Source organism: Oryctolagus cuniculus, chromosome 1 (genome assembly GCF_964237555.1).
Source record: "Oryctolagus cuniculus chromosome 1, mOryCun1.1, whole genome shotgun sequence".
Lineage (NCBI taxonomy): Eukaryota > Metazoa > Chordata > Mammalia > Lagomorpha > Leporidae > Oryctolagus > Oryctolagus cuniculus.
Genome location: NC_091432.1, coordinates 17154556 through 17226644, shown reverse-complemented (window position 1 = coordinate 17226644; position 72089 = coordinate 17154556). Strand labels below are relative to the sequence as shown.

Sequence of the window (72089 nt, the reverse complement as noted above, 5' to 3'; positions counted from 1 at the left end):
TGTGGAGTACTTGTTCTCTTTGTAGTTTTTTTTACTAATCCTTTATCACTTGAATTATTTGCAAATATTTTCTCCTGTTCTCTCTATTGCCTCCTCACTATCCTGAGGGTTTCTTTGCAGTACAGAAACTTCTCAATTTGATGTAATCACATTTGTTAATGTTGGCTTTGACTACCTGTGCCTCTGGGTCTTTTCTAAGAACTCTTTGCTTGTGCCATGGATTACAGGGTTTCTCCAATGTTCTCTAACAATTTGAAAATATCGGGTCATAGATTTGGATCTTTAATCAATTTTCAGTGGAGTTTTGAGTAAGGTGTAAAGAAGAGGTCTTACATCATACTTCTGCATGTGGAAATCCACTTTTCACAGCACCAGTTGTTTAAGAGCCTGTCTTTGTTCCAGGGATTGGTTTTACCTCCTTGGTCAAATATAAGTTGGTTGTAGATGCTTTGACTGATTTCTGGTGTTTCCATTCAGTTCCATATGTCTATTCATCTGTTTTTGTACCAATATCAGCTTTTTGATTGTAACTGCCTTGCAGTATGAACAGAAATCTGATTTTGTGATGCCTCTGGCCTGGTTTTTGTTATATAAGATTGTTTTAGCTATTAGAGTTCTCCTATGTTTCTCCTTCATATTTTTTTAGATCTGAAAAGAATGTCTGGTATTTTGATATCATTTTAACCTGTAAATTATTTGAGAAGAATGAACATTTTGATAATATTGGTTCTTCCTACCCAAGAACATGGCATATTTTTCATTTTTTTGTATTTTCTTCTATATATTTCTTTAAAATTTTGTAATTCTTCTTGTAGAGATTGTTGACATCCTTGGTTAAATTTATTCTTAGTATTTGAGACTTTTTGTAGTTATTGTGATTGGGATGATCTTAGAAGTTCATTCTCAGACATGGCATTGTCTGTTTATACAAAGACTATTGACTTCTTTGTGTTGACTTTATATCCTGCTACTTTTACCAAATTTTCCTATGAGTTCCAATAGCCTCTTGGGGGAGTCTTTTGGATCCCTTGTATTTAGAATCATGTCATCTGCAAATCAGGATAGTGCAACTTCCTCCATCCCCATTTCAATCCCTTGATTTCTTTTTCCAGCCTGATGTTTCTGGCTAAAACTTCCAAGACAATGGAGAGGATGGGCATCCTTGTCTGCTACCAGTTCTCAGTGAGAATTCTTCCAAGTTTTTCCCATTCACTAGGATGCTGGCCGTGGGTTTGTCATAAATTGCCTTGATTATGTTGAGGACTGTTCCTTCAATTCTCCAATTTGCTTAGAGTTTTCATCATGGATGGTGTTGTATTTTATCAAAAGCTTTCTCTGCATCTACTGAGATAATCATATGGTTATTGTTCTTAAGTTTGTTAATGTACTGTTTCACATTGATTGATTTGTGGATGTTGAACCATCCCCATATACAAGGGATAAATTCCATTTGGGCTGGGTGGATGATCTTTCTGATGTGTTGTTGGATTCTATTGTCCAGGATTTTATTGAGGATTTTTGCGTCTATGTTCATCAGGGAAATTGGTCTGTAATTCTCTTTCTCTGCTGCATCTTTTTCAGGTTTAGGAATTAAGGTGATGCTGGCTTCATAGAAAGAATTTGGGAGGATTCCCTCTCTTTCGATTGTTCTGAATAGCTCGGGAAGAATTGGAGATAGCTCTTCTTTACATGTCTGGTAGAATTCAGCAGTGAATCCATCCGGTCCTGGGCTTTTCTTTGTTGGGGGGACCTTTATTACTGATTCAATTTCTGTCTTGGTTATGGGTCTGTTTAGGTTTTCTATGTCTCCAGGGTTCAATTGAGGTAGGTTGTATGTGTCCAAGAATCTATCCATTTCTACTAGATTTCCCAGTTTGTTGGCATACAACTCTTTGTAGTAATTTCTGATGACTCTTTTTATTTCTGTGGTGTCTGTTGTTACATTCCCTATTTCTTCTCTAATTTTATTGATTTTGGCCTTCTCTCTCCTTTTTATGATTTGTTGTGCCAACTTTGTGTCATTTTTGTTTATTTTTTCAAATAACCATCTCTTCATTTTGTTGATCTTTTATATTTTTTTTGGATTCAATTTTGTTGATTTCTTTTCTAATTTTATTTTTTATTTTTTGTGGGTTTCTTTTATTTATATGACAGGTAGAGTTATAGACAGAGTGAGAGAGACAGAGAGAAAGGTCTTCCTTTCATTGGTTCACCCCCAAAATGGCTGCTATGGCCGGCACTGCTCTGATCTGAAGCCAGGAGCCAGGTGCTTCTTCCTGGTCTCCCATGTGGGTGAAGAGCCCAAGCACTTGGGCCATCCTCCACTGCCTTCCTGGGCCACAGCAGAGAGCTGGACTGGAAATGAACAACCGGGACTAGAATGTAGTGCCCATATGGGATGGATGCTGGCACCGCAGGTGGGGGATTAACCAAGTAAGCCAAGTCACCGGCCCCTCTAATTTTAATTATTTCTTTTCTCCCACTAGTTTCGGTTTTGGTTTGCTCTAGTTTTTCTAGATCCTTGATATGCATCAATAGCTCATTCATTTGGTGCCTTTTCAAATTCATGATGTGGCCACCTATTGCTCTTAACTTTCCTCTTAACACTGCCTTTGCTGTATCCCACAAATTTTGATATTTTGTGTTGTTATCTCCATCTGCTTCCAGAAAATTTTTGATTTCTTCTATGACCAGCTGTTCATTCAGGAGCATGTTGTTCAGTCTCCACCTGTTTCCATATGCTCTAGAGATTCCTGAGTTGCTGATTTCCAGCTTCGTTGCATTGCAGTCTGTAAAGATTCATAGTATGATTTTGATTTTTTTGACTTTGCTGAGACTTGCTTTATGGCCTAATATGTGGTCAGTCCTAGGGAATGTTCCATGTACTGCTGAGAAGAAATCACAATGATTTTGAAATCTGTTCTCTGTTCACTTTAAGAGTGCACCCCATGGGAGACCAGGAGAAGTACCTGGCTCCTGCCATCGGATCAGCGCGGTGCACCGGCCGCAGCGCGTCGGCCACGGCGGCCACTGGAGGGTGACCCAACAGCAAAGGAAGACCTTTCTCTCTGTCTCTCTCTCACTGTCCACTCTGCCTGTCAAAAAAAAAAAAAAAAGTGCATATTTTGCTGCTGCTGAATGCAAAATTCCTTCCTGTCAATAGATGGAGTTTCTGAGTGATGTGCATATTAAAATACATTTATGAATGCTTTTAAGTGCACGTTCTTGTAATCACTGTGCCCAAAATTTTCTAGATTATTACTGATTTGTCCATTTCTCTTGTTAGTTAAAACCTATTTTAGAAGAACCTGATAAGGTTAGGTTTGATTACATATAAATTTATGTAACATCTTACTGCTATTGAAGTCTTGGCATTACAAAAAATTTATCTCTGTAAACATTTCTTGAGGTTTCCTTTTTGCTACCTGATATTAGTATATAAAGTGTATTTGTTTGGCCAGTGTTTATGAAGATTTTCCAAGAATGTTTTTTGTTTTTCTGTTGTCAACTAAGATATTTATTTCCTAAGGCTTTTACCATTAAGGTCTGCTTTTGAAAAAGCAAAACGTTACTCAGTATTTTTAAGAAATATTATGCATGTGGATTTAAATTCACCACATTCCTCTTTGTTTTCTGCTTATTAATGTGTATAGTTGTAATTCAGGTTGATTGACACACAAAATTCCCCTTTACATTAGCCCTCATTGCTCCCAGCATATAATTTTTCCATTACAGAGCTTGCCCCTTCTTCCTGAAGATCATTCTTTAGATTTCTGTCTGGTGGAATTTGATGGGTCACACAATTTTCCAGGTTTTTCCATTTTGTAAGAAAAATATCTGCATTTTGCCCTCATTTCTTAAATTTTACAGTTGATATTTAATTCTGTGTTGATATTCATTCTCATTTAGTACTGTGGAGGTCTTATTCCCTTATTCTGTGGGTCATTACTACTTTCAGAAATGGATTTTTAGCCTTTTTATTTTCCTAAATGCAATATGTTCATAACACTTCCTTTTAGTTTTATTATCCTGCTTCATACTGTTTATCATTTATAAAATTTACGTATTTTAAAATGCATTGTTAATGAAGCTTTTAACATTCCATTAATTTAGATCTTAATGGTTTTCAACTGTTTCAGAAACGTTTCACCCATTTATTTGGATTGAAATTAAAGGATATGTTAATAGAAGGAAGATCATTATGTTTCTATCCGACATGGATCCAGGCCTAGATCAAAGGCCTCCACCCGAGGGTAACTACACAACTATGATTATTTCTCTTTTCAAGTTGGAAAAGCAGTGTCTGTAACTTCTTCCATTCCTAGGCTCTCTGCCTCTGAGTCTCAGGGATTCGTGGGCAGAGTGACATTGTTCTTTGTGTGGGGTCTGTGTGGGTGAGGGAAACGTCCTCCTTCCTTCTGACTTATATATTATCTGGCTTTCCTAGATATTTCATAATGTGAAACTCATAAGTTACTGCTCATTTTACTTGACAAATGTTCTTTTCACGTGATGGATTTCTCATGTTTCTTGCCATTCAGCAGTTGTTTCTTGGGATGGCTCAAGCCTTTGCCGTCTAGGGATTGTTCTAGGAAGAAAACGGTTCAGGAGAGATTACTTCATTTGAATCTGTTCCAAATATTCTAACAAACTAAGAGTTAATGACCTCACACAGTCTCTTTCATTTAAAATAGTAATGATGTAAAGACTGTGTCTGAACATAAAAAAGGGAACATTGTTTTCCTAGTGGAATGGCCCAGGAGATTTTGACAACTCCAATTTCTGCCCAAGTTGGAGTGTATCTTCAGTTGGAATCTAGTATTTAGTAGGCTACTATGTTTTTATAACTATTATTGCTAATAGACTCTTGTGGAAAAGTCTCAATTTCCTATGATGAGATTGGGAAGAACTAGGCGAATGTTTTTCATGAGAGAAGAGGTGGCCTTAGACATCCTCTCCTTGACTTACTGTAGACTGATGAGATATCCTTCTACTTGTCAAAAAGCTCTAGTTTTGGATGTTCCATGGAACTAAATCCCAGCCTTTGTTTTGTTAGGCACAAATCTTAGTAGGTTGGCATGAGAATGTCATCATACATTTTCAAAACCTTTTTTGTTAGTTCTCTAAAATTCCCTGAGAAGACAGATTCATACAGCTAATTTTAATGTTTTTAAATTTTGTAGAATAAAGGTTGACATTATATGGAAATATCTTTGTATTTTAGACATCCACTTTAGATACCTCTGCACTTATCTGAGAGCCTGAGATAATGGAAAGCTTATTCAAAAACAGGAAATCTGTATCCACTTTGTAATCTTTCTAAATCCTCTGCTTCGCCCATACATTATCTTGTGTTGTATGATCACACACAGATACACGAGACATCTACGGTAACCCCCAGTGATAGAACCATTTATTTATGGTGCCAAGGATAAAAACTGAGATATGAGTTTGTAAAAGGATTGACAAAGAATACTATTTAAAATTCCTGTAATGTATTGAAACATAATTGATGTATTGAAAGCCATTTAATTTCATTGAAAGCTTGTGACTAGAAAATTGAGCTGGTAATACAGAGAAATTATCCACAACTCACCTAGCATATATTCTTTTAACAGACTTATTATTTATTCAAAAATCAGAGACACAGAGGGAGAGAGCTTCCATAGTTTGGTTCTGTGGGGAGCAGCCCGGACTGGACTGAGTTACTGGAATTAAGACTTATTCTATGCATCTGCTCTCCCACAATATGGCGCTGGGAGAGAAGTAAACAGCTTCTGCACAGCTGCCTCCAGTTCAACCAATAAACTGTAGGACTTGCTACTGATTGGAGGAGAGCAGCGTACTCGGCGTGTGGGCAGCCGAGTTGGGATTGGCAGAGGACTATAAAGGAGGAGAGAGACGGCATGCACCAGGAACATCTAAGGGGAACATCTAGCTGAAGGAACACCCGTGCAGCCCCCGAGAAAGCCGGCCGGCGGTGTGCCGCTCCCCTGCGGAAGTGGGGAATGTGGCCAGGGGGAACTGCCCTTCCACGGAGGTGGAAGGGATAGTAGCCAACCCGGGAAGAACCAGCAGCAAACCCGGGGAGGGCCAAGCAGACGAAAGAACAGCGCAGGTTCCTGTGTCGTTCCTCCACGAAGAGGGGGAGCGACATAATGGTGCCGTGACTCGGATATGAAGCCTAGGCAGGGCTTAGTGTCGTTCCTCCACGAAGAGGGGGAGCGACATAATGGTGCCGTGACTCGGATATGAAGCCTAGGCAGGGCTTGGTGTCGTTCCTCCACGAAGAGGGGGAGCGACAGGTTCAATCCCCTAAATGACCGTAACTGTAAGGGCTGTGTCAGACCAAAACCAGGAGTCAAGAACTCCATCCTGGTCTCCCAATGATTGGTGGGGGTTGCCAGTTACTTGGGTTATCTGCTTCTCATGAGCATTATCCAGCAAGCTGGATCAGAAGCAGAGCAACTGGGCCTGGAACCAGTAGTCCAACATGGGATTCTGGCATCACAAGCAATGGTTTCTCTTGATGCATCACAATGCGGGCCCTGTCATATTTGATTTAAGTATTACATGTGATATGTATTTATTTCACCAAGTGAAACATTACAGATGATTCAGGTATAGTAAATTTGTGGATGTATAACAATAGTTCCTGTGTTATCACATTTTACATTATATGTAATACAGAAGTAAAATTGCCTTTAGAAATATTCAGGGCAGCGTATTTAAAGTTACATATCATACCAGGTACATTAGGATGCAGAGACCAATGTCTATTATGTTCTAGAAAGCAGACCTAGGCTTTTATGTATGAATATTAAAATCATCCCTGAACACATGTGAGTTCATAAATATAACGAAACACATACATAGGAAGGTACCTTATCTACTGTCCCTTAGAGAGATCTATTAACATTGTAATTGTAAAGTAGCATAGAGTATATCTTGGTATTATGTGATTTTTTTGGATTTTAAAAGATAATATCAGTGTGTTTTATACTGTCCATAAACATTTTACATGATTTCATTAACTGGTAATACTTTTACAAATTTATCAGGTACAGTGTGATACTTCAAGACATTTATATAGCCTATACTGATCAAACCACAATAGTTAGCATTGCCATGTTTATCATTTCTTCATTATTGTAGCATTATAACTCCTCTTTTCCATTTCTTCACAGAATATATAATAAATTTTTGTTAACTATATTCACCCCACTGTTCTGTGCATTTCCTTTTCAAAAAACCATAGCCTTTTTGTTAACTCAGCAGACTCATAGAATGGCAGATGTCCTAAATAGCACTCTGGCCTCAGAATCAGTCCTAAAGGCATTCGGATCTGGCTGAAAAGCCCATGAGAGTATTTCAGGCATGGAAAGCCAAGACATTCTGGCAAAAGATCTCTGTGAGTGAGATACCAGTGGAAAGAACAGGTCTTCAAAGGAGGAGGTACCTTTCTCTGAAGGTTGAGAGAACCTCCACTTTGACTATGACCTTGTCTAAACAAGATAAGCGTCGGAGAACTTAATCTTGATTTTTACAATCCTTTAAATATGATTTATAAATTGACATAAAATTTTACCTATTTATGATGTACAAAATGTTACATTGAAATATGTATATATGCTGGAATGTTAAAATTGACAGTTTACATGTGTTATTACTTCACATTGTTATAATTTATTTCTTGAAAAATCACAATCTACACTTGTAGCTATTTTAAAGAATATAATACATTGTTGTTAAATAAAATCAACTACTAAAATTAAGTACTAAAATAAACAACTAAAATTAACTACTTGTTAACTGAAATTTTGTGTCTTTTGTCCAATGTCTCACCAACACCTTCCTTCCAGTCCTTGGTGACTACCATTCTAGATTCCATATATAAGTGAAATCATGTGGCAATTGCTTTATGTGCCAGGCTAATTTCATTTAGCATAATGTCCTTGCACTTCATCTAAGGATGATATTCAAATGAATTTCCCCCTTTTCTCGTTCAAAAATTTTTTTAAAAAAATTATTTTCTTTGAAAGGCAGAGAAACAGTGAGCTAGAGATAGAGAAGGCTAAAGATTTTCTTTCCCCTGCTTCAACAGCTGGCCAGGCCGAAGGCAGGAGCCAGAGACAACTCAGGTCCATGAGCGACTGGCAGAGTTCCAGGTACATGAGCCATCACCTGCTGCCTCCCAGGCTGCAAATTATCAAGAAACTGCAATAGAAGTGGATCTGAGACTCAAACATAAGCACTCCAATATAGGGTACAGGCATCCAAAGGACTGTCTCACCTTCTGTGCCAAACACCTGACTATAGTTCAAAAGACTAAATTTGTGCCACTGAATACATTTTTTTTCCTTCATTCATCTGTTGATGGACACTGAGTTTGACTCCATATTTTGGCTATTGTGAATGATGCAGATCTACAGAAGTGCAGATATCTTTCTGCATACTCATTTCATGTTTTCTGGATATATATATATATGTATATGTGTGTGTGTGTATATATATATATATATATATCCTCCTGATCCTCCTCCTTCGTTTCTCTTCTCTCTCTCTCTCTCTCTCTTTCTCTTTCTCTATCCTTTCATTGTTGTAATAACCATTCAGACAAGTCATTAGTTACTGTGTTACTATGGTTTTTAAAATTAGTTTGTGGCAAGCATTGTAGCACAGCAGGATAAACCACTGCACTGCTTGTGATGTCCATATTTGATATTGAAATCCTGGGATTAAGTCCCCTCTACTCTGCTTCTGAGTCAATTTCCTGATGACACATGTTCTGGTAGGTAGCAAATGATTGGTCAATTAATTGAGCTCCTGCAACACAAGTGGAATTCTGGGATGGAGTTTCGATCTCTTGACTTTGGCCTGATATATCCCTGGCTGTTGCTGTTGCAGGCCTTTGTGAAGTGAACCAGTAGGGAGAAGATTCTCTCTCTCTCTCTCTCTCTCTCTCTCTCTCTCTCTCATCCTGGCCTCTGCCTGGCCCAGCCCTGCCTGGCTGTTGTTGCCATCGGGGAAGTAAACCAGTGGATGGAAGATCTTTTTTCTGTCTCTAACTCTGTAACTCTTTCAAATAAATGAATATATTTAATAAAATTAATTGACAATAAATGAAAAGATATGTTTAAGGGTCAGTTCTGTTCCACTGATTCACTTTTTGAATCTTATGTGAGTATTGCACTATCACACAACATGAAACTTTAGTCTTACTTTTTTCTTCACGTCTGTTACAGGAACAAGACATTTTCTTGCAGAAACAGAGATTTGTCAAACTGAATAACTGTCATACAATATTATTACCAACATGTATGTCCATACTCAAATAATAGACTCTATATGTATTTGATGGAGTGTAGTCCAAGATCAAATCCAAGATCATGCATTGAATTGAGGTTGTTATGACTCTCCAGTTTATTTAACCTGGAAAAGTACTTCAGCTCCTTCATTGAATTTTTATTACACTAACATTTTGAGGAGTATCTCCTGGTGGATTTGTTGAACATATCTTGATGTAAACCTGATGATTCTCTTAGTATGAAACTAAAGTAAAGCTTAAATGGTGGGTATGGTATAACATGACACATTTTTGTCTGTCTCTAATTACTGATTGAATTAAAGGCACAGATGCTCAGCCCATTGATCTTGATTTGGACATCTTCGAGGTCATTTCCACATCAGAATTTCCTATTAGCTTTTGATGTATTCACATCAGTTTCTCTGTGTCCACAGCAATTCCTACTGCTCTTTCACATGCGTTGATTTTTAGGACACACACCAATAAACCATCTGCATATGGAGCTCTGTCAGGAATGATTTTATCTGCAATTGAACCCACAACATTTTTTAAAATTTTTCATTTCTTCTAGATTCTTTTGGAGGGGTCTTCAGTTGAAATGTTCTGTCTTTCACTTTCTGATTTTTTCCTGCTGTAACTATTTGTGCATGGAGTGTTACTGATTTTTGTATTCTGTTCATTTTGAAAGTTCAAAGTAAGGCTTTTAGAAAGACGAAGTGAGTCAAAGGCTTTTGGTATCTCAAGGTTTTTAGTTTGTTTATATTCTTTGTTATTTTCATCATAGCCAAGTATTTCTGTAATAATTTGAGGAGAAAGAGAGAGAGAGAGATACGCTCCCATCTTCTGGGTCATGCCCCAAATGCCCACAATGGTAAGAGCTGTGAAGCAAAAACAATCCGGCTCTCCCATGTGAGTGGAAAGAACCCAATTAATTGAGCCATCACTGTTGGTCCCCAGAGTCTTCAATGGAAGGAACCTAGGAACCTATAATCAGCAGCTAGAAATGGGAACCAGATGCAGTTTCTCTGACAGAGGAGGGAAGAGTCTTTAAGACCAGGCCAAGTGTGTACTCCCAATAAAGATTTTTCAAAATGAAGAAAGAGTGCTAACAGTATCTGTAGAGTTGGTCATTCATCTTTATTTTCTCAGAACCTTGATTAACCTCTTCTTACTTTCTTCTTTCCTTTACCATCAAGTCTTCCAAGAGAACCTTCCATTTCTACTCATCTACATTCCCTAGGAAGTGATCTCTCTATGAGCACACAGTCTCGAGTTAGATTCTGTCCCTGTGCTCAGTGCTCTACTTGTCAGCTATCTTTCTCTCATGCTTTTAAAATCAGCATGATTCACTCTTTTGTGCATGGTTCTGGTTGTGCTGCACCCCCGTGGGCTTTCTGCTTCTCCCTCCTACTCTAGTATCTCCAAGCTTCCTGCATTCTCCTCTCCACCTTCAGTCATCTGATGCAGAGATTCTCTGTTGGAATTTGATGCTTATTTCTCTGTTTAGAGATAATCCAAAGTTCACAGTTCCCCTCGTATCTTAGTTTAGCTGAATGTGTTAGCTTTACATCATGTTTTAATACCTGTTGCATTGTATTATATTGTTCTTTGGAAGATATTTAGAGTGGCTTAATCTTAAGGAGTGGCTCTGTATGAAAATAGCTGAATATCAAGTGTGAAATACTTCTGGATTTAATTATTTTTGTCTTCTATTACATATTACAGGCCCTAGTTACTTGTTTCTGCATTTGTTTTTGACAGAGAGAGAGAGAGAGAGAGAGAAATAGTCTTCCTCTGTTGGTTCACTCCCCAAATGGCCACTATGGCCTGCGTTGTTCGGATCCGAAGCCAGGAGCCAGGTGCTTGTTCCTGGTCTCCTACGCAGGTTTAGGGCACCAAGCATTTGGGCCATCCTCCACTGCCCTCCCGGGCCACAGCAGAGAGCTGGACTGGAAGAGGAGCAACCAGAACAAGAACCTGGTACCCACATGGGATGCTGGCACTGCAGGCGGAGGATTAAGCTAGTGAGCCACGGCGCCAGCCCCTACGAACATTCTTATCTCCTAAATAAAACATTTGAATTACATTTGATTTTATATCTGAGTGGATTATGAATTTTATAAGTTGATTAGAAATGATCTTGTGCCAGTCTCATTAAATAAGTTGACCACATGCAAAAACTGAGCCTTTTCTTTCATTCTAGCACTTGGATTTGAGAACTTAAATATATGCCAATTAATTAAATCAAATAATTCTGTTCTTAAATCCTTGTGTCTTCACTGTTAATAAGTAACCATCTCTTTGTTGTTAGGTTATTCGTTTTTCATTAATTGTCCTGAAGGATTGTCTGGGAGAAGGCTCTGAAAATATAGAATGTTCTAGAAGGATAATGAGGATGGTCTCGGTTCTCTGGGACATGATTCGTCAGAGAATTTAATTTGGAAGAAGCAGCCTTGGGGACGAACTGTTTGAACAACTCAGTGAAGCACTTTATTATTCATTGTTGGCTAAGTGCCCAGTCATAGCGTCCCTTATCTGGGAGAAGAATTCTCTTCTGGGTATTAATGTTAATTCGAGATATTTAAAAAAAAGCCATTACCTGACTAGACATGAGCCATATTAAAGCAGTCATGTAGGCTTTAAAAGATCCCAGAAACACATTATTTAGTACCATACGCCATTGACTAAAAATACTATAATAGTTTTATTCCATTAATTTTCTCAGAAATCATAATAGCCATGGTTTTAATCTGTTTGACTCTTGATGTATGTTATCAGTGCCAGCTCTCAAATTTGATGATTTGCAAACACATCAACTGTTTATTCATGAAGGCAGCTATGGGCCATCCCATAGTCTAGACTAAAATCATTTTGAAATTGTGGAAGATCTTCACGCTCTGCACTGACTAACGAGATGTATCGCTGTGTGAAAAGCATTTATATCCTCAGCGATTGCATATGCTCTTATCTTTTCTTTGCAGTCCACCTTGTATGTCAATTCTGACTTCTCTTCATTCAACTTTTTGAAGCTAATATAAGAATGCATAAGCGTGGACTGGAAAAGATGAAATAGAAACTTCAGGTAAAACATTTACAAAAACTCTCTGCTGCTGTTATAATAGGACAAGATGGGCTTAATTAGAAAGAGTTATGTTTTAAAGATGCACAATCTATCATTTGCTTTCGTATGTTTGATGATGAAACATCTAAGATTATGTTAGCATGTGCATTTTCTCTATTTTACAGAATGTCATTATAATAAATATAATGACTATAATTTTCTGATAAATAATTTTGTGATAAATACATACCAACACAGATTTTGTACAGTACAATGTAGCAACTAGATTGTTTTACATAATTTAGAAAAACCAACAATCTGGAGCTATGCTGACTGAAGCCAGAATCCAGGAGCTAGGAGCTTCCTCCGGGTCTCCCAGGTGTGGCAGGAGCTCAAGTTACATGGGAAAGTAGAGTTGATAAATGATATTTGTAATTTATGTAGGATTTGTTATAGGCAAGATAAAAACCATGCTTCGTATTTGATGCTGTTATCTAATAATACAAATGAGAGTGAGTAATTTGTACAAGGTCACATAGTTGATAAATACCGATTGTGAGGCACAAATATGTGGAACCTGATCTCTCAAAAGCTACACTAGCTTATGTATCCCAGGCCATCCTTGCCAATTACAGCAGAAAACAAGACAAAACTGAAAAGGACTCTCTGAGAAAGGCAATCCACTCTCTCTGATTATTGTTTTTCTGTATTTGTTCCAAAAGCATTTTCAAACACATGCATGTTACAAGTACCATATTTCCAATACTAGAAAGGGGCCGGCACTGTGATTCAGTGGGTAAAACCCCTGGCCTGAAATGTTGGCATCCCATATGGGCACCGGTTCTAGTCTTGGCTGCTCCTCTTCTAATCCAGCTCTCTGCTTTGGCCTGGAATAGGAGTGGAGGATGGCCCAAGTCCTTGGGCCCCTGTATCCACGTGGAAGACCCTGAAGAAGCTCCTGGCTCCTGGCATTGGATCAGTGCTGCTCTGGCTGTTGCAACCATCTGGGGAGTGAACCAGTGGATGGAAGACCTCACGCTCTGTCTCTACCTCTCTCTGTAGCTGTCTTTCAAATAAAAAAAATAAATCTAAAAAAAGAAATCTATTTGGAAAAATGCTATTTTTAAAATACTGTTCTTTCTCTAGGGATTGATTTTAGCTCTTTTGTAAAAAAAAAAAAATGTTAGTTGTGGATACCTGGGTAAATTTCCCAGGTTTTTTCTGCTCCAATGGGACATGTCAATTTTGGGACTGGTACCAGAATGTTTTGATTATAACTGCTCCAAAGGATGACTTGAAATCTGGTATTGTGATGCCTCTGGCTTTGATTTTGTTGTTTAAGAATACTTTATCTATTTGTGATCTCTTGTTTTTCCATGTGAGTTTTGGATCTTTTGTTCAGAATGTCATCGGTATTTTTCTTGTTACTGAATTGAATCTGTTAATTGATTTGAGTGATATGGACATTTTGATAATATTAATTCTTCTAATCCAAGAACATGGAAGATTTTTCTAATTTTTGGTGTCATCTATTTCTATCTTTAATATTTTGTTATTTTCATTTTAGAGATCTTAAACCTTCCTGATTAAATTTATTCCAAAGTTTTACATTTTTGTTGATATTTTGAATGGTACTCATATTACAAGTTCTTTCTCAGACATGACACTCTTTGTGTATACAAACAAAGGCTATTGATTTTTGTGTGTTGATTTTATAACCTACTATTTTACCAAATTCACTTATAAGTTACAATAGTCTCCCAGTAGAATCTTTTGGTTTCCTTATATATAGAATCATGTCATAAGCAAACAGGGATAACTTGACTTCTTCCTTTCCAACTTATATCTCTTTGCTTTTTTTTCTTGCTTAATGGCTCTGTCCAAAATTTTCAGGACTGTATTAAATCGCAGTGATGAAGTGGGAATCCTTGCCTGGTTTGGGATCTTAATGGAAATGCTACCAATTTTTCCCCGTTCAATATGATGCTGGCTGTGGGTTTCTCACCGATTGTACTGAGTTTGTTAAGGACAGTTTCTTCCATACGCAGTTTGCTTAAGTATTTCATCACGAAAGGATTTTGTATTTTATGAAACACATTCTCTGCATCTATTGAGACAATTATTATTATTATTTTTTTGACAGGCAGAGTTAGATAGTGAGAGAGAGAGACAGAGAGAAAGGTCTTCCTTCCATTGGTTCATCTCCCAAATGTCCGCCACGGCCAGCAAACTGTGCCGATCCGAAGACAGGAGCCAGGTGCTTCCTCCTGGTCTCCCATGATAGTGCAGGGCCCAAGCACTTGGGCCATCCTCCACTGCCTCCCTGGGCCACAGCAGAGAGCTGGACTGGAAGAAGAGCAACCGAGACAGAATCCAGCGCCCCGACTGGGACTAGAACCCTGGGTGCCGGCACTGCAGGCAGAAGATTAGCCAAGTGAGCCATGGTGCCGGCCAATTAAATTTTTTTTATTCTTCAATTTGGTAATGTGATATAAGACATTTATTAATTTGTTTGTTGAACCATTTCTGCCTGCTAAGGATAAATCCCACATGGTGTGGGTGAATTATCATTCTGATGTTTTGTTGGATTCTATTAGATAGTACATTGTTGATGATTTTTGCTTATATGTTCAACAGGGAAATTGATCTATAGTTTCTTTTTTTTAACGATTTATTTATTTATTGGAAAGTCAGAGTTACACAGAGAGAGGAAAGTCAGAGAGAGTGAGAGGTCTTCCGTCTGATGGTTCACGCCCCAGATGGACGTAACAGCTGGAGCTACGCTGATCCAAATCCAGGAGCCAGAGGCTTCCTCTGGATCTCTCACACAGGTATAGGGGCCCAAGGACCTGGGCCATCCTTTACTGCTTTCCAAAGCCAAAACAGAGAGCTGGATTGGAAGAGGAGCAGCTGGGACTAGAACCTGAACCATATGGGATGCCGAGGCATCAGGCCAGGGCGTTAACCGTGCTGCGCCACAGTGCTGGCTCCTGATCTATCGTTTGTCACATCTTTTTCTGTTTTGGGAATTAAAGTGAAGCTGGCCTCATAGAAAGGATCTGGGAGGATGTCTTCCCTTTAAATGGATTTGAATCCTTGAAAAATAATTGGAATTATTTCTCCTTAAAGTTTTGGTAGTTTTCAACAGTCAAGCCATTCAGTATTGGACTTTTCTTATTGTGAGGATCATTATTAGTGATTCAGCCTTTGTCTTGGTTATTGGTCTATTTAGGTTTTCATTTTTATTTATTTATTTTACAGATAGAGTAAAAGACAGTGAGAGAGCGACAGAGAGAATGATCCTCCCTCCGGTGGTTCACCCCCAAAATGGCCACCATAGCTGGCGCTGTGCCGATCCAAACCCAGGAACCAGGTGATCCCTCTTGGTCTCCCATTTGGGTGCAGGGCCCAAGCACTGGGGCAATGCTCCACTGCCCTCCCGGGCTACAGCAGAGAGCTGGACTGGAAGAGGAACAACCAGGACCAGAACCTGGCACCCATATGGGATGCTGGCGCCGAAGGTGGAGGATTAACCAAGTGAACATCAGTGCCGGCTCCTGCTGTATTTAGGTTTTCTATGTTTTCATCATTCATTTTTGTAGATTGTATGTGTGCAGAATCTATTTTTTCTAGATTTTTTTCAACTTATTGGCATATAGCTGTTTGTAGTAATGCCTGATGATTCTTTTTTGTTTCTGTTGTAACCATTGTAACAGCTCCCTTTCATCTCTGATATTATTAATCTGGATTTTATACCTTTTTTGGGTAGTTGGCCCAATTTTGATTGGTGTTATGATTGTGTTTTCTTAAATTAAATTTTATTTATTTATTCTCTAATTTTATGTTTATTTTATCCTAAATATAGGTTTTGTTTGTTCCTGCCTTTGAATATTTTACTTCATGCTTTTCCAATTTCTTGATGTAGGCACTAACTGCTATAATCTTCCTGCTTAAAAGAGCTTTTGCTGTAGCTCATATATTTTGATACATTGTGTTGTCATCTTCATTCATTTCTTGGAATTTTTAAAATTTTTCTTTGATTTTTTTTCTATGATCCACTGTTCATTCAGAGGCATGTTGTTCAATCTCGATTGTCTGTATGTTTTCCTAGAGTTTCTTAACTGGTTAATTTCCAGCTTCATTCCATTGAGGTCAGAAAAAGATACACGGCATGATTTCAATTTTTTTTGAAAAAATTACTTGCCTTATGGTCTAGCATATGGTTTGTCCTAGAGAAAGCTCCATCTGCTGTTGAAAAGAATATGTATTTTGTAGCTGTGTGATAAAATGTTCTGTAGATATCAATTACATGTGTTTGGCCCACAGTATAATTAGCTCTAATGCTTCTTTGTTGATTTTTTGTCTAGTTGATATTTCCAGTGATGAAAGTGGGGTGTTGAATTCTCCCTATATTATTGTATTGGAGTCTATGTCTACTTTTATATGCATTAATATTTGTTTTAAATGACCAGCCCCTTGTATTGTGTTCATATGTATTTACTGCAGTCACATCTTCCTGTTGAATTGATCCCTTGAACATTATATAATGCCTTTTTCTCTTTTAACAGGTTTTGTGTTAAAATCTGTTTTCTCTGATGTTAGGATGGCTGCACCTGCTTGTTTTTGCTAGCACATGCTAACTCAGGCTGATCAACACAAAAATTATTTCTCAGCCAAAATGTTATATTATTTAGGATAAACTTGTTTCAATGAAACAATCTGGAAGCCCGTGATTAGGACAGACCATAAAATTTCTAATAAGGAATAAAAGGCATGACATGATTTTCCCAATGACTGAGCCTGAGTCAACTAATATTCTGATTGTGAGTATAGAATTCTTTCTAATGTATTAAAATTCTGCTTAAAGTCTTTATTTTTAGATTCTAAATTTACCCAGGGTTAGTTATAATCAGTTACAGGCAAATTTGCAAAATAGAAAAAAAAAAGTCTACACAGTGCTTTCTGCATTGATTTATGCATTTTGTCCCTAGTAACCTAGGTGTGATTCAGTATTGTTTTTGTGTGTGTGTGTGTGTGTGTTTGTGTGGATGTGTGTTGTCAAAAACCCATATTGCTTATACTGACTGCCAGCTGGGGATAATTTAGTAGTTTATCTTTTCTCAGTAGCTCTCGGATGAGCTTTGAAATTAAATTTAATATAATAAAATTTAGTGAGCATTTAATGAACACTAACTGCAGGCCTGTTTCCTTAATTGCTGTGACTGTGTTATTTTTAGAGTCTAGGAGCTCATAGTGAAGTGTCACAGAAAGGCAAATATCTGTACATTAGCCTATAATTTTTGTTGCATATATCAGATATTATTTTATATAACTATGTAAATAAAGATGAGGTTGTTTTCATGGAAGATTCCAAAAAACCAAAAAAGCCTTCAAAAAACAAAATGATGAATGATGCCAAAAAGGCCATTTTGGCAAGCGATATTTTGAAAAAAAAAAAAAAAAAAAGCTTTCTATTTTTTTAAATAGGAAAATGTAGTTCATTGAATTTGCTTAGAGCTGTTCATATGAAAAAAACTAAGTAGATAACAGCAACATCATCATCATCATTTAAAATGTTTATTTTTTAAAAAAATTAGTCAACATGCTATTCTTGCAAATTTTTATGGAGTACAGTGCACTCCTTAATATATATTTAATAATACATATTTATAGATGTATGCAAATACATTGAATAAACTAATAAACCAGTCACCTAGCCTTTATGTTTTCTTTTTATTTTGAGCCTAACAAATCCTCTCTTTCAGCTTTTTATGCAGTATATATCATGTGTTATTCCACCGTACTGTGGACCACTAGAAGTATTTTCTATCTGATGGTATTTTGGAATGTGGTTTTCAATCTCTATTTTTCCCTCCCACAAAACCCTTCCAGATCTCTATAAACCACTTCTAATTTCAAAACAATCACTTTTTTTCAGACATCCAAATGTAAGAGAGTACTTGTGATATTTGTCATTCTGTGTCTGGCTTATAACACATGAAATAATGATATTCAGTTACATGCTTTTTTGCTGGAAATCCTGACATTAAGAAAGCTACAATCTTGATGAGTATAGATTTTTTCTCAGATCTAGACAACCCACTTAAATCTACCAGCTAGAATATGAAAGTCTCATTATTTTGATAGAAATAAGAAATCTGTGAAAATGCATACAGTACTTATGGGAGGAGACTCTAAGCCCTAATATTCTAGAGAGCTACTCTCTGTGAGGCTCCAGAGTGGAATTGTTATGGAGTAAGGCACTACATTTTTGACATAGAGCTTGTGATCCTCCCAGGCTTATTGTTGTTCTCTTTGCAGGCTTTGATACCCGAGCTCAACACCTTCAGAACAATACATGGAAAATAGGAACAATGTGACTGAGTTTATCCTTCTGGGGCTCACGCAGAACCCAGAGTGGCAGAAAGTTCTATTTGTTATGTTTCTACTCATCTATGTTGTGACAGTTATGGGAAATCTTCTCATTGTGGTGACAATTATGTTCAGCCAGTCCCTGGGATCCCCCATGTACCTGTTCCTGGCTAATTTATCCTTTATGGATACTGTCTACTCTACAGCCATCGCTCCCAAAATGATTGTAGACTTGTTCTATGAGAAGAAGACCATTTCTTTCCAGGCATGTATGACTCAGGTTTTTCTTGGTCATTTATTTGCAGGTGCTGAAGTCATTCTTTTGGTGGAGATGGCCTATGACAGATATGTGGCCATCTGCAGACCTCTTCACTATCTGACCATCATGAATCGACGTGTGTGTGTTCTCATGCTGTTGGTGGCCTGGACTGTAGGATTCTTGCACTCATTGGTTCAATTTCTCTTTGTTTATCAGCTTCCTTACTGTGGCCCCAATGTCATTGATAACTTTGCATGTGATATGTATCCCTTGTTGAAACTTGCTTGCACTGATACCTACCTCATTGGACTTTGTATGATAGCTAATGGAGGCACAATTTGCACTGTCACCTTCTTCATTCTCTTAGTTTCCTATGGGGTCATATTACACTCCCTTAAATCTCATGGATTGGAAAGGAAACACAAAGCTCTCTACACCTGTGCATCCCACATCACTGTGGTTATTTTATTTTTTGTCCCTTGTATCTTTCTCTATGCTAGGCCCAGTTTGAACCTCCCCATTGATAAATACATAACTGTGGTTTTTACTTTCATAACTCCCATGTTGAACCCTTTCATCTATACTCTGAGGAATGCAGAAATGAAAAATGCTATGAGGAAACTTTGGAGTAAAAAAGTAACCACAGTGGGTAGCAGGCTGCATTTCACATACGGAGCATGATATTCAGTCCTCACAGAAACCAGAAAGACTCATTGTCCATGACTACAACTGTATTAGCTTTCCCTTTGTTTACATAGCCTAATATCCTGAAGCAGCCATATAAATTGTTTCTCTAAATGGGATATGTTATTTCCTTTAGAGCCCAAGAGGACTGCATGGGATCAATATCTTCTATGTGCAATTTTGTGTGAAAAATGTTTGGTGAAAAAAACTTTTGATTTATTTTCGAAAAGTTCTTGAAGTTTCTTTCTTTATAAAATTTTAATTTATTTTTAATTGACAAATAATCCTTGTAAATCCTTAAGTGATTCAATGTGATGTTTTGATCCATGTATATTTTATAGTAAATCAATTAAGCTAATTAAGATATTCATAACCAAAGTGATTTACCTGTCTTTCAAAAAGTTTTATTTTATTTATTTGAAAGACAGAGTGAAAGAGAGAGTGGGAGAGGCAGATAGAAAGACAAATTTTCCATCTGCTGGTTCATTTCCTAAATATCTGGGCAAGGATGAAGTCAGAAGCCTGGAACTCCATCTCAGTCTCATACGTGCATAGCAGGGACTTCAATACTTGGGCCATCTTCCCCTGTTTTCCCAAGTGCATTAGCAGTGAGCCGAATTGGAAGGAGGGCAGATGCAACTCCAACTGATGAACTGATATGGGTGCTGTGTTTCAAGTTTTGGCTTTGTCTGCTATGTCTCAACACTAGCCCCTAAAATTTCATTGTCATTTTAATGGTGAGAATGTGAAAAATCTCTTCCTGTTTTGAGCCATGTACCCATCTCACATATGACAAAAATGTTACCTAATATAACTTGACCAAGAGATTGATATCTTAAATTTAAAAATTTTGAAAGGTAATCTTGTGGTAAAATATATGACTTGATCAAATTAATTGATTTAAAGTTTCATTGCATTTGTTATAGCTGAGGATAAATCTGTAAGAAATGAATTTTTCATCTTTATATTACAGTGGAGTTCTTTACCACATAGAATATGATTGATTTTGTATATGCCCACCAAATTATGGACCTACAATGTGTTTGACCTTATGCTATATATCTAGAGCAATTGTCCTACTCCTACAGGTAGAATATGTGTCTAAGTCATTTAGATCACAGTGTAGCTCCTGAACATTCTTATGTTTAATTAAACTAGCTGGGGACAGGATTTTTTTTAGTTAATTTATTTTTTAAGAAATACTAATATCATAAGCATAGCTTTAGGAATATAGTTATTCTTTCCACTATACCTGCCCTCCCACTAATACTCTCCAACCTGACCTCCTCCCTCTCCAATTCCCAGTACCATTCTCCATTAAGATTCAGTGTCAATTAACTTTGTGAACAGAAGATCATCTCCATACTAAATAAAGATTTCAATAATTTTCACACACACACACACAAAACTGTTTGAGAACAAGTTTTAAAGTTAATTTTCATAGTGCAATTCATTAAGGACAGACTACTGCATGGAGTTTTAGTGCAGAGTGACTCCCGTTGTCAATTTAACAATCAACACTCTTATGTATGATGTCAGTGATCACCTGAGGCTCTTGACATGAGCTGCCTAGGCTTGGGAACTTTTTGAATCCACCAACTTTGTATGCAGACAAGGGCATAAGCAAAGTGGATATTCTCTCCTCCCTTCAGAGAAAAGTGCATCCTATTTGATAACAAATTCTTACCACTGGAGTCTCACAGAGATCCTTCATGTAGAACATTTTTTTGCCAAGTGTCATAGCTTTTCACGCCTGAAATATCCTCATGGGCTTTTCAGCCAAATCAGGATGTGTTTAAGAGCTGACTCTATGTTAAGTAAAGAGTTCAACAAATAGTATGAAGAAAACACACACACACACACACACAAAGAGAAGATGTTCCTCAACAACAGTCAAGACAAGGACAGCTCAAGTTACCCCTTGTCAAGGTGTGAATTCACTTCTACAGATTTTCTTTTAGGTGCTCTAGTAGTTCTCACAGACCAGGGAGCAAATATGGTATTTGTCCTTTTGGAATTGGCTTATTTCACTAAGTATGATGTTTTCCCAATTTATTCATTTTGTAGCAAATGACAGAATTTCATTTTTTTTAACCATTGTGTAGTATTCCTAGTGTATATATCCAATAATTTCTTTATTCAGTCTTTGGTTGATGGGCCTTTAGGTTGATTCCATATCTCAGCTATTTTGAAATTAACTACAAAAATACGGGAGTGCAGACAACTTTATATTTACTGATTTCATTACCCTTGGGTAAGTTCCCAGCAGTGGTATGGCTGGTTCATATTGTAGGTCTCTATCCAGATTTCTGAGGCATCTCCATGCTGTCTTCCATGGTGGCTTTATCAGTTTGCATTTCCACTAGCAGTGGATTAAGATATCTTTTCCCCACATCCTCTAACATCAACTGTTGTTTGTTGATTTCTGTATGTAAGCCATTTTAACTGGGCAGAGATGAAACCTCATTGTGGTTTTGATTTGCATTTCCCTGACAACTGGTGATCCTGAGCATTTTTCCATGTGTCTGTTGGCCATTTGAATTTCTTTTTTTGAAAAATGTCTGTTTAAGTCCTTTGCCAATCTCTTGGTTATTTGTTTTGTTGTTGTGGAGTTTCCTGTCCTATTTGAGGATTCTGTTTATTAATCTTTTATCAGTTGCATTGCTTGCAAATAATTTCTCCCATTCTGTCAATTACTTCTTCACTTCCCTGAGGTTTTTTTTTTTTTTTTTTTTTTTTCAGTACAGAAACTTCTCAATTTGATGTAATCACATTTGTTAATGTTGGATTTGACTATCTGTGCCTCTGGGATCTTTTCCAAGAACTCTTTGCCTGTGCCATGGATTGCAGAGTATCCCCAAGGTTCTCTAATAATTTGAATATATCAGGTCATAGATTTAGATCTTTAATCCATTTTTAGTGGATTTTGTGTAAGATGTAAAGTAGAAGTCTTGCATCATACTTCTGCATGTGGAAATGCAGTTTTCACAGCACCATTTTTTGAAGAGACTCTCCTTGCTCCAGGGATTGGTTTTGGCTCTTTGGTCAAATATAAGTTGGTTGTAGATGCTTTGATTGATTTCTGGTGTTTCAATTTTTTTCCATCTGTCTATTCATCTGTTTTTGTATGAATATCAGCTTTTTTGAATATAACTGCTTTGCAGTATGACTAGAAACCTGGTGTTGTGATGCCTCTGACTTTTTTTTTTTTTTTGCACAAGATTGTTTTAGCTATTTGTGGTCTCCTGTGTTTCTGCTTCATTTTTCTATTTCTGAGAAGAATTTCTGGCATTTTGATGTGTATCACTTTGAATATGTAAATTGTTTTAAAAGAATGGATATTTTGATGATGTTGGTACTTGCAACCCATGAACATGGAATATTTTTCAAGTTTTTTGTATCTTCTATTTCTTTCTTTAAAATTTTGTAATTCTCCTCATAGAGCTTGTTGATCCTTGGTTAAAGTTATTCTGAAGTACTTGAGACTTTTTGTAGTTACTGTGAATGGTATTGATTTTAGAAGTTCATTTTCAGACATGTCTGCCTATATAAAGACTGTTGACTTTTGTGTTTTGACTTTATATCCTGTGGTGTCTATTGTTACATTCCCTTTTTCTTATCTAATTTCATTAATTTTGGTCTTCTCCTTTTTTTGGTTAGTTCTGCCAATGTTGTTTCATTTTTGTTTATTTTTTCAAAAAACAGTCTCTTCATTTTGCTGATCTTCTGTATTTTTTGGATTTAATTTGTTGATTTATTTTCTAATTTTAATTATTTCCTTTCTCCCACTAGTTTTGGGTTTGGTTTGCTGTAGTTTTTCTAGATCCTTGAGGTGCATTGATAGCTCATTTTTTGGTTTCTTTCCAATTTCTTGACGTAGGCACCTATTGCTATAAACTCTCCTCTTAACACTGCTTTTGTTGTATCTCATAAGTTTTGATATGTTGTGTTGTTATCCTCATTTACTTCCAGAAAGTTTCTGATTTCCCTTTTGATTTATTCCAAGACTTACCATTCATTCAGGAGCATGTTGTTCAGTCTCCATGTGTTTGTATATGCTCTAGAGATTCCTGACATGCTGATTTCCAGCTTTATTCCATTGTGGTCTGAGAAGATGCATGATATGATTTTGATTTTTTTGAATTTGCTGAGACTTGCTTTTTGGCCTATTGTGTGGTCAGCCCTAGAGTAGGTTCCATGTACTGCTGAGAAGAATGTGTATTCTTCAAGTGTAGGTTGAAAAGTTCTGTAGATACCTGTTAGATCCATTTGGGGTATAGTGTCGATTAAATCTGCTGTTACCTTAGTTATCTTCTGTTTGGTTGATCTGTCTATTTCTGAAAGTGGAGTATTGAAGTCCCCCAGTACTATTTTATTGGAGTCTAAGTCTCCCTTTAAGCAATCCTGTATAACAACAACAAAAAACTGGAGGCAGCACAATACCAGATTTCAGGACATACTACAGGGCAGTTGTAATCAAAACAGCATGGTACTGGTACAGAAACAGATGGATAGAACAATGGAACAGAATAGAAACACCAGAAATCAATCCAAAAATCTACAGCCAACTTATTTTTGATCAGGGATCTAAAACCAACTCCTGGAGCAAAGAACAGTTTATTCAACAAATGGTGCTGGGAAAACTGGATTTCCACGTGCAGAATCATGAAGCAAGACCCCTACCTTACACCATACATAAAAATCCACTCAAAATGGATTAAAGATCTAAATCTTTGTAGATTCTGGTTATCAACCCTCTATCAGTTGCATAGTTTGCAAATATATTTTCCCATTCTGTTGGTTGTCTCTTCACTTTCCTGACTGTTTCTTTTGCAGTACAGAAACTTCTCAATTTGATGCAATCCCAAATGTTAATTTTGGCTTTGACTGCCTGTGCTTCTGGGGTGTTTTCCAAGAAGTCATTGCCGGTACCTATATCTTGCAGGGTTTTTCCAAGGCTCTGTAATAATTTGATGGTGTCAGGTAGTAGATTTAAGTCTTTACTCCATGTTGAGTGAATTTTTGTGTAAGGTGAGAGGTAGGGGTCTTGCTTCATGATTCTGCACATGGAAATCATATTTTCCCAGCACCATTTATTGATTAGACTGTCCTTACTCCAGGGATTGGTTTTGGATCCTTGATCAAGTATGAGTTGGCTGTAGCTGTTTGGATTGATTTCTGGTGTTTCAATTCTGTTCCATTGGTCTATCCATCTGTTTCTGTACCAGTACCATGCTGCTTTGATTACAACTGCACTGTAGTATGTCCTGAAATCTGGTATTGTGATGCCTACAGCTTTGTTTTTGTTGTACAAGATCAAGAAACTCCACAACATCAAAACAAACAACCCACTTAAGAGATGGGCCAAGGACCTCAATAGACATTTTACAAAAGAGGAAATCCAAATGGCCAACAGAAACATGAAAAAATGTTCCAGATCACTAGCAATCAGGGAAATGCAAATCAAAACCACAATGAGGTTTCACCTCACCCCGGTTAGAATGGCTCACATGCAGAAATCTACCAACAACAGATGCTGCAGAGGATCTGGGGAAAAAGGGACACTAAACCACTGTTGGTGGGAATGCAAATTGGTTAAGCCACTATGGAAGTCAGTTTGGATATTCCTCAGAAACCTGATTATAACCCTACCATTCAACCCAGCCATCCCACTCCTTGGAATTTACCCAAAGGAAATGAAATTGGCAGACAAATAAGCTGTCTGCACATTAATGTTTATTGCAGGTCACTTCACAATAGCTAAGACCTGTAAGCAACCCAAATGCCCATAAACAGTAGATGGGATAAAGAAATTATGGGACATGTACTCTATAGAATACTATACAGCAGTCAAAAACAACGAAACCTGGTCATTTGCAACAAGATAGAGGAATTTGGAAAACATCTTGCTGAGTGAATGAAGCCAGTCCCAAAGGAACAAATATCATGTGTTCTCCCTGAAGGCGACAACTAACTGAGCACCAAAGGGGAAACTTGTTGAAATGAAATGGACACTATGAGAAACAGTGACTTGATCAGCTCTTGTCCTGACGGTTGATGGACAATGTAATACTTTATCCATTTTAGTGTTTTTTTGTTCTATTACCATTGGTTGATCTCTGTAATTAACACACAATTATTCTTAGGTGTTTAAATTTTAACTGAAAAGTGATCCCTGTTAGGAATTTGGAAAACATTATGCTGAGTGAAATAAGCCAATCCCAAAGGGACAAATACCACTTGTTCTCCCTGATAGGTGACAGCTAACTGAGCACCAAAAAGGAAACCTGTTAAAGTGAAATGAACACTATGAGAAACGGTGACTTGATCAGCCCTCACCCTGACTGTTGATGAGCAACTTGATATGTTATCCCTCTTAGTATTTTGTTTGTTTGTTCTACTTAATACTTTTGGTTGAATAGTGTAATCAATACACAATTCTTCTTAAGTGGTGAAACTTAACTGAAAAGTGATCACTGTTAAATATAAGAGTGGGAATAAGAGAGGGAAGAGATGTGCAATTCGGGACATGCTCAAGCTGACTTACCTCAAACGGTAGAGTTAGAAACATACCAGGGGATTCCAATTCAATCCCATCAAGGTGGCATGTACCAATGCCATCTCACTAGTCCCAGTGATCAATTTCTGTTCACAATTGATCATAATGATAGGACTAAGAACCAAAGGGATCACAGAAACAAGAATAGTGTCTGCAAATACTAGCTGATAGAATACAAAAGGGAGAGAATGATCCAACATGGGAAGTGAGATACACAGCAGACCCATAGAATGGCAGATGTCCTAAACAACACTCTGGCCTCAGAATCAGCCCTTAAGGCATGCGGATCCGGCTGAAAAGCCCATGAGAGTATTTCAGGCATGGAAAGCCAAGACACTCTGCGGGAAAAAAAAAAAAAAAAAAAAAAAACAACAACAACAACAACAAAAAACTAGATGAAAGATCTCCACTAGTGTGATCCCGGTGGAAAGAATGGGTCATCAGAGAAGAAGGAGGTACCTTTCTCTGAAGGGAGGAGAGAACTTCCACTTTGACTATGACCTTGTCTATATGAGATAAGAGTCGGTGAACTCAAAAGGCTTCCATAGCCTTGGCAGCTCATGACAAGAGCTGAGGGTGATTACTGATGCCATAAACAAGAGTGTCAATTTGTTAAGTCAACAACAGGAGTCACTGTGCACTTACTCCTTATGTAGGATCTCCATCCTTAATGTGCTGTACATTGAGATTTAATGCTATAACTAGTACTCAAACAGTATTTTTCACTTTATGTTTCTGTGTGGGAGCAAACTGTTGAAATCTTTACTTAATGTAAACTGATCTTCTGTATATAAAGAGAAACGAAAATGAATCTTGATGTGAATGGAAGGGGAGAGGGAGTGGGGAAGGGGAGGGTTGCGGGTGGAGGTCCGTTATGGGGGGGAAGCCATTGTAATCCATAAGCTGTACTTTGGAAATTTATATTCATTAAATAAAAGTTTAAAAAATAAAATAAAAAAAATCTAAATCTATGACCCGACACCACCAAATTATTACAGAACATCAGAGAAACCCTGCAAAATATAGGCACAGGAAAAGACTTCTTGGAAAAAAACTAGCTGTTTTTAGTTAGTTGGCTTTTGACACAGGCAGTCAAAGCCAAATTAACAATTGGGATTATATCAAATTGAGAAGTTTCTGTACTGCAAAAGATAATCAGGAAGTGAATAGACAATTGACAGAATGGGAAACAATATTTGTAAATCATGCAACTGATAAAGGTATAATAACCAGAATCTACAAAGAGATCAAGTAACTCCACAATAGCAAAACAAACAACACACTTAAGAGATGGGCCAAGGACCGCAATAGACATTTTTCAAAAGAGAAAATCCAAATGGCCAACAGACACATGAAAAATTGTTCAGGATCACTAGACATCATGGAAATGCAGATCAAATCCACAATGAGGGTTCACCTCACCCCAGTTAGAATGGCTCACATTCAGAAATCAACTAACAACAGATGCTGGTGAGGATGTGGAGAAAAAGGGACACTAACCCACTGTTGGTGGGAATGCAAACTGGTAAAGCCACTATGGAAGTCAGTTTGGAAATTCCTCAGAAACCTGAATATACCCTACCATACAATCCAGCCATCCCACTCCTTGGAATTTACCCAAAGGTAATTAAATTGGCAAATAAAAGAGCTGTGCACCTCAGTGTTTATTGCAGCTCAATTCACAGTAGCTAATACATGGAATCAACACAAATGCCCATCAATAGAAGGCGGTATAAAGAAATTATGGGATATTTACTGTATAGAGTACTATACAGCAGTAAAAAAACCAATGAAATCTGGTCATTTGCAACAAAATGGAGGAATCTGGAACACATCATGCTGAGTGAATTAACCAGTCCCAAAGGGACAAATATCATATATTCTCCCTGATCGGTGACAACTAACTGAGCATCTAAAAGGAAACCTGTTGAAGTAAATGAACACTATGAGAAAAATGTCTTGATCAGCATTGTCCTGACTGTAGAGGAACAACTTACTATTGTATTACTTTTAGTAATTTTTTGGTATACTGAATACCATTGGTTGAAGTCATTACTTAACACATAATTATTCTTAGGCGTTTAAAATTAACTGAAAGGTCATCTCTGTTAAATATAAGAGTGGGAATAAGAGAAGGAGATGCACAGTTCAGCACATGCTCACTCAGACTTACCCCTAAAGGTAGAGCTAGAAACGTGCCAGGGGATTCCAATTCAATCCCATAAAGGTGGCATGTACCAATGCCATCTTACTTGTTAAAGTGATGAGTTTAAATTCATAATTGTTCAAAAACATAGGATTAAGTGTCAAGGGATTACATAAATATGACCAGTGTCTACTAATAATAATTGATAGAACTAAAAAGGAGAGAATGATCCTACGTGGGAAGCGGGATGCTCAGCAGACTCAGAATGACAAATGCCCTAAACAGTGCTCTGGCCTCAGAATCAGCCCTTAAATCATTCGGATCTGGATAAAAAGCCCTTAAGAGTTTCCCAGGCATGGAAAGCCAAGACACTCTGGCAAAAACAAACAAACAAACAAACAAAAAACAACTAAATGAAAGATCTCTGTGAGTGAGATTCCAGTGGAAAGAATGGGCCATCAAAGAAGGAGGTACCTTTCTCTGAAGGGAGAACTTCCACATTGACTATGACCTTGTCTAAATAAGATAGGAGTTGAGGGTCAGAGGGAGGTTATGGGGAAAAAGCCGCTATAATTCAAAAGTTGTACTTTGGAAATTTATATTTCTTAAATAAAAGTTGAAAAAACACCAAAAAAATTATCTCTGGAAACACATCTTTTCTTGAGATCTCCTTTTTGCTTCCTAATATTAGTATAGAAAGTATATTCGTTTGGTCAGTGTTTATGAAGATTTTTCCAAGATATTTCTATGTTCTTATGTTGTCAACTAAGATATTTCTCTCCTAAGGCTTTTACCATTGAGCTCTGCTTCTGAAAAAACAAAAAGTTGCTCAGTTTTTTTTTAAATTATTATGCAAATGAATTTAATTTCACCACATTCCTCTTTTTTTGTTTATTAAAGTATAGTTTTTATTCAGGTTGATTGACACCCAAAATTCCCCTTTACATTAGCCCTCATTACCCCCAGAATGTCCTTTTTCCATTACAGAGCTTTTCTCTTCTTCCTGAAGATCATTCTTTAGATTTCTGTCTGGTGGAATTTGATGCATCACACAGTTTTCCAAGTTTTCCCACTTAGTAAGAAAAATATCTGCATTTTGCCCTCATTTTTAAAGTTTTAAAGTTTATATATAATTCTGTGTTGATAGTCATTCTCATTTAGCATTGTGGAGGTCTTATTCCCTTATCTTATATGTGTCACTACTACTTTCAGAAATGATTTTAGCCTTTTTATTTTCCTAAATGCAATATGTTCATAAGACTTTCTTTTTTTAGTTTTACTATGCTGCCTCATATCTGTTTAACTGATTTATAGCTTAATGGTTTTCAACTGTTTCAGGAAAGTTTCACCCATATCTGTTTAATCATTTTGGCTACCCTATTCTCTGTCTATGTCTTTTTAAAATTATAATTGAATTAAATGTGACTTAGGGACTGGTGCTGTGGCTTGGCAGGTAAAGCACACTGTCTGTGGTTCTGGCAACCCTTATGGGTGCTGGTTGGAGTCCTGGCTGCTTTACTTGTGATGCAGCTCCCTGCTAATGGGCATGGGAAAGCAGTGGAAGATGGTCCAAATGCTTGGCCACTGCGCTCACATGCAACCCAATTCCTGGCTCCTGGCTTCGTGCTTGCCAATTAGGGAGTGAACCATAGAATGCACGATGCCTCTCTGTCTCTCCCCCTCTGGATCTGCAACTCTGCCTTTCAAATAAGTGAATAAATCTTCTATAAATGTATCTTAGAAGTTTTCCACTGAGCCATCATATTCTTTTTATAATATTTTCTGCATTTACTTTATTGATCTCTGGTTTGGTCTGCATTTTCCCTTCTAAGCTTTCTGACAATTCACTAATTCTATATCCATCTGTTTCAAACCGGCTGTAAATTCCAACCATTGAGTTCTTAATTTCATTAGTATATATTTTGTGGTTGCTAATTAAGAAATTTTTATTAATTATTCACATTGTGATTTAATTACTGTTACACACTCAGCTTATTATTAAATGCTCATTTTTCATTGTCTGGATCATCTATATATATTTCACTGCTCTTTCCTTTCAACAAGGCTTCTGGTTTTTTTTTTTTTTTTTTTTTTTTTTTTTTAATCTGAATGCTAGATATAGAAACAAAACTGCATGGACAATTAAAGACATTATTTTCTTCATTAAGAGAGAATTTCCTGTGTTTGTTGTTATCAACTATCACTAGAAAAGTATGGAATTCCAACTAACTTTAGTGAAGAAATTAGATGATTCAAACTGAATTTGAGGTATTAGGAAGAGTGTTCTGTTTTAAACCTCACCTGCTTGAAGAAAAAGAGCCCTTTGTGGTCTGAAATGAAAGCCTGGTTTTTAGAAAGGACATTTCATTTGTTTTTGGTAGACTTTGAATTTCATTTGTTGCTCCTCAGTAAAGCATCTACCAAGGGTTCCACTCAGCTTTCTCTCATGTCTTTAGAATTATTCCGAATCTTTGGAGAAAAGATATCCCAAATGCTGAGTTTGGCTCTCTGGCTTTGCTTCAAAATACCCACTTCACTCATTTTTAGTTCCTTAATGGTTTCAAGCACATGCAATTTACATTTCTCGGGATGTTCTTGAGAACTAGTGCATATTTTGCAGTTTTAGTGTATCATAGAGTTCCTTAGAATCAAAGACATATTTTTGATTCTTTTATCAATTTTAAAATAGAAGAGGCATGGTGCTTATATATGTTCTTTTATGTTAAAGGTAATGCGTATCTCATTTGAGTTTCTGGATTTAATGTATTTGCTAGGTTGTTTGAAGATATGAATGTTTAGCAGAATTCTAGGCATGATGAAGATTTAAATACGTTTATATGAATACCCATATGTGTTAGATATTTATTTATATATTTACGTAAGTATAGAAGTCTTTCATGACACAGAAGATTCAGTATCTAACTGAGCATATGATGAAATACAGATACTCATTGGAGTCAGTGGCAACCTACGGTAAAATAACACTGGAATCCCTTTGGCACTGTTTCGTTGGTGGAAAAACAATTTCTTTCTAATAAGAAATTTTTGAATTTATTTATGTTGGATTGAAATTTATAGATAAATTAATAGAAGGAAGATCATTATGGTTCTGACACAGACCCAGGCCTTGATCAAAAGCCTCCATTCCAAGGGTAACTAGAAAACTATGATTATTTCTCTTTTCAAGTTAGAAAAGCAGTGTCTGTAACTTCAGTTCCAAGGCTCTCTGCTTCTGAGTCTCAAGGATTTGTGTACTGAGTGACATTTTTCTTTGTGTGCGGTCTGTTTGGGTAAGGGAAACTTCCTCCTTCATTCTAATTTAAATATTTTCTGCTTTTCCTAAATATTTCAAAAGGTGAAACTCATAAGTTACTGCTCATTTTACTTGACAAATGTTCTTTTCACATGATGGATTTCTCATGTTTCTTGCCATTCAGCAGTTGTTTCTTGGGATGACTCAAGCCTTTGCCGTCTAGGGATTGTTCTAGGGAATAAAACGGTTCAGGAGAGATTACTTCATTTGAATCTGTTCCAAATGTTTGTACAAACTAAGGTATAATGATCTCACACAGTCTGTTTCACTTAAAATAGTAATGATGTAAAGACTGTGTCTGAACATAAAAAAGGGAACTTTTTTTTGTAGTAGAATGGCACAGGAGATTTTGACAACTCCAATTTCTGCCCAAGTTGGAGTGTATCTTCAGCTGGAATCTAGTATTTAGTAGGATGGCATGTTATTGTAACTATTATTGCTTATAGACTCTTGTGGAAAAGTCAATTTCCTATGATGAGATTGGGAAGAACCAGGCAAATGTATTCAATGAGAAAAGAGGTGGCCTTAGACATCCTCTCCTTGACTTACTGTGGACTGATGAGATATCCTTCTACTTGTCAAAAAGCTCTGTTTTTGGATGTTCCATGGAACTAAATCCCAGCCTTTGTTTTATTAGGCACAAATCTTAGTACATTGGTGCGTGAATGTCATCACAAATTATCAAAACCTTTTTCTTTGTTACTGCTCTTTTCTTTTTCTTCACATAAAATATAATAAATTTTTGTTAACTATATTCACCCCACTGTTCTGTATACTTACTTTTCGAAAACCATATCCTTATTGCTAATTTTTTAAAAGAATTAATTGTCTACATTTGTAGAATAGTAATAGCCTCAGTTTTCATAGTGTCAAGTCTCTCTCTCTGTAGTTTAAATATCCTACTATTAAAATATGAATAGGTAAAATGGCTAACAGAAGATCTATCCTGGTGAAATCCAGCATTGATGAGTAACAAGAGTGAAGGCACTAAGCATGGTGGAAAGTGCAGTGTGAGAATAAAAGAACTGGAGACAGACCACTTATTACCTTTATGTTCCTCCACAACTGTGCCTTTGTCTGTCTATAGCTTCAGAGAACAGAGCTTCTGAGGCAGCGGGAGGCAGTCGTGTGAATGCTGTGTGTTGAAATTCATCCCAGCTGGCTCTAATGAAGATACCTGTCCCTGCAAATGTTCTCCACTACCAAGTCTCTGTGAATGTAGTCTTCTTACTCTGGTCAAAATACATTACCGTCACAGGTAATGATACTTATATGTAAGAAAATGGACATTTTAAACATATGTCCAAAAAGGGATCCATGAATTATTGTTATACTACTGCTTTTGGCAAAGCTGTGTTCTGATCCAGTGCTCATGGTGAAACATTCACAAGCACTATGATAGATATCGTTTTTGTGACTTGACCAGGTGCTCAGAGCTGTTCTGCACACTTCCATGCAATACAACAACAACCTAGGAAGTAGATGCTGTTGGGATCCTCATTCCAGAGATGAGGAAATAGGCATAGGCAGGTTTATGAAGCTGTGCCAGGTCTGATGAAGCGGGGCTGCAACACAGGCAGTGTTGTCTGAATCCTTGTTATCCATCGCTGTGTTACGTACTTCCAAGGATGTCCTCATTCCCAAGTAGGTACTTATTTAAAGAGAAAAATGAGTGAAGGTCACTGAAATTACCCTATCTCACTTACCGCTGGGTTTCCTTTTTACATTAACTATGATCATGAGCTTGGAAATTGATATTTCTTTACACAAAAATAGGAAAAAGTAAAAAACATGTGAGCCGAATATAATAAGGCAAAGCTACTGCAATGGGGCCATCACTAGCTAGGATTCTGAGTTCATGTAGCTCAATTCCCTTATTTTTCAAGAACAAACTGACTGAGACAGGCTTACATTTGCACTGCACAAATGCCTCCTTACATCACTTTTCATGGGCTTTTCTCTTCAGTGTACTGTTTTGTGTAAACTTTATTCTCTTTGAATTCTGTTTGAATTCTCTCTGTGCCTAAGAAATATTGTTATTTATTTTTTAAGATTTATTTATTTATTTGAAAGTCAGAGTTATATAATGAGAGAAGGAGAGAGAAGAGAGAGACAGAGAGAGAGAGAGAGAGAGAGAGAGAGAGAGAAAGGTCTTCCATCTTCTAGTTCACTCCCCAGTTGGCCGCAAAGACCGCAGCTGCACTGATCCAAATCCAGGAGCCAGGAGCTTTTTCTGGGTTTCCCACATGGGTGCAGGGACCAAAGGACTTGGGCCATCTTCTACTGCTTTCCTAGGCTATAGCAGAGAGCTGCATAGTAAGTCAAGCAGCCGTTTCTTGACCTGGTACCCCTATGGGATGCCGGCAGAGCAGGTGTTGCCTTTACCCACTTTGCCACAGTGCCAGCCCCAACTTGTGACTTATATAACCATGTCCCACTATTCCCTGCCTTTTTTCAGTTTATGTTATTTACTTCTCACTACCAAGCTCACCACAAGAGTTCTGTTGGTGGTGGCCTGGGTTGGAGGCTTTACACATTCTGTGATTCAACTTGTGTTTGTGTACAGTCTCCCCTTCTGAGGCCCCAGTGTCATTGACCACTTCATTTGTGACATGTACCCATTATTGGAACTTGTGTGCACTGACACCTACTTCATAGGTCTCACTGTAGCTGCCAATGGTGGAGCCATCTGTATGATTATCTTTAGTCTTCTCCTAATATCCTACGGCATCATCCTGAACTCTTAAAACTCACAGCCAAGAAGGAAGGCGCAAGGGCCTGTCTACTTGCAGCTCCCACATCACAGTGGTTGTCCTGTTTTTTGTTCCCTGTATTTTCATTTATGTCAGACCTGTTTCCAATTTTCCCATTGATAAATCATAAGTGTTGTTTTCACTCTTGTGACTCCCATGTTGAATCCTTTAATATATACCTTGAGGAATTTGGAAATGAAAAATGCTATGGCTAATCTCTGGTGTAAAAAGTTAACTAATGGTAGAATAAGAACATGTCTCCTACACTGAACACATTTGCTCTTAGTACTAGAGTAAATAAGAGGTAAGAAATGCTAAAATGTGTGATGCAATCAATTCTATGGGTGTTTTAAGGCTGCTTCTTTGAATAGAAACTATACAAAGAGGTATAATAAATTATCATTTTGTATGAGAATCAATGTCGTAGATAAATTCTAGTGGACAAATAAAAGGCATACAGGTGTTTGTTCTATTATAAAATTAAAAAAAAAAACTAAGCATAACTTTTCATTTTTTAGTGCATATTGAAATGTGATTTAGAAGTGTTTTTTTCTATAGTATCCCCCAAATTAATGAGGAGGAAATTTGACTAAGAAATATCTCTGGAACCAAAACAATGATTTTAAATTTTAGGTTTAATATTCTATCAGTACAGTATGTTTCTTTAGCTGCATTATGCTTTTTATTTAAGATTACATCCATGTTCAATTATTATGCACTTCAAGTTCAGGATATTTGGTGACAAATAACACTGTGGTTGGTTAAAGGAATTGTTAATGAATATTTCTCTTGGGTGGGATGTGGCTGATGATGAAAACAGATTCAATTTCCTGATGACAGCGTAGATACTTTAGTTTGGAAAGCTATATAATCCCAGTTGTACATATATTTTGGTGATTTTCTCCACTAGTTTCTGTGTATATCTTTGACAATATTTGAGGAATAATTAAAGTTTCTTATTTTGCCTTCATGATGCTGAAGATGTGAGTAAAGACATGTGTTATGTCACATAAGAGGTGCATTCCCTAAAACTTATGTTCAACTTAGTTATAGACTTGAAATTACTAGTGTTATGTAAATTATATGTTGTTTTGCAATTTTATGGAAAAAGCAAAATTTTTTCTCAGTCAGCAGCCATCTTGAAACATCACAAATCAGATTAAATTGCTTTCATTGTAATATGAGACATCAATTATGCTTTGTAAAAGTTCATGTTTCTAACTGAAAGAAATCATCTTGTTTTAAATAGAATGTTAACATGTTTATTGTATTTCCCCCCTAAAGCTTCCAGTAGTGTTTCATTTCCATCACTCTTAATACTTGTCTAGTATTGTGATATGTTTGACATTTTTTTTTTTTTTACAGGGAGAGTGGACAGTGAGAGAGAAAGAGACAGAGCTAAAGGTCTTCCTTTATTGTTGGTTCACCCTCCAATGGCCACTGCGGCCAGCACGTTGCATCCGGAGCACCGTGCTGATCCGAAGCCAGGAGCCAGGTGCTTCTCCTGGTCTCCCATGCGGGTGCAGGGCCCAAGGACGTGGGCCATCCTCCACTGCACTCCCGGGCCACAGCAGAGAGCCTTTGAGTTCTTCAGTGATTCCATTTGCAAACTTTTCTGCTACTGAACATTACCTTATTCTAATATGTCTGTTGGACATTCATTTTTTTCAACATTCTAGGAAGTGTATATCCATGTATTTGCAGCAGGTTTTAAGAACAATCTGTTACCATTATGTTTAGTTTCTTGGAGGCCTTTAGAAATCCTCTGTGCTAACTCTATTGTTTATGTGTATCAGAAACTCTTCTTCATTGGTGTTTTTTTCTATGCTCTTTTCTCGTGAGATTGATAGGAGCTTCTTTTTTTTTATAGAAAACTTTTATTTAATAAATATAAATTTTGGATTATAGTGGTTTTTCCCCCAAACCTGCCCTCCCACCCCCAAATCATCACACCTCCTACTCCCTTTCCCATCCCATTCTTCATTAAGATTCATTTTTAATTGTATACAGAAGATCAACTCTATACTAAGTAAAGATTTAAAAAGTTTACACCACACATAGGCACACAAAGCATAAAGTCCTGTTTGAAGAGTAGTTTTACAGTTAATTCTCAATACAACACATTAAGGACGGAGGTCCTACATGGGGAGCAAGTACACAGTGACTCCTGTAGTTGATTTAACAATTGACACTCTTATTTTATTTTTTTTAAAACTTTTATTTAATGAATATAATTTTCCAAAGTACGACTTATGGATTACAATGGCTTCCCCCACATACCGTCCTTCCCACCCACAACCCTCCCCTTTCCCACTCCCTCTCCCCTTCCATTCACATCAAGATTCATTTTCAATTATCTTAATATACAGAAGATCAGCTTAGTATACATTAAGTAAGGATTTCAACAGTTTGCTCCCACACAGAAACATAAAGTGAAAAATAATAGATGATTTTTTTTAAATGATGATGAAATCAGATCAGACCTATTGTCATGTTTAATCCCAGTGAGAGTCAAGTTGGGAATTGATAATTTCTTTTTTTTTTTTTTTTTTACAGAGGATCAGTTTAGTATGCATTAAGTAAGGATTTCAACAGTTTGCACCCCCATAGAAACACAAAGTGAAATATATTGTTTGAGTACTCATTATAGCATTAAATCTCAATGTACAGTACATTAAGGATAGAGATCCTACATGAGGAGTAAGTGCACAGTGACTCCTGTTGTTGACTTTACCAATTGACACTCCTGTCTATGGCATCAGTAATCTCCCTATGCTCCAGTCATGAGTTTCCAAGGCTATGGAAGCCCTCTGAGTTCTCCGACTCTTATCTTGTTTAGACAAGGTCATAGTCAAAGTGGAGGTTCTCTCCTCCCTTCAGAGAAAGGTACCTCCTTCTTTGATGACCTGTTCTTTCCACTGGGATCTCACTCACAGAGATCTTTTGCCAGAGTGTCTTGGCTTTCCATGCCTGAAATACTCTCATGAGCTTTTCAGCCAGCTCCAAATGCCTTTAGGGCTGATTCTGAGGCCAGAGTGCTATTTAGGACATCTGCCATTCTATGAGTTCTACTTAATATGACTGGTTTAGTTCTGTAATTGATGCACAGTTATTCTTAAGTGTTGAAAATTAACTGAAATGTGATCCCTGTTGAACATGGGAGTGGGAATGGGAGAGGGAAGAGATGTATAATTTGGGACATGCTCAGGCTGACTTGCCCCAAGTGGTGGAGTTGGAAGCATACCAGGGGATTCCAATTCAATCCCATCGAGGTGGCATGTACCAATGCCATCTCACTGTTCCAGGTGATCAATTTCAGTTCACAGTTGGTCATGGTGGAGGGACTGGGAGTCAAAGGGAGCACATAGACAAGTCTAGTACCTGCTAACGCTAACCGATGGAGTAAATAAAGGGGAGAGTGATCCAACATGGGAAGTGAGATACTCAGCAGACTCATAGAATGGCAGCAGACTCATAGGAGCTTCTTTTTTAATATTGATTTTTACAATCCTTTAAATATGTTTAATAAATTCACATAAAATTGTACCTACGTATGATGTACTAAATGTTACATTGAAATATGTATGTATGCTGGAATGTTAAGGCAAGTCAATTTTACATGAGTTTACATGTGTTATTACTTCACATTGTAGTAATTTATTTGTTGAAAAATTACAATCTACTCTCATAGCCATTTTAAAGAATATAATATATTGTTATTAACTAAAATCACCATGTTGTATAATAAATTTCTTGAATTTACTACTCCTTTTTTTATGCACAAGATATTTATTTTTTTTTTCTTTCAAACTTTTATTTAATGAATATAAATTTCCAAAATACAGCTTATGGATTACAATGGCTTCCCCCTCAATAACGTCCCTCCCACCCACAACCCTCCCCTTTCCCACTCCCTCAACCCTTCCATTCACATAAAGATTCATTTTCGTTTCTCTTTATATACAGAAGATCAGTTTAGCATACATTAAGCAAAGATTTCAAGAGTTTGCTCCCACACAGAAACATAAAGTGAAAAATACTGTTTGAGTACTCGTTATAGCATTAAATCTCAATGTACAGCACACTAAGGCCAAAGATCCTACATGAGGAGTAAATGCACAGTGACTCCTGTTGTTGACTTAACAAATTGACACGCTTGTTTATGGCATCAGTAATCCCCTAGGCTCTTGTCATGAGCTGCCAAGGCTATGGAAGCCCCCTGAGTTCACTGACTCTGATCATATTTAGACAAGGCCATGGTCAAAGTGGAAGTTCTCTCCTCCCTTCAGAGAAAGGTACCTCCTTCTTTGATGACCCATTCTTTCCACTGGGATCTCACTCACGGAGATCTTTCATTTAGGCTTTTTTTTTTTCCCCCCAGAGTGTCTTGGCTTTCCATGCCTGAAATACTCTCATGGGCTTTTCAGCATGATCCGCATGCCTTAAGGGCTGATTCTGAGGCCAGAGTGTTGTTTAGGACATCTGCCATTCTATGGGTCTGCTGTGTATCTCACTTCCCATGTTGGATCGTTCTCTCCCTTTTGTATTCTATCAGCTAGTATTTGCAGACACTATTCTTGTTTCTGTGATCCCTTTGGTTCTTAGTCCTATCATTATGATCAATTGTGAACAGAAATTGATCACTGGGACTAGTGAGATGGCATTGGTACATGCCACCTTGATGGGATTGAATTGGAATCCCCTGGTATGTTTCTAACTCTACCGTTTGAGGTAAGTCAGCTTGAGCATGTCCCAAACTGCACATCTCTTCCCTCTCTTATTCCCACTCTTACATTTAACAGCGATCACTTTTCAGTTAAGTTTCACCACTTAAGAAGAATTGTGTATTGATTACACTATTCAACCAAAAGTATTAAGTAGAACAAACAAACAAAATACTAAGAGGGATAACATATCAAGTTGCTCATCAACAGTCAGGGTGAGGGCTGATCAAGTCACCGTTTCTCATAGTGTTTATTTCACTTTAACAGGTTTCCTTTTTGGTGCTCAGTTAGTTGTCACCTATCAAGGAGAACAAGTGGTATTTGTCCCTTTGGGATTGGCTTATTTCACTCAGCATAATGTTTTCCAAATTCCTAACAGGGATAACTTTTCATTTAAAATTTAAACACCTAAGAATAATTGTGTGTTAATTACAGAGTTGAACCAATGGTACTAGAACAAAAAATATTAAATGGATAAAGTATTACATAGTACAACAACCGTCAGGACAAGAGCTGATCAAGTCACTGTTTCTCATAGTGTCCATTTCATTTCAACAAGTTTCCCCCTTGGTGCTCAGTTAGTAGTTGCCGATCAGGGAGAACATATGATATTTGTCCCTTTGGGACTGGCTCAATTCACTAAGCATGATGTTTTCCAAATTCCTCTATCTTGTTGCAAATGACCGGGTTTCGTTGTTTTTGACTGCTGTATAGCATTCCATAGAGTACACGTCCTATATTTTCTTTATCCAGTCTACTCTTGATGGGCATTTGGGTTGGTTCCAGGTCTTAGCTATTGTGAATTGAGCTGCAATAAACATTAATGTTCAGACAGCTTGTTTGTTTGCCAATTTCAATTCCTTTGGGTAAATTCCAATGAGTGGGATAGCTGGGTTGAATGGTAGGGTTCTATTCAGGTTTCTGAGGAATCTCCAGACTGACTTCCATAGTGGCTTGACCAGTTTGCATTCACACCAACAGTGGGTTAGTGTCCCTTGTTCCCCACATCCTCTCCAGCATCTCTTGTTGGTAGATTTCTGAATGTGAGCCATTCTAACCGGGGTGAGGTGAAACCTCATTGTGGTTTTGATTTGCATTTCCCTGATTGCTAGTGATCTGGAACATTTTTTCATGTTTCTGTTGGCCATTTGGATTTCCTCTTTTGTAAAATGTCTATTGAGGTCCTTGGCCCATCTCTTAAGTGGGTTGTTTGTTTTGTTTTTGTGGAGTTTCTTGATATCTTTGTAGATTCTGGTTATTAACCATTTATCTGTTGCATAGTTTGCAAATATTTTTTCCCATTCTGTCGGTTGTGTCTTCACTCTCCTGAGTGTTTCTTTTGCAGAACAGAAACTTCTCAATTTGATGCAATCCCAATAGTTGATTTTGGCTTTGACTGCTTGTGCTTCTGGGGTGTTTTCCAAGAAGTCATTGCCGGTACCTATATCTTGCAGGGTTTTTCCAATGCTCTGTAATAATTTGATGGTGTCAGGTCATAGATTTAAATCTTTAATCCATGTTGAGTGAATTTTTGTGCAAGGTGAAAGGTAGGGGTCTTGCTTCATGATTCTGCACGTGGAAATCCAATTTTCCCAGCACCATTTATTGAATAGACTGTCCTTACTCTAGAGATTGATTTTGGATCCTTGATCAAATATGAGTTGGCTGTAGCTGTTTGGATTGATTTCTGGTGTTTCAATTCTGTTCCATTGTTCTATCCATCTGTTTCTGTACCAGTACCATGCTGTTTTGATTACAACTGCCCTGTAGTATGTCCTGAAATCTGGTATTGTGATGCCTCCAGCTTTGTTTTTGTTGTACAAGATTGCTTTAGCTACTCGAGGTCTCCTGTGTCTCCATATGAATTTCAGCATCATTTTTTTCCAGATCTGAGAAGAAGGTCTTCAGGATCTTGATTGGCATTTCATTGAATCTGTAAATTGCTTTTGGGAGAATGGACATTTTGATGATATTGATTCTTCCAATCCATGAGCATGGAAGATTTTTCCATTTTTTGGTATCCTCTTCTATTTCTTTCTTTAAGGTTTTGTAATTTTCATCATAGAGATCTTGAACGTCCTTGGTTAAGTTTATTCCAAGGTATTTGATTGTTTTTCTAGCTATTGTGAATGGGATTGATCTTAGAAGTTCTTCCTCAGCCATGGCATTGCCTGTGTATACAAAGGCTGTTGATTTTTGTGCATTGATTTTATACCCTGCTACTTTGCCAAACTCTTCTATGAGTTCCAATAACCTCTTAGTAGAGTTCTTTGGGTCCCCTAAATAAGAATCATATCATCTGCAAAGAGGGATAGATTGAGTTCTTCCTTCCCAATTTGTATCCCTTTAATTTCTTTTTCTTGCCTAATAGCTCTGGCTAGAACTTCCAGAACTATATTGAATAGCAGTGGAGAGAGTGGGCATCCCTGTCTGGTACCAGATCTCAGTGGAAATGCTTCCAGCTTCCGCATTCAATAGGATGTTGGCTGTGGGTTTTTAATAGATTGCTTTGATTGTATTGAGGAATCTTCCTTCCAAACCCAGTTGCTTAGAGTTTTCATCAGGAAAGGGTGTTGTATTTTATCAAATGCTTTCTCGGTGTCTATTGAGATAATCATATGGTTTTTCTTCTGCAGTCTGTTAATGTGGTGTATCACATTGATTGTTTTGCACACATTAAACCATCCCTGCATACCAGGGATAATGCCCACTTGGTCTGGGTGGATGATCTTTCTGATGTGTTGTTGCATTCTATTGGTGAGAATTCTATTGAGGATTTTTGCATCTATGTTCATCAGGGATATTGGTCTGTAATTCTCTTTCAATGCTGCATCTTTTTCCGGCTTAGAAATTAAGGTGATGCTGGCTTCATAGAAAGAATTTGGGAGGACTCCCTCTTTTTTGATTGCTCTGAATAGTTTGAGAAGAATTGGAGTCAGTTCTTTCTAATTTCCTCTTCTTTTCTTTGGTATGACTTTATCCTTTCCTGTTCTCTGTCTTCTAAGTCCGATATTCTCTCTTCTGCTTCACCCATTCTGTTTGTAAGGCTCTCTATTGTGTTTTTCATTTGATCTATTGAATTCTTCACTTCTTTATGATTTATCATCACTATCACAGTTTCCTGTTGTACTAGTTGTTTCGTTTCATTTTGATTCCTCCTTAATATTTCATTTTCATGAAGAGATTTTCTATCTTGTCCATTAAGGATTTCTGTAGTTCAAGAATTTGTTTTTGAGAACTTCTTAATGTTTGTATCAATTTTTTGAGATCTGCTTCTTGCATTTCTTCTATGTCATCATCTTCATAATCTTGAATTGGGGTGTCTTTTTCATTTGAGGGCGTCATGGTGACTTCCTTGTTTTTATTACCTTGGTTTTTGCGTTTGTTATTTGGCATATTGGAGATATTTGGTTTCTTCACTGTGGTGCTTTTTCTTGTTATACTATGACTCTAGATTAAGTGGACTGTCTGTTTTTGATGGAGCCTTAGAGGCTTGAGATGGGTGTGGCCTGAGAGCTCTGTTTGGTGTGCCAAAGGTGACACTCCCAGGTTAGGCGTGGTAGATCTCTCTCTCTTTCTTTCTTTCTTTTTTTGATTCAAAAGGGAAGTAATTCTGCACAGCTGAACAAGGTTGGAGGTAGTTAGCAGGCAAATGATATACCCACAGGAGCCAGAGATCGGAAGCTCTTTCCCAAGGGCCACACAGGGAATCTCTTCTGCCCTCAGAGTGGGCTCAAATTCTCCTTCAATCTCCCACTGGGTTGCCAAAGTTATGGAATTGTAGTGTCTCTGGAGAGTACTCACATGAATTCCGTGAGTTTTCTCCCCCACCGTCTCTTTTTTCACAGTCTCGGTTCAGTAGCACCACAAATTTACTAGGTCCTAATCTCCTGTTAATTCACCCCGCCCAGAGTCAGGTTGTTCTGCTAGGCTCAGGGCCGGGCCGGTGCAGACCTGAGGTCGCTCTGCTTATGACGTATGTCCAAGATGGCGCCTGCTCTTTGTCTTGCTCGCCTTTGAGAGGTGAGTGGAAAGAGAGAAACCCGTGTCCATATCAGTCACTTTCCCTCTCTCTCTTCTAGTTAGCCTGGTGAACTTTTCCCCCCGGGGTCGTTCCCTCTAGTCTCCTCTTTCCGCCTGCCTGCTGGTGTCTCGGGCTATTGAGGTTCGGCTCACCTTGCGTTCCAGCGCTGGTGTGTTGAGTCTGCCACTGGTGTCCCGAACTGTGGGCTCCCACGCGCTCCACGCAGGTCCACTGTGAATCACTCGTTCCGGAAGAGTTTCTTCTGCTGATTCTTCCCCTACTCTTCCTTGAACCTGCAGTATCTCCACTTTTATTAAACTGTCTCTCCCTGGACTATCAGTGTGCTCCCTTCCTATTCCGCCATCTTGCCCCGCCCTCTGAATTTACTACTCCTAACTGAATTTTGTGTCCTTTGTCTAACATCTCACCAACACCTTCTTTTCAGTCCTTGGTGACTATCATTCTAGATTCCACATATAAGTGAAACCATGTGGTAATTGTTTTTGTGTGCCAGGCTTATTTCATTTAACATAATGTCCTTAACTTCATCTATGGATAATATTCCATAGATGTTTTCCCCTTTTCTCATTCATTTTTTTAAAATTTCATTTTATTTGAAAGGCAGAAGAACAGTGAGCTAGAGATAGAGAGAGATGGTGAGGGATTTTCTACGCCGTGCTTCAACAGCTGGCCAGACCGAAGGCAGGAGCCAAAAACAACTCAGGTCCATGCGTTGCTGGCAGGGTTCCAGGTACGTGAGCCATCACCTCCTGCCTCCCAAGCTGCATATTATCAAGAAACTGCAATAGAAGTGGATCTGAGGCTCAAACTCAAGCACTCCAATATAGGGTACAGGCTTCCTGAGGATTGTCTTACCTGCTGTGCCAAACACCTGACTCTTGTTCAAAAGACTAAAAGTATCCCACTGAATATATGCTACACATTTTCTTCCACCATATATCTGTTGTGGACATTGAGTTTGACTCCATATTTTGGCTATTGTGAATGATGCAGATCTGCAGAATTGCAGATATCTTTGGCATACTGATTTCATGTCATCTGGAGATATATATCCATAGGGAGGCATATGGGACCATAGTTTTAATTTTTGAGAAGTTTCCATAGTGATTTCCATAATTTACATTCCCATCAACAGTAGGCGAAAGTTCTCTTTTCTCACATCTCCAAAACTACTCATTCTCTTTCTTCCTTCTGTCCTTTCTCCTTCTTCAACCTCCTCTTCTCCTCCTTCTCCTTCTCCCCCTTTCTTCCTCCTCTTCCTTCTTTTCTTTCTCTCTCCCTCCCTCTCTCCCTCCCTCGCTCCCACTCCTTCTTTCTTTGTTGATAACAGCCATTTAGACAAGTTCTTACGTACTATGTTACGGTGGTTTTCAAAATTACTTTGGGGCAAGCATTGGGGCACAGCAGGATAAACCACTGCACTGCTTGTGATTTCCATATCTATAGTTGAAATCTTGGGGTTAAGTCACCTCTCCTCTGCTTCTGAGCCAGTTTCCTGATGACACACATTCCGGTAGGTAGCAGATGATTGCTCAAGTAATTGAGCTCCTGCAACACAAGTGGAATTCTGGTTTCCTGACTTTGGCCTGGTCTTGCCCAGACTGTTGCAGGCCTTTGTGGAGTGAACCAGCAGAGGGAAGATTCTCTCTCTCTCTCTCTCTCTCTCTCTCTCATTCTCTCTCAATGTCTCTTTCTCTTATCCTGGCTTCTGCCTGGTCCAGCCCTGCGTGGCTGTTGTGGCCATCTGGGAAGTAAACCAGTTGATGGAACATCTCTCTTTGTCTCTCTCTAACTCTGTAACACTTTCAAATGAATAAATAAATTTAATAAAATGAATTGACAATAAATGAAAGGGTATGATTTCAGAGTCAGTTTTGTTCTATAGATTCGTGTTTTGAATCTTTTGTCAGTATTGCACTATTATGATCTGTGGATATTCTGGGCATTACACAACATGAATTTTTAGCCTTATTTTTTGTCATATCTGTTACAGGAACAAAGTCATTTTCTTGCAGAAATGGAGAGATTTATCAAATTAAATATCATTCATACAATATTGCTACCAACATGTATGTCCATACTCAAATAATGTGCTACCTATGTGTTTCTATGGAGTATAATCCAGTGTCAAATCCATGATCATGCATTAAATTACGGTTGTTTTGTCTCTCTAGTTTAACCTGAAAAAGTACTTCAACTTCTTTATTGACTTTTTATTACATTAACATTTGGAGGAGTTCTCCTTGTGCTCTGTAGAACATATGTCAATATAAACCTGATGATTCTCTTAGTATGAAACTAGATTAATGTGTAATTGGTGAGCAAGGTACAATATAACTCATCTATCTCTGTCTCCAATTACTGATTGAATTAAAGGCACAGATGCTCAACCCATTGATCTTGATTTGGACATCTTCGAGGTCATTTCCACATCAGAATTTCCTATTAGCTTTTGATGTATTCACATCAGTTTCTCTGTGTCCACAGCAATTCCTACTGCTCTTTCACATGCTTTGCTCTTTAGAACACACACCAATAAATCATCTGCATATGGAGCTCTGTCAGGAATGATTTCTTCTGCAACTGAACCCATAACATTTTGTAAAATTTTTCATTTCTTCTAGATTCTTTTGGAGGGGTCTTCAGTTGAAATGTTCTGTCTTTTACTTTCTGATTTCTTCCTGCTGTAGCTATCTGTGTTTGGAGTGTTACTGAGTTTTGTATTCCATTCATTTTGAAAGTTCAAAGTAAGGCTCTTATAAAGACAAAGTGAGTCAAAGGCTTTTGGTATCTCAAGGTTTTTAGTTTGTAAATATTCTTTATTATTTTCATGATAGCATAATATTTATTTAAATAATTTGAAGATAAATAAAGAGAGAGACACACTCCCATATTCTGGGTTGTGCCCCAAATACCCACAATGGCCAGAGCTGTGAAGCAGAGGCAATCCAGCTCTCCCATATGAGAGGAAAGAACCCAATTAATTGAGCCATGATCACTGCTCCCCAAAGTCTTCAATGGCAGGAACCTGGATTCAGGAGCAGGACATGGGAACCAGATCCAGTTGGTCAGAGAGTGGAGGGGGAGTCTTTAAGACTATTGTACTCACAATAATTTTCAAAATGAATAAAGAATGCTAACAGTATCTAATAGAGTTGGTCATTCTTTATTTTCTCAGAAGCTTGATTAACCTCTTCTTTCTTCTTTCCCTTTACCATCAAATCTTCCAAGAGAACCTTCCATTTCTACTCATCTTCATCCCCTAGGAAGTGATCTCTCTATGAGAACACAGTCTTGAGTTTGATTCTGTCCCTGTGCTCAGTGCTCTGACTTGTCAGCTATCTTTCTGTCATCCCTCTAAAATCAGCCTGATTTACTGTTTTGTGCATGGTTCTGGTTGTGCTGCACCCCCGTGGGTTTTCTGCTTCTCCCTCCTGCTTCTAGTATCTCCAAGCTTCCTGCATTCTCCTCTCCACCTTCAGTCATCAGCTGCAGAGATTCTCTGCTGGGATTTGATGGTTATTTCTATGTTTAGAGATAATCCAAAATTCACAGTTCCCCTAGTATCTTGGTTTGGTCGAACGTGTTAGCTATGCATAATGTTTTAATACCTGTTGCATTGTTTTATATTGTTCTTTGGAAGATATTTAGAGTGGCTTACACTTAAGGAGTGGCTCTGCATAAAAACATCTGAATAGCAAGTGTGCCATACTTTTGGATTTAATTATTTTTGTCTTCTATTACATATTACAGGTCCTAGTTACTTGTCTTTGTATTTCTTTTTTAAACAAATATTCTTTTCTTCTAAATAAGACATTGTAATTACATTTGATTTGATATCTGAGTTGGATTGTGAATTTTGTAAGTTGATTAGAAATGATCTGTGCCATTCTCATTAAATATGTGACTACATGCAAAAACATAGGCTTTTCTTTATTCTAGCACTTTCTTGGGTTTGAGAACTTAACTATATGCCTATTAATTAACTCAAATATTTCTGTTCTTTTTTTATTTATTTATTTTTTATTTATTTTTTTTAACTTTTATTTAATGAATATAAATTTCCAAAGTACGACTTATGGATTACAGTGGCTTCCCCCCCCAATAATGTCCCTCCCACCCACAACCCTCCCCTTTCCCACTCCCTCTCCCCTTCCATTCACATCAAGATTCATTTTCGATTATCTTAATATACAGAAGATCAGCTTAGTATACATTAAGTAAGGATTTCAACAGTTTGCTCCCACACAGAAACATAAAGTGAAAATTCTGTTCTTAAATCTTTGTGTCTTCTCTGTTAATATGTAGCCATATTTTTGTTGTTAGATTATTATTTTTTCATTTAATGGTCCTGAAGGTTTGTCCGGGAGAAGGCTCTGAAAATATAGAATGTACTAGAAGGATAAAGTGGAGGTCTCAGATCTCTGGGACATGATTCTTCAGAGAATTTAATTTGGAAGAGGCAGCCTTGGGGACAAACGGTTTGAACAACTCAGTGAAGCACTTTATTATTCATTGTTGGCTAAGTGCCCAGCCATAGCATCCCTTATCTGGGAGAAGAATTCTCTTCTGGGTATTAATGTTACTGTTGAGATATAAAAAAAAAGTCATTACCTGACTAGACATGAACCATATATATATATTGTTTTTTATTTGACAGGCAGAGATAGAGAGAGAGAGGAAGGTCTTCCTTCTGTTGCTCCAGCCCCAAATGGCTGCTACAGCCGGAGCTAGCCAATCCAAATCCAGGAGCCAGGTGCTTCCTCCGGGTCTCCCATGTGGGTGCAGTTGCCCAAGCAATTGAACCATCCTCCACTGCCTTCCCGGGCCACAGCAGAGTGCTGGACTGGAAGAGGAGCAACTGGGACCAGAACCCAGTGCCGGCACCACAGGTGGAGGATTAACCAAGTGAGCCATGGTGCCGGCCCTGGCATGAACAATTTAAAGCAGTCATGGAGGCTTTTAAAAGATACCAAAAACAAATTATTCAGTACCATGCACCATTGACTTAAAATGCTATAATAGCTTTATTCAATTAATTTTCTCGGGAATCATAATAGCCAAGATTTTAATCTGTTTGACTCTTGATGTATTTTATCAATGCCAGCTCTCCAATTTGATGATTTGCAAACACATCAACTGTTTATTCATGAAGGCAGCTATGGGCCATCCCATAGTCTAGACTGAAATTCTTTTTGAAATTGTGGAAGAACTTCACGCTCTGCACTGACAAACGAGATGTATCCCTGTGTGACAAAGCATTTATATCTTCAGAGATTGCATATGCTCTTATCTTTTCTTTGCAGTCCACCTTGGTGATGTCAATTCTGACTTCTCTTCATTCACCTTTGGAAGGTAATATAAGAATGCATAAGAGTGGACTGGAAAAGATGAAATAGAAACTTCAGGTAAAACATTTACAAAACTCTCTGCTGTTGTTATAATAGGACATGATAGGCTTAATCAGAATGAGTTATGTTTTAAAGAAGCACAATTTATCATTTGCTTTCATATGTTTGATTATGAAACCTCTAAGATTAGGGTAGCATGTCCCTTTTCTCCGTTTTACAGAATATAATTACTATAAATATAATGACCATAATTTTATCCAAATTTTTTCATAAATACATACTCAATAGAGAATTTGCATAGTACAACATAGCAATTAGATTGATTTATATAGTTTAGAAAATCCAACAATTTTTAAAAGATTTATTTATTTATTTGAAAGTCAGAGTTACAGAGAGGCAGAGGCAGAGAGAAAGTCTTCCATCTGCTGGTTCACTCCCCAAATGGCTGCAACAGCTGGAGCTAGGCTGATTGAAGACACATCAGGAGCTTCCTCTGGGTCTCCCAGATGGTGCAGGAGCCCAAGGACTTGGTCTATCCTTTATTTCTTTCACTGGCCATAGCAGAGAGCTGGATCAGAATTGGAGCATCCAGACCACCCTATGGGATGCCGGCAATGTAGCCAGTGGCCTTATATGCTATGCCACAGTGCCAGCCCCCCTTTGAAGACAATAGTAAGGATTTCCATAGCTCTTTATAAATTGTTAGCTTGTATAATATGTTTCTAAATGTTTTGGTTTTGTGTAGACATTTTATATCTGCTGTCTTTTATTGTGGTAACCTATCAGTATAGATAACACATTGCTATGCAACTGTCATCACTACCTCTCTCTAACTGGAACTCTATACCTGTTGAATCATAATTTCTCCATTTCCACAGCCCTTTGTGACCACAGCTGTATTCTCTGTCTCTATGAATGTGACTGTTCTAGGCACCTCATGAAAGAGAAGTTTATTTCTATTTTTTGGTGTCTTCTATTGCTTTCTTTATTATTTTGTAATTTACATCTTAGAGATCTTTCACTCCTTGATTAAATTTATTCCAAGATGTTTACATCTTTTTTGGTATTGTGAATGGTACTGATCATACAAGTTCTATCTCAGACATGGCACTCCTTATGTATTCAAACAAAGGCTACTGATTTTTATGTGCTGATTTTATAGCCTACTACTTTTCCATACTCGCTTATGAGTTATGATAGTCTCCTAGTGGAATCTTTTGGTTTCCTTATATGTAGAATCATGTCATCTGCAAACAGGGATAACTTGAATTCTTCCTTTCCCATTTGTATCACTTTCCTTTCCTTTTCTTGCCTAATGGCTCTGTCCAAAATTTTCAGGACTGTATTAAATAGCAATGATAAAGTGGGAATCCTTACCTGGTTTGAGATCTTAATGGAAATGCTACCAACTCTTCCTCATTCAATATGATGATGGCCGTGGGTTTGTCACCTATTGCATTGATTTTGTTAAGGAAAGTTTCTTCCATACCCAATTTGCTTAAGGATTTCATCATGAAAGGATTTTGTATATTACGAAACACATTCTCTGCATCTATTGAGATAATAAATTTTTATATTCTTCAATTTGTTAATGTGATATAACACATTTATTAATTTGTTTATTGAACCATTTTTACATACTAAGGATAAATCCCACATGGTGTGTGTGAATTATCATTCTGATGTTTTGTTGGATTCTGTTCGCTGGTACATTGTTGATGATTTTTGCATATGTGTTCATCAGGGAAATTGATCTATAGTTTCTTTGTCACATCTTTTTCTGGTTTGGGAATTAAAGTGATGCTGACCTCATAGAAAGAATCTGGAAGGATTTTTTCCCTTTCATATGATTTGAATCATTTGAGAATTATTGGAATTATTTCTCTTTAAAGTTTTGGTAGAATTCCATAGTCATGCCATTCAGTTTTGGACTTTTCTATGTTGTGAGGATCTTTATTACTGATTCAGTCATTGTCTTGGTTGTTGTTCTACTTAGGTTTTCTATGTTTTCATCATTCATTTTTGTAGATTGTATGTGTCCAGATCTATTTCTTCTAGATTTTTAAAATTTATTGGCATATATTTGTTTGTAGCAATGCCTGATGATTCTTTTTTGTTTCCATTGTTAGAGCTCCCTTTTCATCTCTGATATTATTAATTTGGGTTTTCTACCTTTTTTGGGTAGTTGGGCAAATTTTAATTGGTGTTTTGATTGTTTTTTCTTCAATTAAATTTTATTTCTTTCTTCTCTAATTTTAATTGTTTATTTTATCCTAAAAATAAGTTTTGTTTGTTCTTGCCTTTGAATATTTTACTTTGTGCTTTTCCAATTTCATGATGTAGGCACTAATTGCTATAATCTTCCTGCTTAAAAGAGCTTTTGCTGTATCACATAAATTTTGATATGTTGTGTTGTCAACTTCATTCATTTCTTGGAATTTTTAAAATTTTTCTTTGATTTCTTCTATGATCCACTGTTCATTCAGGAACATGTTGCTCAGCCTATGTGTTTGTATATTTTTCTAGAGTTTCTTAGCTGGTTAATTTCCAGCTTAATCCCATTGAGTTCAGAAAAGATACATGGCATGATTTCAATTTTTTTTATAATCGACTTTCCTTATGGCCTAGCATATGCCTTATCCTAGAGAAAGCTCCCTGTCTTGATGAAAAGAATGTGTATTTTGTAGCTGTGTGATGAAATGTTCTGTAGATATCAATTACATGTGTTTGGCCCACAGTGTAATTAGCTCTATTGCTTCTTTGTTGGTTTTTAGTCCAGTTAATATTTGCAGTGATGAAAGTGGGGTGTAGAATTCTCCATTTATTATTGTATTGGAGTCTACATCTCCTTTATATCCATTAATATTTGTTTTTAGTGACCAGCCTCTGATATTGTGTTCATATTGATTTATCATAGTCACATCTTCCTGTTGAACTGATCTCTTGATCATTAAATTATGCCTTTGTCTCTTTTAACAGGTTTTGTGTTAAAATCTGTTTTCTCTGATATTAGGATGGCTGCACCTGCTTGTTTTTGCTAGCACATGCTAAATTAGGCTGGTCAATACAAAAAATTATTTCTCAGACAAAATGTTATGTTATTTAGGATAAACTTGTTTTAATGATAACAATTCAGAAGCCCAGGATTTGGAAAGATCATAAAATTTCTAAAGAGGAATAAAAGGCAGGACATGACTTTCTCAATGACTGATCCTGAGTCAACTAATATTCTGATTGTGAGTATAGAATTCTTTCTATAATATAATAATTCTGCTTAAGGTCTTTACTTTTAGATTCTTAACTTACCCATGGTTTGTCATAATCAATTATAAGCAAATTAGAAAAATAAAAAAAGTGTCTACACAGTGCTTATCTACATTGATTTATGCATTTTTTTCTCTAGTAACCAAGGTGTGATTCAGTTTAAATTTGTGTGTGTGTGTGTGTATGTGTCTTGTCAAAAAAAACAATATTGCTTATAATGTCAGCTGGGAATAATTTAGTAGATTATCTTTTCTCAGTTGCTCTCAGTGAGCTTTGAAATTGAATTTAATGTAATAAAATTTAGTGAGCATTTAATGAACACTCACTGCAGGCCTGTTTCTTTAATTGCTGTAACTGAGTTATTTTTAGAGTCTAGGAGCTCATAGAAAAGTATCTCAGAATGGCAAGTATCTGTACATCAGCCTATAATTTTTGTTCCATATATCACATATTATTTTATATAACTATGTAAATAAAGCTATTTCCCATGAGGTTGTTTTGTGGAAGATTCCAAAGGCCCAAAAAAAGCCTTCAAAAAACAAAATGATGTATGATGCCAAAAAGACCATCTTGGCAAGAGATATTCTGAAGAAATAGCTTTCTATTTTTTTTAAACTTTTATTTAATTAATATAAATTTTCAAAGTACAGCTTTTGTATTACAGTGGCTTTTTCCCCCCATAACCTCCCTCCCACCCACAACCCTCCCACCTCCTGCTCCCTCTCCCATCCCATTCACATCAAGATTCATTTTCAATTCTCTTTATATACAGAACATAAAGTTAGTATATACTAAGTAAAGATTTCAACAGTTTGCAAACACACAGAAACACAAAGTATAAAGTACTGTTTGAGTACTAGTTATACCGTTAATTCACATAGCGCAACACATTAAAGACAGAGATCCTACATGTGGAGTAAGGGCACATTGACTCCTGTTGTTGATTTAACAACTGACAGTCTTGTTTATGGCGTCAGTAATCACCCTAGGCTCTTGTCATGAGTTGCCAAGGCTTTGGAAGCCTTTTGAGTTATCCAGCTCCAATCATATTTAGACAAGTCATAGTCAAAGTGGAGGTTCTTTCCTCCCTTCAGAGAAAGGTACCACCTTCTTTGAGGGCCCGTATAGATCTTTTCACAGATCGAGAGAACCATCTTAAACCTCCTAGCTAGAATATCAAAGTCTCACCATTTTAATAGAGATAAGAAGTCTGTGAAAATGAATAGAGTAGTTATCGGGAGGAGACTCTAAGCCCTAATATTCTAAAGAGCTACTCTCTGTGAAACTCCAGAGTGGAAATGTTACTGAGTAAGGCACTACATTTTTGACATAGAGCTTGTGATCCTCCTAGGCTTAATATTGTTTTCTTTGTTTGCAGGCTTTGATACCTGAGCTCAACACCTTCAGAACAATACATGGAAAATAGGAACAATGTGACTGAGTTTATCCTTCTGGGGCTCACACAGAACCCAGAGGGGCAGAAAGTTATATTTGTTATGTTTCTACTCATCTATATTGTGACAGTTATGGGAAATCTTCTCATCGTGGTGACAATTGTGTTCAGCCAGTCCCTGGGATCCCCCATGTACCTGTTCCTGGCTAATTTATCCTTTATTGATACTGTCTATGCTACAACCATTGCACCTAAAATGATTGTGGGCTTGTTCTATGAGAAGAAGACCATTTCCTTCCAGGCATGTATGACTCAGGTTTTTCTAGATCATTTATTTGCTGGTGCTGAAGTCATTCTTTTGGTGGAGATGGCCTATGACAGATATGTGGCCATCTGCAGACCTCTTCACTACCTGACCATCATGAATCGACGTGTGTGTGTTCTCATGCTGCTGGTGGCCTGGACTGTAGGATTCTTCCACTCATTGGTTCAACTTCTCTTTGTTTATCAGCTTCCTTACTGTGGCCCCAATGTCATTGATAACTTCATATGTGATATGTATCCCTTGTTGAAACTTGCTTGCACTGATACCTACCTCATTGGACTTTGTATGATAGCTAATGGAGGCGCAATTTGCACTGTAACCTTCTTCATTCTCTTAGTTTCCTATGGGGTCATATTACACTCCCTTAAATCTCATGGATTAGAAGGGAAACACAAAGCTCTCTACACCTGTGCATCCCACGTCACTGTGGTTATTTTATTTTTTGTCCCTTGTATCTTTCTCTATGCTAGGCCCAGTTTGAACCTTCCCATTGATAAATACATAACTGTGGTTTTAACTTTCATAACTCCCATGTTGAACCCTTTCATCTGTACTCTGAGGAATGCAGAAATGAAAAATGCTATGAGGAAACTTTGGAGTAAAAAAGTAACCACAGTGGGTAGCAGGCTGTATGTCACTCATGGAACATGATATTCAGTCCTCACAGAAACCAGAAAGACTCACTGTCCATGACTACAGCTGTATTAGCATTCCCTCTGGTTACAGAGCCTAATATTCTGAAGCAGCTATATAAAATAATGTTTCTCCTAATGGGATATGTTTTTCCCCTAGAGCCCAAGAGGACTGCATGGGATCAATATCTTCTATGTGCAATTTTGTGTGAAAAATCTTTGGTGAAAAAAGCTTTTGGTTTATTTTTGAAAAGTTCTTTAAGTTTCTTTCTTTTAAACATGTAATTAATTTTATTTGGCAAATAAAATTAAATTAAGTGATTTAATTTGATGTTTTCATCCATGTATATATTATAGTAAAAATCAAATAAGCTGATTAATTTATTCATAACCCAGGTGATTAACCTTTCTTTCAAAAAGTTTTATTTCATTTATTTGAAAGGCAGAGTGAAAGAGAGAGAGAGAGGTAGAGGCAGATAGAACAAGAGATTTTTCCATCTGCCGGTTCATTTCTCAATGATTTGGCCAGTTTGAAGTCAGATTCTGGAACTCCATCTTAGTCACATATGTGGGTGGCAAGGACTTAAATACTGGGCCATCTTCCTGCATTTTCCCAAGTGCATTAGCAGGGAGCTGATTTGGAAGAAGAACAGATGCAACTCCACCTGATGCTTGATATGGGTTGTTGGTATTGCAAGTTTTGGCTTTGTCTTTTGTGCCATATTAGCCCCAAACTTTTCATCATCTTTTTACTGGTGAGGATGTGCAAAATCTATTCCTGTTTTGAGGCATGGTGCCCATCTTGCATATGAAATAAATATAACTCAGTAGAAATAGTCCTAGAAATTGATATCTTAAATTTTAAATTTTAAAAGGTAATCTTCTGGTAAATTATATGTTCCATTCTCCATTAAGATTCTTTGTCAATTAACTTTGTATTCAGAAGACCAACTCTATACTAAGTAAAGATTTCAATAATTTTCCATGCACATACACACACACACACACACACAAAACTGTTTGAGAACAAGTTTTAAAATTAACTCTCATAGTACAACTCATTAAGGACAGAGGTACTGCATTGAGAGTTGGTGTACAGTGACTCCTGTTGTTAATTTAACAAACAACATTCTTATGTATGATGTCAGTGATCACCCGAGGCTCTTGACTTGAGCTGCCTAGGATATGGGAAATTTAGAATCCACCAACTTTATCTGTATGTAGACAAGGGCAAAAGGAAAGTGGAAATTCTCTCCTCCCTTTAGAGATAAATACATCTTTCTCTGAAAGCCAGTTCTTCCCTTTGGTGTCTCACTCACAGAGATCCTTTATGTAGAACATTTTTTTCCAAGTGTGATGGCTTTTATGCCTGAAAGGCTCTCATGGGCTTTTCAGCCAGATCAGGAGGTGTTTAAGGGCAGACTCTATGTTAAGTAAATAGTTCAACAAATAGTATGAAGAAAACACAAGAACACACACACGCAAAAAAGGCTGTTTCTTGACAATAGTGAAGACAAGGATATCTGAACTCATCCAATCTCAAAGTGTGAATTTCACTTCTACAGATTTCCTTTTCGGTACTCCAATAGTTTTCACAGACAAGGGAGAAGATATGGTATTTGTCCCTTTGGGGCTGGCTTATTTCACTAGGTATGACGTTTTCCAGATTCACCCATTTTGTAGCAAATGACTGGATTTCATTTTTTTTATCACTGTGTAGTATTCCATAATGTACATATCCCATAATTTCTTTACCAACTCTAAAGTTGATCGGACGTTAGGTTGATTCCGTGTCTTAGCTTATGTGAAATATGGGGGTGCAGACAACTTTTATATTTTGAAAGCTTTTTTTGATTTCATTACCCTTGCGTAAATTCAAAGGAGTGGTAAGGCTGGCTCATATTATAAGTATTTATCCAGATTTCAGAGGTATCTCCATACTATCTTCTATGGTGGTTTTATCAGCTTGCATTTCCACTAGCAGTGCATTAAGGTACCTTTTTCCACACATCCTTGACAGCATCTGTTGTTGGTAGATTTCTGTATGTAAGGCATTCTAACCTGGGTGAGGTGAAACCTCATTGTGGTTTTGATTTGCATTTCCCTAACAGCTGGTGATCCTGAACATTTTTTCTTGTGTCTGTTGGCCCTTTGAATTTCCTCTTTTAAAAATGTCTGTTTAAGTCCTTTGCCAATCTCTTATCTTGGTTATTTGTTTTGTTGTTGTGGAGTACTTGTTCTCTGTAGTTTTTTTTTACTAATCCTTTATCACTTGAATTATTTGCAAATATTTTCTCCTGTTCTCTCTATTGCTTCTTCACTTTCCTGAGGGTTTCCTTGCAGTACAGAAACTTCTCAATTTGATGTAATCACATTTGTTCATGTTGGCTTTGACTACCTGTGCCTCTGGGTTCTTTTCCAAGAACTCTTTGCTTTTGCTTTTGATTACAGGGTATCTCCAGTGTTCTCTAATAATTTGAAGATATCGGGTCGTAGATTTGGATCTTTAATCAAGATTCAGTGGATTTTTGTGTAAGGTGTAAAGTAGAGGTCTTACATCATACTTCTGCATTTAGAAATCCACTTTTCACAGCACCAGTTGTTGAAGAGCCTGTCTTTGTTCCAGGGATTGGTTTTAACTCCTTGGTCAAATATAAGTTGGTTGTAGATGCTTTGACTGATTTCTGGTGTTTCCATTCAGTTCCATATGTCTATTCATCTGTTTTTGTACCAATATCAGCTTTTTGATTGTAACTGCCTTGCAGTATGAACAGAAATCTGATCTTGTGATGCCTCTGGCCTGGTTTTTGTTATATAAGATTGTTTTAGCTATTAGAGTTCTCCTATGTTTCTCCTTCATATTTTTTTAGATCTGAAAAGAATGTCTGGTATTTTGATATCATTTTAACCTGTAAATTATTTGAGAAGAATGAACATTTTGATAATATTGGTTCTTCCTACCCAAGAACATGGCATATTTTTCATTTTTTTGTATTTTCTTCTATATATTTCTTTCAAATTTTGTAATTCTTCTTGCAGAGATTGTTGACATCCTTGGTTAAATTTATTCTGAAGTATTTGAGACTTTTTGTAGTTATTGTGATTGGGATGATCTTAGAAGTTCATTCTCAGACATGGCATTGTCTCTTTATACAAAGACTGTTGACTTTTGTGTTGACTTTATATCCTGCTACTTTTACCAAATTTTCCTATGAGTTCCAATAGCCTCTTGGGGGAATCTTTTGGATCCCTTGTATTTAGAATCATGTCATCTGCAAATCAGGATAGTGCGACTTCCTCCATCCCCATTTCAATCCCTTGATTTCCTTTTCTTGCCTCATGTTTCTGGCTAAAACTTCCAAGACAATGGAGAGGATGGTCATCCTTGTCTGCTACCAGTTCTCAGTGAGAATGCTTCCAAGTTTTTCCCATTCACTAGGATGCTGGCCGTGGGTTTGTCATAAATTGCCTTGATTATGTTGAGGACTGTTCCTTCAGTTCTCCAATTTGCAGAGTTTTCATCATGAATGGTGTTGTATTTTATCAAAAGCTTTCTCTGCATCTAGTGAGATAATCATATGGTTATTGTTCTTAAGTTTGTTAATGTACTGTTTCACATTGATTGATTTGTGGATGTTGAACCATCCCCATATACAAGGGATAAATTCCATTTGGGCTGGGTGGATGATCTTTCTGATGTGTTGTTGGATTCTATTGTCCAGGATTTTATTGAGGATTTTTGCGTCTATGTTCATCAGGGAAATTGGTCTGTAATTCTCTTTCTCTGCTGCATCTTTTTCAGGTTTAGGAATTAAGGTGATGCTGGCTTTGTAGAAAGAATTTGGGAGGATTCCCTATCTTTCGATTGTTCTGAATAGCTCGGGAAGAATTGGAGATAGCTCTTCTTTACATGTCTGGTAGATTCAGCAGTGAATCCATCCGGTCCTGGGCTTTTCTTTGTTGGGGGGACCTTTATTACTGATTCAATTTCTGTCTTGGTTATGGGTCTGTTTAGGTTTTCTATGTCTCCAGGGTTTAGTTGAGGTAGGTTGTATGTGTCCAGGAATCTATCCATTTCTACTAGATTTCCCAGTTTGTTGGCATACATCTCTTTGTAGTAATTTCTGATGACTCTTTTTATTTCTCTGGTGTCTGTTGTTACATTCCCTATTTCTTCTCTAATTTTATTGATTTTGGCCTTCTCTCTCCTTTTTATGATTTGTTGTGCCAACTTTGTGTCATTTTTGTTTATTTTTTCAAATAACCATCTCTTCATTTTGTTGATCTTTTGTATTTTTTTGGATTCAATTTTGTTGATTTCTTTTCTAATTTTATTTTTTATTTTTTGTGGGTTTCTTTTATTTATATGACAGGTAGAGTTATAGACAGAGTGAGAGAGACAGAGAGAAAGGTCTTCCTTTCATTGGTTCACCCCCAAAATGGCTGCTATGGCTGGCACTGCTCTGATCTGAAGCCAGGAGCCAGGTGCTTCTTCCTGGTCTCCCATGTGGGTGCAGAGCCCAAGCACTTGGGCCATCCTCCACTGCCTTCCTGGGCCACAGCAGAGAGCTGGACTGGAAATGAACAACCGGGACTAGAATGTGGTGCCCATATGGGATGGATGCTGGCACTGCAGGTGGGGGATTAACCAAGTAAGCCAAGTCACCAGCCCCTCTAATTTTAATTATTTCTTTTCTCCCACTAGTTTTGGTTTTGGTTTGCTGTAGTTTTTCTAGATCCTTGATATGCATCAATAGCTCATTCATTTGGTGCCTTTTCAAATTCATGATGTGGCCACCTATTGCTCTTAACTTTCCTCTTAACACTGCCTTTGCTGTATCCCACAAATTTTGATATTTTGTGTTGTTATCTCCATCTGCTTCCAGAAAATTTTTGATTTCTTCTATGACCAGCTGTTCATTCAGGAGCATGTTGTTCAGTCTCCACGTGTTTCCATATGCTCTAGAGATTCCTGAGTTGCTGATTTCCAGCTTCATTGCATTGCAGTCTGTAAAGATTCATAGTATGATTTTGATTTTTTTGACTTTGCTGAGACTTGCTTTATGGCCTAATATGTGGTCAGTCCTAGGGAATGTTGCATGTACTGCTGAGAAGAAATCACAATGATTTTGAAATCTGTTCTCTGTTCACTTTAAGAGTGCACCCCATGGGAGACCAGGAGAAGTACCTGGCTCCTGCCATCGGATCAGCGCGGTGCGCCGGCCGCAGCGCGTTGGCCATGGTGGCCACTGGAGGGTGAGCCAACGGCAACGGAAGACCTTTCTCTCTGTCTCTCTCTCTCACTGTCCACTCTGCCTGTCAAAAAAAAAAGTGCATATTTTGCTGCTGCTGAATGCAAAATTCCTTCCTGTCAGTAGATCGAGTTTCTGAGTGATGTGCATATTAAAATACATTTATGAATGCTTTTAAGTGCACGTTCTTGTAATCACTGTGCCCAAAATTTTCTAGATTATTACTGATTTGTCCATTTCTCTTGTTAGTTAAAACCTATTTTAGAAGAACGTGATAAGGCTAGGTTTGATTACATATAAATTTATGTAACATCTTCCTGCTATTGAACTCTTGGCATTACAAAAAATTTATCTCTGGAAACATTTCTTGAGGTTTCCTTTTTGCTACCTGATATTAGTAAAGAAAGTGTATTTGTTTGGTCAGTGTTTATGAAGATTTTCCAAGATAGTTTTATGTTTTTCTGTTGTCAACTAAGATATTTATCTCCTAAGGCTTTTACCATTAAGGTCTGCTTTTGAAAAAGCAAAACGTTACTCAGTATTTTTAAGAAATATTATGCATGTGGATTTAAATTCACCACATTCCTCTTTGTTTTCTGCTTATTAATATGTATAGTTGTAATTCAGGTTGATTGACACACAAAATTCCCCTTTACCTTAGCCCTCATTGCTCCCAGCATATAATTTTTCCATTACAGAGCTTGCCCCTTCTTCCTGAAGATCATTCTTAGATTTCTGTCTGGTGGAATTTGATGGGTCACACAATTTTCCAAATTTTTCCACTTTGTAAGAAAAATATCTGCATTTTGCCCTCATTTCTTAAATTTTACAGTTGATATTTAATTCTGTGTTGATATTCAATCTCATTTAGTACTGTGGAGGTCTTATCCCCTTATTCTGTGGGTCATTACTACTTTAAGAAATGGATTTTTAGCCTTTTTATTTTCCTAAATGCAATATGTTCATAACACTTCCTTTTAGTTTTATTATCCTGCTTCATACTGTTTATCATTTATAAAATTTACGTATTTTAAAATGCATTGTTAATGAAGCTTTTAACATTCCATTAATTTAGATCTTAATGGTTTTCAACTGTTTCAGAAACGTTTCACCCATTTATTTGGATTGAAATTAAAGGATATGTTAATAGAAGGAAGATCATTATGTTTCTATTCGACACGGATCCAGGCCTTGATCAAAGGCCTCCACCCGAGGGTAACTATACAACTATGATTATTTCTCTTTTCAAGTTGGAAAAGCAGTGTCTGTAACTTCTTCCGTTCCTAGGCTCTCTGCCTCTGAGTCTCAGGGATTCGTGGGCAGAGTGACATTGTTCTTTGTGTGGGGTCTGTGTGGGTGAGGGAAACGTCCTCCTTCCTTCTGACTTATATATTATCTGGCTTTCCTAGATATTTCATAATGTGAAACTCATAAGTTACTGCTCATTTTACTTGACAAATGTTCTTTTCACATGATGGATTTCTCATGTTTCTTGCCATTCAGCAGTTGTTTCTTGGGGTGGCTCAAGCCTTTGCCATCTAGGGATTGTTCTAGGAAGAAAACGGTTCAGGAGAGATTACTTCATTTGAATCTGTTCCAAATATTCTAACAAACTAAGAGTTAATGACCTCACACAGTCTCTTTCACTTAAAATAGTAATGATGTAAAGACTGTGTCTGAACATAAAAAAGGGAACATTGTTTTCCTAGTAGAATGGCCCAGGAGATTTTGACAACTCCAATTTCTGCCCAAGTTGGAGTGTATCTTCAGTTGGAATCTAGTATTTAGTAGGCTACTATGTTTTTATAACTATTATTGCTAATAGACTCTTGTGGAAAAGTCTCAATTTCCTATGATGAGATTGGGAAGAACCAGGCAAATGTTTTTCATGAGAGAAGAGGTGGCCTTAGACATCCTCTCCTTGACTTACTGTAGACTGATGAGATATCCTTCTACTTGTCAAAAAGCTCTAGTTTTGGATGTTCCATGGAACTAAATCCCAGCCTTTGTTTTGTTAGGCACAAATCTTAGTAGGTTGGCATGAGCATGTCATCATACATTTTCAAAACCTTTTTTTGTTAGTTCTCTAAAATTCCCTGAGAAGACAGATTCATACAGCTAATTTTAATGTTTTTAAATTTTGTAGAATAAAGGTTGACATTATATGGAAATATCATTGTATTTTAGACATCCACTTTAGATACCTCTGCACTGATCTGAGAGCCTGAGATAATGGAAAGCTTATTCAAAAACAGGAAATCTGTATCCACTTTGTAATCTTTCTAAATCCTCTGCTTCGCCCATACATTATCTTGTGTTGTATGACCACACACAGATACACGAGACATCTACGGTAACCCCCAGTGAAAGAACCATTTATTTATGGGGCCAAGGATAAGAACTGAGATATGAGTTTGTAAAAGGATTGACAAAGAATACTATTTAAAATTCCTGTAATGTATTGAAACATAATTGATGTATTGAAAGCCATTTAATTTCATTGAAAACTTGTGACTAGAAAATTGAGCTGGTAATACAGAGAAATTATCCACAACTCATCTAGCATATATTCTTTTAACAGACTTATTATTTATTCAAAAATCAGAGACACAGAGGGAGAGAGCTTCCATAGTTTGGTTCAATTCCCTAAATGACCGTAACTGTAAGGGCTGTGTCAGACCAAAGCCAGGAGTCAAGAACTCCATCCTGGTCTCCCAATGATTGGTGGGGCTTGCCAATTACTTGGGTTATCTGCTTCTCATGAGCATTATCCAGCAAGCCGAATCAGAAGCAGAGCAACTGGGCCTGGAACCAGTAGTCCAACATGGGATTCTGGCATCACAAGCAATGGTTTTTCTTGATGCATCACAATGTGGGCCCTGTCATATTTGATTGAAGTATTACATATGATAGGTATTTATTTCACCAAGTGAAACATTACAGATGCTTCAGGTATAGTAAATTTGTGGATGTATAACAATAGTTCCTGTGTTATCAGATTTTACATTATATGTAATACTGAAGTAAAATTGCCTTTAGATATATTCAGGGCAGCGTATTTAAAGTTACATATCATGCCAGGTACATTAGGATGCAGAGACCAATGTCTATTATGTTCTAGAAAGCAGACCTAGGCTTTTATGTGTGAATATTAAAATCATCCCTGAACACATGTGAGTTCATAAATATAACGAAACACATACATAGGAATGTACCTCATCTACTGTCCCTTAGAGAGATTTATTAGCATTGTAATTGTAAAGTAGCATAGAGTATATTTTGGTATTATGTGATTTTTTTGGATTTTAAAAGATAATATCAGTGTGTTTTATACTGTCCATAAACATTTTACATGATTTCATTTACTGGTAATACTTTTACAAATTTATCAGGTACAGTGTGATATTTCAAGACATTTATATAGCCTGTACTGATCAAACCACAATAGTTAGCATTGCCATGTTTATCATTTCTTCATTATTGTAGCATTATAACTCCTCTTTTCCATTTCTTCACAGAATATATAATAAATTTTGTTAACTATATTCACCCCACTCTTCTGTACATTTCCTTTTCAAAAAACCATAGCCTTTTTGTTAATTTTATTAAAAAGGTATTAATTGTCTACATTTATAGAATATTAATTGCCTCGGTTTTCATAGTGTCAAGTCTCTCTCTCTGTAGTTTAAATATCCTACTATTAAAATATTAATAGGTGAAATGGCTAACGGGAGATTTAGTCTAATGAAATCCAGCATTGATTTTTTTTTTTGACAGGTGGAGTTAGTGAGAAAGAGAGAGAGAGAGACAGAGAGAAAGGTCTTCCTTTTTCCATTGTTTCACCCCCCAAGTGACCGCTATGACCAGCACATTGCGGCCAGTGCACTGCGCCAATCTGAAGCCAGGAGCCAGGTGCTTTCTTCTGGTCTCCCATGTGGGTGCAGGGCCCAAGGACATGGGACATCCTCCACTGCATTCCAGAGCCACAACAGAGAGCTAAACAGGAAGAGGAGCAACCGGGACAGAAACCGGAGCCCCAACCGGGACTAGAAAACGGGGTGCCGCCCCAGCAGGCGGACGATTAGCCTAGTGAGCCATGGCGCCGGCCAGCATTGATGATTAACAAAGGAGAAGGCACTAAGCATTGTGAAAAGTACAGTGTGAGAATAAGAGAACTGGATCTAGACCATGTATTACCTTAATGTCCTCCACAAATGTGCCATTGTCAGTCTATAGCTTCAGAGTAGACAGAGCGTCTGAGTCAGCTGGAGGCAGTCGTGTGAATGTTTTGAAAAAAAAAAAATACTACTTTATATTTGGGGATAGATGAGATTTTAATTCAGTTCAGTTAAAACCATTTGCTGGAAACCAGAATAGTGTATTTAAATGTGTGAGCAATTGTATCAGCAACAATCAATGGATAGATATACAGTTTCTGAAAAAGCTGACAGAGAGCTGGCATTGTAGTGTAGTGCCTACAATGGTGGTATCCCATATGAATGTGAGTTTGAGTCCTGGCTACTCCTCTTCTAATCTAGTTTCCTGCTAATGTACTTGAGAAAACAGCTGGAGATAGCCTAAGTTGTTTGACCCCTGCACCCATGCAGGAGACCTGGAAAAAGATCCTGCCTCCTGGCTTTGGCTTATCCCGGCCTGGGCTTCTGTGGTCACTTGGGGAGTGAACCAGCAGATGGAACATGGATTGTTCGCTCTCTCTTTTTTTCTCTCTCTCTCCCCCTGTCTCAGTAACTCCAACTCTCAAAATAAAAACATAAATCTTTTTTAAAAAAGCTGACAAAGAGTCAGACTTGGTGATTGCTGAAGGTAGAAGATGCTAAATAATTTTGTAGTTTTTTGATTTTTAGAAGTTCAATTTCTTGAATTTTAGTGAGAGACTTAATAGGAGACTGAGATAGATATGCAGGTAGCACAGATTATAATGTGAAGCTACTGGGCACACATACTACCAACACACAACACTGATTCTACTCATTTATTTATTTCCACTTATTTTAAATTTATCTTATAGTCAAAGGCTTCATGCTCCAGTGAGTGAGTTCAACAAATAACAAGTAAGGAAAGAAGACTCAGAAATGGAATCATTTACCTCCAACCCAAAATCATACCCTCTCAGGTTATAGAATTATCAAGCAAAGACCACTTGGACTCTCAAAGAGCAACTGACCAGATGCTTATTAAATGATTTTGTGTATGAACCAATGTAGAAGATATAATGAAGACCTGCTCCACAGCCTAATGTCCTCGCAGTCCTGCCCACAATATTATTACAGGTCCTATTCTTCTGAGTGCCTATTTGGTAACAGGCATTTATGGAAGAATCAATGGAACATGGTAACAATGTCACAGAATTCATCCTTCGGGGCTTCACTCAGGATCCCGCGAGACAAAAGGCACTGTTTGTCCTGTTTTTATTCATCTATGTGGTGACAATTGTGGGCAACCTGCTCATTGTGATGACCGTTGTTTCCAGCCCTTCTCTGGGCTCCCCAATGTACTTCTTCCTGGCTTATCTGTCACTCATGGATGCTGTCTATTCCACTGCTGTTTCTCCCAAGTTGATCATAGACCTACTGTGTGATAAGAAGACGATATCCTTCCTGGCTTGCATGGGTCAGCTCTTTATAGAACACTTATTTGGTGGTGCTGAGGTCTTCCTGCTGGTGGTGATGGCCCATGACCGCTCTGTGGCCATCTGTAAGCCACTGCACTATCTGACCATCATGAACAGACGATGTTGCATCCTTCTGTTGGTGGTGGCCTGGGTTGGAGGGTTTACACATTCTGTGATTCAACTTGTGTTTGTGTACAGTCTCCCCTTCTGTGGCCCCAATGTCATTGACCACTTCATTTGTGACATGTACCATTATTGGAACTTGCGTGCACTGACACCTACTTCATAGGCCTCACTGTGGCTGCCAATGGTGGAGCCATCTGTATGATTATCTTTAGTCTTCTCCTAATATCCTACGGCATCATCCTGAACTCTCTTAAAACTCACAGCCAGGAAGGAAGGCGCAAGGCCCTGTCCACTTGCAGCTCCCACATCACAGTGGTTGTCCTGTTTTTTGTTCCCTGTATTTTCATTTATGTCAGACCTGTTTCCAATTTTCCCATTGATAAATCCATAAGTGTGGTTTTCACTCTTGTGACTCCCATGTTGAATCCTTTAATACATACCTTGAGGAATTTGGAAATGAAAAATGCTATGGCTAATCTCTGGTGTAAAATTTAACTATTGGTAAAATAAGAACATGTCTCCTGCACTGAACACAGTTGCTCTTAATTCTAGAGCAACTTGGACTAGTGAGATGGCATTGATACATGCCACCTTGATGGGATTGAATTGGAATCCCCTGGTATGATTCTAACTTTACCGTTTGGGGTAAGTCAGCTTCAGCATGTCCCAAATTGTACATCTCTTCCCTCTCTTATTCCCACTCTTAAAATTAACAGGGAACACTTTTCAGTTAAGTTTCAGCACTTAAGAATAACTGTATATTAATTACAGAGTTCAACCAATATTATTAAGTAGAACAAAGGAAAAAATACTAGGAGGGATAAAGTATTATGTTGTTCATCAATAGTCAGGGCAAGGGCTCATCAAGCCACTGTTTCTCATAGTGTCCATTTCACTTCAACAGGTTGCCTTTTTGGTGCTCGGTTAGTTGTCGCCAATCAGGGAGAACAAGTGGTATTTGTCCCTTTGGGACTGGCTTAATTCACTCAGCATAATGTTTTCCAGATTCCTCCATCTTGTTGCAAATGACCGGATTTCATTGTTTTTTCCAGCTGTATAGTGTTCTGTAGAGTACATATCCCATAATATCTTTATCCAGTCTACTGCTGATGGTAATTTGGGTTGATTCCAGGTCTTAGCTATTGTGAATTGAGCTGCAATAAACATTAATGTGCCGACAGATTTTTTTGTTTGCCAGTTTAATTTCCTTTAGGTAAATTCCATGGAGTGGGATGGCTGGGTTGTATGGTAGGGTTATCTTCAGGTTTATGAGGAATCTCCAGACTGACTTCCATAGTGGCCCTACCAGTTTACATTCCCACCAACAGTGGGTTAGTGTCCCTTTTTCCCCACATCCTCTCCAGCATCTGTTGTTGGTAGATTTCTGAATGTGAGCCATTTTAACTGGGGTGAGGTAAAACCTCATTGTGGTTTTGATTTGCATCTCCCTGATTGCTAGTGATCTGGAACATTTTTTCATGTGTCAGTTGGCCATTTGGATTTTTCTTTCAAAAATGTCTGTTGAGTTCCTTGGCTAATCTCTTAAGTGGGTTGTTTGTTTTGTTGTTGTGGAGTTTCTTAATCTCTTTGAGGATTCTGCTTATTTATCTTTTATACGTTGCATAGTTTGCAAATATTTCTTCCCATTCTGTCTGTTGCCTCTTCACTTTCCTGACTGTTTCTTTTGAAGTACAGAAACTTCTCAATTTGATGCATCCCGATAGTTATTTTTGGCTTTGACTGCCTGTGCCTATAGGGTATTTTCAAGGAAGTATTTGCCGGTGCCAATATCTTGCAGGGTTTCTCCAATGTTCTCTAATAATTTGATGGTGTAAGGTCGTAGATTTAGATCTTTAATCCATGCTGAGTATTTTTTTGTAAGGTGAAAGTTACAGGTTTTGCTTCATGCTTCTGGACGTGAAAATCCAGTTTTCTCAGACCCACTTATTGAATAGACTGTCCTTGCTCTAGCAATTGGTTTTAGATCCTTGATCAAATATAAGTTGGCTGTAGATGTTTGGGTTGATTTATGTTGTTTCAATTCTGTTCCATTGGTCTATCCATCTGTTTATGTACCAGTACCATGCTGTTTTGATTACAACTACCCTGTAGTATTCCTGAAATCTGATATTGGGATGCCTCTGGCTTTGTTTTTTTTTTGTACAAGATTGCTTTAGCTATTTGAGGTCTCCTGTGCCTCCATATGAATTTCAGCATCATTTTTTCCAGATCAGAGAAGAAGGTCTTCAGGATCTTGATTGGGATTGCATTGAATCTATAAATTGCTTTTGGGAGAATGGACATTTTGATGATATTGATTCTTCCAATCCATGAGCATGGAAGATTTTTCCATTTTTTGGTATCCTCTTCTATTTCTTTCTTTAAGGTTTTGTAATCTCATTGTAGAGGTCTTTAACGCCCTTGGTTAAGTTTATTCCAAGGTAATTGATTATTTTTGTGGCTATTGTGAATGGGATTGATATTAGAGTTCTTTCTCAGCCGTGGCATTGCCTATTTATACAAAGGCTGTTGATTTTTGTGCATTGCTTTTATATCCTGCTACTTTGCCAAACTCTTCTATGAGTTCCAATAGTCTCTTAGTAGAGTTCTTTGGATACCCTAAATAAGAATCATATCATCTGCAAAGAGGGATAGTTTGAGTTCTTCCTTCCCAATTTGTAAATCTTTAATTTCATTTTCTTACCTAATATCTCTGGCTAGAATTACCAGAACAATATTGAATAGCAGTGGTGAGAGTGGGCATCCCTGTCTGGTACCAGATCTCAGTGGAAATGCTTCCAACTTTTCCCCACTCAATAGGATGCTGGCCATGGGTTTTTCATGAATTGCTTTGATTATATTGAGGAATGTTCCGTCTATACCCAATTTGCTTAGAGTTTACATCATGAAAGGGTGTTGAATTTTATGGAATTTTTTCTCGGCATCTATTGAGATAATCATGGTTTTTCTCCTGTAGTTTGTTAATGTGGTGTATCACATTGATTGATTTGCGAACATTGAACCATCCCTGCATTCCAGGGATAAATCCCACTTGGTCTGGGTCGATGATTTTTATGATGTGTTGTTGTATTCTTGGCGAGAATTTTATTGAGGATTTTTGTGTCTATGTTCATTCGGGATGATAGGACTAAGAGTCAAAAGGATCACATAAACAAGACTAGTGTCTGAAAATACTAACCAATAAAATAAAAAAGGGAGAGAACGATCCAACATGGGAAGTGGGATACACAGCAGACTCATAGACTTGCGGATGTTCTAAACAGCACTGTGGCCTCAGAATCAGACCTTAAGGCATTTGGATGTGGCTGAAAAGCCCATGAGAGTATTTCAGGCATGGAAAGCCAAGACACTCTGTCAAAAAAAAAAAAATGACCTAAATGAAAGATCTCTGTGAGTGAGGTCCCAGTGTATCTCATGTTATGTCACATAAGAGGTGTATTCCCTAAAACTTATGTTCAACTTCGTTATAGACTTGAAATTACCAGTGTTATGTAAATTATATGTTGTTTTGAAATTTTATGGAAAAAGCCAAATTTTTCTCAGTCAGTAGCCATTGGAACATCACAAAGCAAATTAAATTGGTTACATTGTAATATGAGACATCAATTATGCTTTGTAAAAGTTCATGTTTCTAACTGAAATAAATTATTTTGTGTTAAGTAGAATGTTGCCATGTTTATTTTTATAGATAATTGTATTCCCCCCTAAAGCTTCCAGTAGTGTATAACAGTTCCAGTACTCTTCATGTTTGTCTGATATTGTGAGATGTTTGACATTTTTATGTGAATATAATGGATGTGAGTTTTTGAGTTCTTCATTGATTCCATTGGCAAACCTTACTGCTACTGAACATTACCTTATTCTAATATGTTTGTTGGACATTCATTTTTTTTCAACATTCTAGGAAATGTATATTTATGTATTTGCAGCAGTTTTCAAGGACAACCTCTTACCATTATTATTAGTTTCCTGAAGTTCTTTAGAAATCCTCTGTGCTAATTCTTTACTATTTATGTGTATCAGAAAGTCTTCTTCATTGTTTTTTATGCTATTATCTCATTAGATTGATATGTCTCTTTTTTAATCTTGATTTTTACTATCCTTTAAATATGATTTATAAATTGACATAAAATTTTACCTATTTATGATGTACAAAATGATACATTGAAATATGTATATATGCTGGAATGTTAAAAGTGACAGTTTACATGTGTTATTACTTCACATTTTTATAATTTATTTCTTGAAAAATCTCAATCTACTCTCATAGCTATTTTAAAGAATATAATACATTGTTGTTAACTAAAATCAACTACTAAAATTAAGTACTAAAATTAACAACTAAAATTAACTACTTGTTAACTGAAATTTTGTGTCTTTTGTCCAACATCTCACCAACACCTTCCTTCCAGTCCTTGGTGACTACCATTCTAGATTCCATATATAAGTGAAATCATGTGGCAATTGCTTTTATGTGCCAGGCTAATTTCATTTAGCGTAATGTCCTCGAACTTCACCTAGGGATGATATTCAAATGAATTTTCCCCTTTTCTCGTTCAAAAAATTTTTTAAAAAAATTATTTTCTTTGAAAGGCAGAAAAATAGTGAGCTAGAAATAGAGAAGGCTAAAGATTTTCTATTGCCTGCTTCAATAGCTGGCCAGACCAAAGGCAGGAGTCAGAGACAACTCAGGTCCTTGAGCGACTGGCAGGGTTCCAGGTACGTGAGCCATCACCTGCTGCCTCCCAGGCTGCAAATTATCAAGAAACTGCAATAGAAGTGGATCTGAGACTCAAACTCAAGCACTCCAATATAGGGTACAGGCATCCAAAGGACTGTCTTACCTGCTGTGCCAAATACCTGACTATTGTTCGAACGACTAAATTCGTGCCACTGAATACATGCGACACATTTTCTTCCTCCATTCATCTGTTGTGGACATTGTGTTTGACTCCATATTTTGGCTATTGTGAATAATGCAGATCTACAGATATGCAGATATCTTTCTGCATACTCATTTCATATATATATATATATATATATATATCCTCCTCCTTCGTTTCTCTTCTCTCTCTCTCTCTTTCTCTTTCTCTCTCCTTTCTTTGTTGTAATAGCCATTCAGACAAGTCGTTAGTTACTGTGTTACTATGGTTTTTAAAATTAGTTTGTGGCAAGCATTGTAGCACAGCAGGATAAACCACTGCACTGCTTGTGATGTCCATATCTGATATTGAAATCCTGGGATTAAGTCCCCTCTACTCTGCTTCTGAGTCAATTTCCTGATGACACACGTTCTGGTAGGTAGCAAATGATTGGTCAATTAATTGAGCTCCTGCAACACAAGTGGAATTCTGGGATGGAGTTTCGATCTCTTGACTTTGGCCTGATATATCCCTGGCTGTTGCTGTTGCAGGCCTTTGTGAAGTGAACCAGTAGGGAGAAGATTCTCTCTCTCTCTCTCTCTCTCTTTCTCTCTCTCTCTCTCTCTCATCCTGGCCTCTTCCTGGCCCAGCCCTGCCTGGCTGCTGTCGCCATTGGGGAAATAAACCAGTGGCTGGAAGATCTCTTTCTGTCTCTAACTCTGTAACTCTTTCAAATAAATGAATATATTCAATAAAAAGAATTGACAATAAATGAAAAGATATGTTTAAGGGTCAGTTCTGTTCCACTGATTCACGTTTTGAATCTTATGTGAGTATTGCACTATCACACAACATGAAACTTTAGTCTTACTTTTTTCTTCACGTCTGTTACAGGAACAAGACGTTTTCTTGCAGAAACAGATTTGTCAAACTGAATAACTGTCATACAATATTATTACCAACATGTATGTCCATACTCAAATAATAGACTCTATATGTATTTGATTGATTTTAGTCCAAGATCAAATCCAAGATCATGCATTGAATTGAGGTTGTTATGACTCTCCAGTTTATTTAACCTGGAAAAGTACTTCAACTTCTTCATTGAATTTTTATTACACTAACATTTTGAGGAGTATCTCCTGGTGGATTTGTTGAACATATCTTGATGAAAACCTGATGATTCTCTTAGTATGAACTAAAGTAAAGCTTAAATGGTGGGTATGGTATAACATGACACATTTTTGTCTGTCTCTAATTACTGGTTGAATTAAAGGCACAGATGCCCAGCCTGTTGATCTTGATTTGGACATCTTCGAGGTCATTTCCACATCAGAATTTCCTATTAGCTTTTGAGGCATTCACATCAGTTTCTCTGTGTCCACAGCAATTCCTACTGCTCTTTCACATGCGTTGCTCTTTAGGACACACACCAATAAATCATCTGCATATGGAGCTCTGTCAGGAATGATTTTATCTGCAACTGAACCCACAACATTTTGTAAAATTTTTTATTTCTTCTTGATTCTTTTGGAGGGTTCTTCAGTTGAAATGTTATATGCTTCACTTTCTGATTTCTTCCTGCTGTAACTATCTGTGCATGGAGTGTTACTGATTTTTGTATTCTGTTCATTTTGAAATCTCAAAGTAAGGCTCTTAGAAAGAGTAAATCAAGGGCTTTTGGTATCTCAAGGTTTTTAGTTTGTAAATATTCTTTGTTATTTTCATCTTAGCCAAATATTTCTGTAATAATTTGAGGAAAAAGAGAGAGAGAGAGAGAGAGAGAGAGAGAGAGAGAGAGAGAGAGAGAAATGCTCCCATCTTCTGGGTCATGCCCCAAATGCCCACAATGGCCAGAGCTGTGAAGCAGAAACAATCCAGCTCTCCCATGTGAGTGCAAATAACCCTAATTAATTGAACCATCATCTCTGGTCCCCAGAGTCTTCAATGGAAGGAACCTAGGAACCTATAATCAGCAGCTAGAAATGGGAACCAGATGCAGTTGCTC

The 72089-nt window shown here is 37.4% G+C and overlaps 2 protein-coding genes and 2 pseudogenes across 2 annotated transcripts; all 4 read left to right on the top strand.

The window, feature by feature from the left end:
• Positions 1-18687: 18687 nt before the first annotated feature.
• LOC138846440 (olfactory receptor 4A15-like) lies at positions 18688-19681 on the top strand. Its single transcript, XM_070062147.1, has one exon. It carries the CDS (start codon positions 18727-18729, stop codon positions 19678-19680), a length of 954 nt encoding a protein of 317 aa, XP_069918248.1. The 5' UTR covers positions 18688-18726; the 3' UTR covers position 19681.
• Positions 19682-34130: 14449 nt separating this feature from the next.
• Positions 34131-34762, top strand: LOC103351824 (olfactory receptor 4A16-like; annotated as a pseudogene).
• An 18449-nt stretch (positions 34763-53211) lies between these two features.
• LOC100354336 (olfactory receptor 4A15-like) lies at positions 53212-54290 on the top strand. The gene has a single exon (XM_008272638.3). It carries the CDS (start codon positions 53254-53256, stop codon positions 54205-54207), a length of 954 nt encoding a protein of 317 aa, XP_008270860.3. The 5' UTR covers positions 53212-53253; the 3' UTR covers positions 54208-54290.
• Positions 54291-64278: 9988 nt separating this feature from the next.
• LOC138846986 (olfactory receptor 4A5-like) lies at positions 64279-65693 on the top strand (annotated as a pseudogene).
• The last annotated feature ends 6396 nt before the right edge of the window (positions 65694-72089 follow it).

What these genes read in the sequence shown, in the direction of transcription:
- LOC138846440 (XM_070062147.1), top strand. Translation starts at nt 18,727, where the DNA reads ATGGAAAATAGGAACAATGTGACTGAGTTTATCCTTCTGGGGCTCACG.
- LOC100354336 (XM_008272638.3), top strand. Translation starts at nt 53,254, where the DNA reads ATGGAAAATAGGAACAATGTGACTGAGTTTATCCTTCTGGGGCTCACA.